Here is a 72089-nt window from a genome sequence, read left to right as displayed (position 1 = left end):
ACCTAGATTCAAGGCGTCTCAGCTCCTGAAGTCTGTTACCTCCCCTTTCTCTCACTGGAATGTGATCCAGTACGGTAAAGGATAACAGACTGTTGTTGCTCTGGTGGTGTGTTGCAAAGTGCCTGGCAACTGGGTACTGTTTATCTAGGTTCTTTATGGCTCTGAGGTGTTGCAACACTCTCTCTTTGGCAGGTTTGATCGTGCTACCCACGTAAAATTTATTACATGGGCATCTCAATGCGTAAACAGCAAACTCTGTATGGCATGTAACATGTTTCAGAATCTTGTGCGGCGCACAGTGTTCAGACAGTTTAACTTCTTTCATGTTGTGACTGTATTTACAAGCCTTACATCGCCCGCAAACATAAAAGCCTTGAACCGGATTGTTTTTCTTTCTGGTTGCCACCAAGGTCTGACATATTTTATCCTTAAGTGACATTGGTCTTCTATAGGTTATTTGAGGGAATTCCAGGACACTAGATTTGATGTCCTTGGTTGTTTGCAGGGTGTTCCAGAATTTACTAATGGCGCCTCTTACTCCTTTAGATTGGGAGTTGAAGTTGGTGATAAACCTGACTGTTTCCTGGCTAGGCACCTTGTTTTCTGTGTCTGTGTGTAAAGGATCTTTGCTGTACACTTTCCTAACAGCTGCCGAATTTTTTTTTTTGCTGTATATATATATATATTTCACAAACAGTTTTGCCCGCAATGGAGACTGCCACACTGCAGGTAAGTTTTAGCCCAACATATTTTATTGAAGGATGCACCGAGGATTTCAGCTGGAACAGCACAAAAAATACATCCAAAGCCTGACGCGTTTCGAGTTAGCACACTTCTTCAAACGCGTGGATTTGCTGGTTCAAAGGCACGGCAATTCTGGCTGCATTACTTTTTATACCCCGCCCAGACGGGGCGTGGCCACTCCCGTGGCTCTCTGGTCTTTGTAGTGTCTTGTAATTCTCAAGTGAGCTGGCGTGCCTTTGTACGAAATTCAGAATGTTAAAACCCATGTGGGTAGTGGTGTCCGCCTCACATCCCCGTAGCATTGTTCGTTTTTCAACAAAAGGCACCTGCTACCATTGAAGATACGTATTCTGCGTTTCTCCTGGAATTCAAGATGCACGGGGCAGTCTCCGCGGCTCAGGCGAGGCCGCTTCTATTTCACAAACAGTTTTGCCCGCAATAGAGACTGCCACACTGCAGGTAAGTTTTAGCCCAACATATTTTATTGAAGGATGCACCGAGGATTTCAGCTGGAACAGCACAAAAAATACATCCAAAGCCTGATGCGTTTCGTGTTAGCACACTTCTTCAAAGGCGTGGATTTGCTGGTTCAAAGGCACGGCAATTCTGGCAGCATTACGTTTTATACCCCGCCCAGACGGGGCGTGGCCACTCCCGTGGCTCTCTGGTCTTTGTAGTGCCTTGTAATTCTCAAGTGTGCTGGCGTGCCTTTGTACAAAATTCAGAAAGTTAAAACCCATGTGGGTAGTGGTGTCCGCCTCACATCCCAGTAGCATTGTTCGTTTTTCAACAAAAGGCACCTGCTACCATTGAAGATACGTATTCTGCGTTTCTCCTGGAATGCAAGATGCACGGGGCAGTCTCCGCGGCTCAGGCGAGGCCGCTTCCATTTCACAAACAGTTTTGCCCGCAATGGAGACTGCCACACTGCAGGTAAGTTTTAGCCCAACATATTTTATTGAAGGATGCACCGAGGATTTCAGCTGGAACAGCACAAAAAATACATCCAAAGCCTGACGCGTTTCGTGTTAGCACACTTCTTCAAAGGCGTGGATTTGCTGGTTCAAAGGCACGGCAATTCTGGCAGCATTATGTTTTATACCCCGCCCAGACGGAGCGTGGCCACTCCCGTGGCTCTCTGGTCTTTGTAGTGCCTTGTAATTCTCAAGTGAGCTGGCGTGCCTTTGTACAAAATTCAGAAAGTTAAAACCCATGTGGGTAGTGGTGTCCGCCTCACATCCCCGTAGCATTGTTCGTTTTTCAACAAAAGGCACCTGCTACCATTGAAGATACGTATTCTGCGTTTCTCCTGGAATGCAAGATGCACGGGGCAGTCTCCGCGGCTCAGGCGAGGCCGCTTCCATTTCACAAACAGTTTTGCCCACGATGGAGACTGCTACACTGCAGGTAAGTTTTAGCCCAACATATTTTATTGAAGAATGTACCGAGGATTTCAGCTGGAACAGCACAAAAAATACATCCAAAGCCTGACGCGTTTCGTGTTAGCACACTTCTTCAAAGGCGTGGATTTGCTGGTTCAAAGGCACAGCAATTCTGGCAGCATTACGTTTTATACCCCGCCCAGACGGGGCGTGGCCACTCCCGTGGCTCTCTGGTCCTTGTAGTGCCTTGTAATTCTCAAGTGAGCTGGCGTGCCTTTGTACAAAATTCAGAGAGTTAAAACCCATGTGGGTTTTAACTTTCTGAATTTTGTACAAAGGCACCCAGTCACACAGACACACATGCAACCACTTACAAACACACTCAGACATTGATGTACCCACTCAGAGACCCACTCAAATGCTCATGCACCCCCTCAGATTACCACTCATACACTCCCACTCACATACCCACTCACACACTGATGCACTCACTCACAGACTCACATACCCACTCACAGACCCACCCTAGACTCACACACAGACCCACTCAGATATTCATGCATTCACCCATAGAACCACACAGACTCATGCTCCCACTCACAGACTCAATCAGACTCATGCATTCACTCACATACCCACTCACAGACCCACTCAGACACTCATGCACCTCTCACACACCTACTCAGAGACTCATTTACCCACTCACAGACCAACTCAGAGACTAACTTTAGCACTCACACACTAATTTAGACACTGATGCTGCCACTCACAGGCTCTCGTACCCACTCATTCACTCACCCAAGGACTCACATACCTACTCACAGATCCCCTAAGAGACTCTCACATCCACTCAGACACTCACTCAGATACTTACATATCCACACAGAGGCCCACTCAAACACTCATGCACCGACTCACAGACCCACTCTGAGACTCATGCACGCACTCACAGACCTACTCAGATGCTCACACACCTACTCAGACACCCCCTCAGATACTCATGCACTCACTCATAGACCCAATCAGACACTCATGCTCCCACTCACATACCCACTCACACACTGATGCACTCACTCACAGACTCACATACCCACTCACAGACCCACCCTAGACTGACACACCCACTCACAGACCTACTCAGACACTCATGCACCTCTCACACATCTACTCAGAGACTCATGCACCCACTCACAGACCAACTCAGAGACTGACTCTAGCACTCACACACTAATTTAGACACTGATGCAGCCACTCACAGGCTCTAGAACCCACTCATTCACTCACCCATGGACTCACACACCTAATCACAGACCCACTCAGAGACTCTCACATCCACTCAGATACTTATATACCCACACAGAGGCCCACCCAAACACTCATGTACGGACTCAACAACCAACTCAGATACTCATGCACCCACTCATAGACCCAATCAGACACTCATGGACCCCCTCATAGACCAACTCAAAGAATCCCATCTACTCATTCACCCATTCAAACACTGACACAGTCACTCACAGATTCTTGCACCCACTCATAGACTCACATAACCACTCACAGACCTACTTAGAGACTCTCACACCCACTCACACATCCACTCAGATACTCATGCACCCTCTCACAGGCCCACTCAGACACTCATGCACCCACTCAAAGGCTCATGCACTCACACACAGACCCACTCAGATATTCATGCATTCACCCATAGAAGCACACAGACTCATGCTCCCACTCACAGACTCAATCAGACTCATGCATTCAGTCACATACCCACTTAGATATTCATGCACCCACCCACACATCCACACAGACTCATGCACCCTCTTACAGATTCAATCAGACACTCATGAACTCACTCACAGACCCACTCAGCTATTCATGCACCTACTGACATACCAGCTCAGATACTCATGTACCCACTCACACACCCACAAAACCACTCCCCACCCACTCACAGATCCATACAGCTACTCACACACCTACTTACTGCCCGAAAAGGCCACTCACACACCCACTCACAGACCCATACAGCCACCACACACTCAGTGACTTATACAGCCACTCACACACACACTCTCAAATGTTACAGGTTATAGTAGGAGAAAAAAGTTTTCAAAACCTTAGCAATTCATATGAAAACCAAAGATTACAGGGATATTATAGTTAGGACCTAGTATTTAAAAAAAAACTTTTACATTCACAGAGAAAGGTCCTTCTTCAAGAGACCCATCTGGGGGGCCATACTTGTAGGGCACAAAACAGATGGAGTTATAAGTTAGCGGCACGTGCAGGCTTTACAACCGGCTCTCGTGGGGTAGGAATAAAGGTGCGCAACTCCCTTCCCTTTATGATCCAATCCACTTGGACAGATGACTTAGGGCGGTATATAGGCATCACAGGACAGTGGGAGGTGCGTATGGTCACCTGCTTATCAGTTTATGTCCCTCCGGGATTGCGGGCCCGGACAGTGAAGGACCTTGGAACGGTACTGCTCTCATTGCCGGACAGCCTATTACTAATGGGAGGAGATTTTAACTCAGTGGTCTCTGGAGAAGTAGACAGAAATCCCCAACGGGACACGGGCACAGGGGCAAGATGGCTGCCAGATGTTCTGGAAACACTTGGTTTAGCTGACACATTGAGGGTGTTCCATCCAGACAGTTTCCAACACACATTCTATTATGGGGCAGATAACAGTTTTTCATGAATTGACTACATTATCATCCCCTCCACACAGCTGACGAACATCCGTGAAATAAGACATCTGGCTAGGGGTATCTCCGATCATTCTCCAGTCTGGACACAGGTGGTGCTGGGGTGGAGGGGGGAGGGCAGGGTGGCTCCTGTCAACCTGTGGCACCTCCGAGGCCCTGCCGTGGGCTGACCCTAGTTGAGACCATGGATAGCTATTTCCAAGAGAACGAGGGTAAAGTTGACTCCTCCCAGACACTGTGGGAAGCATTCGAAATGATGATCAGAGGGTAGGCACTCTCCCTAATAGCAGGTAAACGAAAAGACAAAATGAAGGGCCTGGTGAGTGTGGAACGTGCAGTCCTCGACCTAGAGAGAAGTTTGGAGGAGGGGTGACACCCAAAAAGACACGCCCTACAGCTTAAAAAAGACAAATACAAGGTTATAGCAATCGACAGGGTGAAGTCTGCTGCAAGAGAAAACGGAGGGTTGTGTATATGATCTAAGGGACAAGGCTGGGAAACTACTGGCATGGTTGGACAAAAGAGAAATGACATCCAGATTAGTGCCAGAAATACTTGATAAAGATGGCCACACACTCACAGACCCGCAAGCAATAGTAAAACCTTTTGCAGCCCATTATAGTATCATCTATGAATCACACACACAACAATCGGAGGAGGAATCCCAGTCCATGCTCAGAGATATTGTCTTTCCTCTCCTGCCACTGAAGGAACATGCCCTCCTAGACAATGAATTTACCAATGTCGAAATAGCAACCACGATTAGAAGCCTTCAGGCGGGCAAAGCATCGGGCCCTAACTGCCTACCAATAGAGCTGTATAAACTTGCGCCAGATAAACTGGCCCCTCGACTGAGGGCTATGTTTACGGAAAGTAGGGAGCGAGGAGAGCTGCTGCTAGACCAGCAGCGTGTAACCACAATAGTAACAATCTACAAAGAGGACAAGCCCAGACTGAATTGTACGTCTTACAGACCCATCTCTCTTCTCAACGCAGAACCCAAAATACTTGCTAAAGTGCTGGCCAACCGATTGATTAAAGTACTTGGTGACCTAGTCCACCCAGACCAGTCGGGCTTCATGCCCCACTGGAACACAGCCCTGAACCTCCAGCAATTGCATGGAGTGATGGGGAAGTTGGACACGTTAAGAGAACTGGCAATCGTAGTCTCACTAGACGCCACAATGGCATTTGACACCATAGTGTGGTCCTACCTGTTTGCTGTACTAAAGAAGTTTGGATTTGGGGAGGGGTTAATCCGATGGATCAGGCTTCTATATACCAAGCCCTTGGCACACGTCGTGGTGAATAACAGACAATCTTAGCCTTTCGAATTGGGGTGTGGCACTAGGCAGGGGTGTCCGCTCTCCCCTCTTCTCTTTGCCCTAGCGCTTGAGCCCCTGGTGGCATGGATCCGAAGAGACCTGGTCATACGTGGATTAAGGTGGGCCCTGTCATGGGAAGACCGTATATCACAATATGCGGATGATATACTGTTGTTCTTGGCCGCCCCCAAGAAGTCGTTGATAGCAGAACTAGACATATTCACAATTTTCAGGAGATTCTCTTGTTACTCCATCAACTGGAGTAACTCCCTATTATACATACAACACAGAGACTGCCCTGAAATTCCAAGGGACTGCCTAATCCAGGTCACCACAGAGGGCTTTCTATACTTGGGAATATACGTGACGTCTGACCCTCAACTCTGATACAACAGGAACTTAAACCCGCCCTTGCAACGATTGAAAAGAGATACTGCAGCTTGGAGAGCACTCCCTCTCTCTCTCTTGGGAGGAGCAGCCCTCTTTTAAATGATATCTTTGCCTCCTTTTCTGTAAGTATTACAGAACTTCCCGGACCCGGTTCCGGACCACTATTTCAGAGAGATCAAGGGAATGCAGAGAGAACTATTGTGGGATGGTAAGCCAAGGATAGCATTACACAAACTCAGACTTAACTAGCCTCCCTGACCTCAAGAAATACTATTGGGCGGCCCATCTAGCAGCGATAAACCACTGCACATATAATAGAATGGATGACCCGGGCTATGCTATGGACCGATGGGTCCCCCCGGGGAGGAACTATTACAGAGCTCTATATTCCAAACCAAAGCGTTTTCCCCTGACGGGACCGACAAAACATTCAGTACGTATCTGGCACACTGCCACTAAGAGTCTAGGGTGGGAATGGAAGTTGACTGCAGCTACACCTCTCTGGGATTCTGAGATCCTAGGAGATCTTTTGAAGACAAAAGGTTTCGATAGGTGGGACCTTATCGGGATCTCGAACATTGGCGATTTATGAGTTAAGGGGGCAGTGATGTAATTTCCTGAACTACAGCAGAAATATGAGCCCTCAAACACAGAGTACTTCCGAAACTTACAGGTCCACCATGCATTACAGTCACACATACCATTGGGCTCTTCTGTCCTAGAGTATACTCCTCTTGAAGACAGATTGCTAGACCGCTACCTACCAGAAAAAAGATATCTCTCACCTATAAAAAACTGATTAATAACGTAACCTAACCTTTACATGATCTTAGAGCACAGTGGGAGAGAGACGGATTCGAGCTAGACGACGAGGAGTGGAAGGGGGTCCTATCCTCCCCAAGGGAAGTAGCCATATTGGCCAGGCTACAACTTGTCCAGCTCAAAATACTTCACAGAGTGTATGTCACGGGCCCTGTCTGGTCCGAATGAGAAGAGCTGAGGAGGGTGTGTGCAGGTGTCAGTATGGATCAGAGGGAACATTCATGCACATAATATGGAAGTGTGATCTCATTCAGTGTTACTGCTGTCAAATTCACGCGGTGATGAGTGAAGTTTTAAAACTAGAAATACACCTTGAGGTGAAATTATATCTGCTGAACGTGTGGGAGCCAACAGACGAGGGCAGGATAGGCAGGATCTGGGTAACATTGGGACTGATGTCTGCAAAAAGAAATATAGCTCAGCACTGGGATGCCACCCAGCCTCCAGTGCTAGCAGAATGGAAGAAAAATATGGACTGTAGCATGTTTAGGGAAAAGACTGTCTACATTGCAAGGGAGTGCCCGAAGAAGTGGTCGTTAATTTGGGGAGCATGGAACACATACCTTGGAGATATTTGTTGTCCACCCCGTAGCATTGACTTTGATGACCAGGAATTAACTTGATCAGTATATATCAACCTTTGTGGATAAATGTAAATTGCAGTCTTGAGTCATGAATTGTAATTGTATGAACTCCCCTATATCCAAAAGTGCAAACATGTTCGGAATATTTGTGCTGACTATTTTTTGTGTTACTTTTTAATAAAAAGAAACATAAAAAAATGAAAAAAAGACACCTAAAAAAATAGACAGAAAAAAACAACAGGAACATTATAGTTAGGCTAAGATATCTCTCATACAAAAGCATAAAAGGTCATCAATTACAGTTACCTGATCTAATCATAACCTATACCCCCTCAATGGACTGCTTATGACCTCACATATTTCATAACTCATGAGACAGTTAGTGACATCACAAATGATATCACTGATGACATCATCCACAAGACAATTCAAACTTATACGAAACGCTCCCAATCACTGGATGATGTCATCAGTGAACGCTCACAATCACTGGATGATGTCATCAGTGATGTCATTTGAGATGTCACTGACCATGTCATGAGTGAGATATTATGTGCATTGCGGGGGTGTAAGTTATAGTTAGCTCAGGAAACTATGACTGCTACATTTCGAAACCTCTGTATGAGAGAAATCTGAGCTTAACTTCGACGTCCCTGTAAACTTTTGTTTTTTAGTGAATATATATTTATATATATATATATATACATATACATTTTCCAGCACAGGCAGTTGTATTATTTAAACATTTGGAAGGTGAAGGGAAGATGCCTGGCAACATTCTGTGCTGCATTGACTGTTTTTTGACTGTCACAGAGTTCTTTCACCATTCCATTCCCCACACTCTATGTTCTGATTTTTACCTGGTTAACCCTACTTGAACTTGGATTTGAGTTTGGCTTTGTCTTTTTTCTTTTTTTCACTTTTCCCTGATCCATCCTATATAATGGATCCCTGCCTTACTCAGCTGATCTCTTTCTGGCTTTCTTCAGTTTGGCTTAGGAACATTGTGGTCTGCCATTGTGAAGTCCGACCTACGCTGTGACGTTATGGCATCATAGCGCGTTCCATAGGTTCAAGTTTGTTCCTAAAGTTGGCTAAGCTGTGATATAAGACGTGAGGCCAGATAGATTAGGGCCATAGGAGACAATGGAGTATTGCTTATTGTTCTTTCTTTCTTCTTCCCATTCTCTTTCGTTCTGGTATTTCGTTTTGCCTGGAAATTACTCCTTGGTTTGGACAGGTCTACATTTTTGGGAATGGGATGCATTGTCATTAGGAACTGTTGGATATCATACAAAAATCCCGAAAATCTTTCAGAAGAACTGAGAGTTGCTACAATGCGGTTAACGAAAAGTCAGTCAAGAAACACTTCCAGTGACATATGGCGGCATTCACTCAGAATGACCACCCAAATAATAACACCTCCCATTCATCACATGAATCATCATTTTACACTCATTAATTCTAGTAACCAATTCCAAGTGTGGTATCTATATATGTATGTGCCTCTTTTCCATGGAAGTGATATACATAAGCATTGCAGTCCTTTGAAGCCTCACTGACAGCCAAGCATGGGAATTAAAGGATGGGCATGGGAGGTATTTTGTTTTCAAGGGAAACGGACTTGTCCATTTCAGTGTTAAAAGCCATTGATCATTGCAAAGTCTATAGTTTACACTGCTGCTTAATTGATTTTCTTTCTTTATCACCACTCAGTCACCAGGCCAAAGTGGTTCTGACTTTAATCATCTGTTCTTGATAAGTTGTTAATTATTTTTCCTGAAGACAAGTTTGCTGTGTTACTACAATATTATTTTTATTCCAGATTACAGAGTTAATTTTCACATTCAGGATGTTTATCTAAAGGGTGATAATTTTCCACATTTGCGGTGTCTGAAACTTAGTCTCATCTATAATTGTGTCCTCTGGAGTCTTATAATTTTGCAGGTTTAAATATATATACATTTTGAGGGTTGCCAGCCTCTCCACATTTTGAAGTGAGAGACTGGTCCTGCTGATGGTGGCAATTGCACTAGCTTCAATCAAAACCTACTCAGAGGACACACTGGCTTTAGGACATATTATGTACATTGTTGTCGGCCTGCTGAGCTCGGGACATGGGTCCTTTTCCCCATGACAATAGATCAGAGGGTCTTGACTCAAGTAGAATTCTGTTTGATCATTCAAGTAGTCCTGTACCATCTTATTTATTGTCTTAGTTCTCAAAATATGCAGTTTTCTTCACCTTTGTGCTTTCTTTTAGCCCTGGAATATTCATAAACCATCCCACTACAGAGGTTTGATGAAGTTATACTTCGGTGTTGTTGATTTAGTAGTAGGTGTGTGTTGTAAGTAGGTGTTGCTGCTGCATGCTTCTGGACTTGGAGCCACCACTGTGCTCTCCAGAGGTTGGTAAGCATTGCACTGGGGCTGTTCTTTGACCCCAAAGTGCAATACTTCATCATCCAGTTCACTCACATTTTGATGATCCAGTTTTTATAAATGAAAACATTCAGTGGCACGGATATACTGTTCGGAGGACACAAACTCTAATGCTGTTGATCAAAGCAGCTTCTTCTTCAATGAGAATGCTGTATGATTATTCCACCTTTATGCAAACGGTACTACAGCATGCACAATAATGGGACTGCTTGGCTCACAGTACAATCCTTAAGAGCTATGGTGACTCCTTACTGAACATAGATTTGGTTGTGGGTTGTGTTTGTCTCTTTTATGACAATCCCACCTCATGTGACCTCTGTGGTTGAGGTAGGCTGCTTGGATGCTTTGTGGTGGTTGTGACAACTCTTTCTTCAGTGTTCCAAGTTGAGGTTGCTTCAGGTAATGACTGCACACTATGAGTGACAGAGCTTCTTCACATCACAATATCTTCTTCATCATCACCATCTCCTTCTTTCTGTTTGAGTTCTGGTCTGTCAGCTGCAGCTATATTTTTGAGGTGGTGTTTCCACAGCTTAAAATGTTGGTTTTAAATATTGGCCATTTGTCCCCAGAGCCGCAATACCCATCTGGCTTTGCTTAAAGCACTGATCCATGGCTAACTGTGCAGTCTACAACGTGGTCCTCTTGCAGCCTAAATGTATAGAAGTCCCAAACCAGAGAATAGTGCTACCTTATAGGTTGCATTTGCCTTTACCTATGGCAGGCTGCAACAGAGGTAGGGATGGTGGTTGGTAACTCTTGTTTTTGATTTTTGAAAAGGTGGAAGCAGGTGGTGTTGTTGGCACTACAGAAATAGGTTGAATAGAAGTGATTTGTACTTCCTCTGTGCCACTCTTAACATAACATGAACAATCACTAGTTCATCTTCCTCACTGCCAACTAAGCTTTCAGGAACTTTGCTTTACCTTGTCTCCAGTGGTGGGACTTGGGGGGTCCACTCTATGTAACTCCCATCTGAAGCTCGGCTGGAGAAGATGGGGGAATGGTCTTTCTTTTTCTCAGAGGAGATGGTGAAGATGATGTATCCAATAGAAGGGAAGTATAAGCATTCTGCTGTGCAGCAAGCACCACATCCTGCTCTGCTTTTACGTCCGGACCATAGTGTGATGAGCAGCAGACTCTGGTTCACATTGATTTTCTACATAAGATTCAGTTTAATAGAACAATTCTAATTTGCCTCACTGCTCTCAGCCATGCCTGTTATCACTGCAGCACTGAGAGACATCTGTTGGTTTTGGTGGCGGTGGTACCTGCCCAGAAGAGAGTACAGCAGGTACCAGATGCTATGCTCCTTGGCAGAAAAAGGATAAGGGCTTGATGCCAATGGTGGCAGTGGACGTCTACTCCTCACTTGCTGCTTTCTTGGAAGAAGCCACTTTCCTAGGTGACATCTTCTTCACGTCTTCTTGGAAAGCAGCATGAGTAGTTGCCCTTAGCAGAAAGGTTTATGAACTCCCTTGTCAGCTAATTCACAGACTTCTCTGCCTCTCTGTCTCAGCCTTTGTCTTGTGCAGCTGCAGCTAGAAAAAAATAAGAACGGAGGCTGGACACTTGGCCATTCTATTAAAGCAATGCAAGTCATCATCATCATAACAACAGTATACAATTATCTAAACAAACGTTTGTTAGACAGGCTACAGGTGAATTAAGGAAAAGCTACATCATTAAAAAATTGACGTGTCTCCAGGGCACATCGCACCCCATTTAGAACAGGGTTAGGCTGGAAACAATTGAATACATTCATTAGAAAAAAACAACTATTGCTCAGAGGCCCAGTCTAAGCTACAGAACAACATGTGGAAAAAAATACAAAAGTGGCAAGTAAATACCTGGTGTCTCTCCTGGGCCCATTGGACCCCATGAAAGGCTAGCAAGAACTCATTAAATTAACTAAAAACAAAAAAACATGTATTACAAGCTACTACAAGCAGCCACTAAACCATTTAAAAAAATCTTTTTATTTGATTTTGTAAACAGTGATAACAAGAGCACCAACCGATACTCTGTACATAAAATACAGCACAGCAGACGGGCTTTCGCACTATAGGCATGTCTTAATATCACACCAATAAAGAGACAGAAAACATTAGGTAAATTCACATCATTTTGACGGGGATGGCACAAGAGGTTGCCTGAATTAGACATTTTGAACTTGTGTGTCAAGGAATTCATTGTGTCAAGCTCATAGTATTTGATCCAACTACGCCATATTTTGCAAACCTTACGTGGGCTGCCCCTGACTTTCTTCACTTGCATATAAAGGTCCATGCTTGTTTTTTTATTCTCTTAAAGTTGAGGCCTCAGGACCCCAATGTTTCTCTATATCCCTCTTTACCAGCATCAGGACTAGGTTACAGAATATCAACTGCATACGTGGGAGGTCCACATCATTAGGTATACCCAATAGTACATATTTGGTATCAGCAGGTAATGTTATCTCTACGATGTTTCCCAATTCTGTGTTCACTCTCCGGCTGTAGGGCTGTTTACCCGGGCATGTCCAGAGTGTGTGAAGGAAATCCCGCTCTCCTCATTACACCGCAGGCATTATAGGGATATTGCTCTCCCCATTTTATGTAGCCACGCTTTATCACAGTAAACCTGGTGAAGAATTTTGAGTTGAATCAGTCTCAGTCTGATTTTAATCACCATTTCACAGGGAAACATTAGTGCCGCCTCCCAGGAGAGCAACAGTGACAATCATAAAAATGAATTACAAAACATCAATGGCCTAAAGAACAGTAGGGCCCAAATAGTAAAAGAGTAAAACAACACGGTGTAGTCAGACATTTGGTCAAAAACACAAGGAAAAGGCAGTAACATATAAAACCTCCAGGCCTCTACCATCACTATATACTCATTGCCCTTATGTTCTTATTCTGCCTGTGGTACAAAAGGGGGTGGTGATGGACGGAGCATCTGAACCAATCAAACACTCACACCCAGTCAAAAGATATGGGTTTGATCCATCACCGTTCTTTAGCCCACTCTGCCACCCCAGTTCAGACATGGCTATATGCCTCATGGGAACAGTCCTATTTTAGAGAAACAATGGTTCAGGGGTGGCCTGATTAGGTCCTTAAGAGAATGGGGCATATAATTAATTCACGCTGGGGAGCTAAATGTGTAGGTAAACATAAATTAATTCATTTATTTTCATTTTTTAGCATATACATTGGCGTTTCAGGTGCTCATATGGGTGACAGAGTGCACAACGTGACACAAGTGAACATAGTGAAAACGAAACAGAATGTCACACAACAACTAGGTATAAACCACAAGAATATATGTACAATAGAGTGGGGGTATTTCCTTGGGTGGGTCAACGACGTTTCGATCTATATTGATTTTAGATCATCTTCAGGACTGGTGAGCTTCCTGAAACTGCAGGGAGGTAAGTAGGATTAGCAAGGAGACCTACACAACATTTTCTTAGCGTAGTGATTATTGTGCTCCCAGTGGCATGACTCATTTTCATGCACGTTTAGCTTTAAAAAGAAAGGAAGGCGCTAGCATCCCAACCGGGTGTGTGCTGCGCTGGGTCTTGTTCACAGGGGTGAAGGGCATTCAATTACATACGTGAACATATTGATTTGGATATAACTTACTCTCTAGTTAGATATGCAAGCGGGACAATCCATCTTGACAAGGTTTTTCGGGAGCTTGAATCGGTATATCCGGGATATCGTAACGATATGGCCGGTGTAGGTTTATGATTCTGAAAGGAACAATGGGAGGTGGTTGCCTTATCATAATACCAAGAGTGCCGAGTATACGGTCATATTACGGGGCATTGGACTTACTTGTATACAATTACAAAGAGAGTCCAATGGTCATGGTAGTGAAATTCCTGCGGTAGCGGTAGAGTATTCTGCTGCAAACCAATGAAGGGGGTATGCAATTAATATTTAATTAATTAACACCGCAATTTATAGTGGAGGTTAAGACACACATTCTCCGAGGTCAGATTCTCAGCTGGGAGCGAGTATACTCATTATGTTACTTGTTAGGGCAATTCTGAGTCGAGATAAAAGTTATAAAATAAACTGGGCCTAGGGTGGGGGAAACATTTCAGGTAGAAACCCACTTGTAGTGATAATAGACTTACTAAGTACGAGTCGTTACAGGATTCTGTGTGTCTTGTCAATTGATAAAAACTGCATGATTTGGTTATATTCGGGCCCTCCTGGAGCTGGGGGAGCACAGATCAAGCATGCAAATGAGAAAAGGGTAGATTCATTAAAGGACTGAGTGGGGGGAGTAACGTAAAGGTCGGAGAGACTTACTGGGTTTGTTTAAAATGTGGCCGAAAGTGGGGGTCCGAGTGCCGGCTTGCTCGCTGTGGAAGGGCTTAATTGGTCCTTTTTAAACCATACCGCCTGGAGCTGGGGTAGCAAGATTGCCATAATTTAATTGATGCCAAAAGATCTGGGTTTGATCCATCACCATTCTATAGCCCAGTCTGCCACCCCAGTTCAGACATGGCTATATGCAAATCAGTCTGACCCTGTGCCTCATGGGAACAGTCCAGCCCGAACTGGGGTGGTGTGGAGTGCAAAAAAACGATGGATTTAGTCCCATATCTCTGTACTGGGGTGAATGCATGACATTGTTCTGCATTCTGTCCATCAACTGTGGTTTTTGCACTTATTCTGCCTGGGCATGTCGTGCACCCCTGCTCCAAACTAATGGCCAACCAGCAACAAGCAAAATGAAACAAAGTCCAAAAAAGGAAAGAAAATAGTTGTGTCTCCTCTCCTGCAAACATCCACGTTTCATAAAGTACTGCCCTGGACGTATTTGATTTTTTTTTAAATGCATATATTCAAAGGATGGATGAAGCAGCAGAGATTGCAGGTGAAGGATGATGAATGCTTTACATATAGTCCAAACCCAAAATTACCAAGGCCTGATCAAAAACCAGGGAGGAGTCTTTAAGATGGGAAGAGGAAGTTAATACTGTATGTACAGTAGTCTTACTCTCCCCACATATCCCCTTCCTACAGACTATGAAAGGAATGACTGCTACTGCTGCAGCCCTGTTGGTGTTTACCGACATCATTTTTGATTCTGTCACAAGCTACGACAAAGGAAATGAGGATTACATCTATCAAATTTTTAGACCATAGGAGAGACAGGCCCCCCTCTTGATGTGAGCTGTGGCTGAGTGAAACTAGTTACTTTGAGGAATTCTAAATCAAAGTGGAGAAAATCTGCATAGTTCTGGTTTGTCTCAGCTTTAGGAGTGATTTGTTGAGGAGCACAATCCATGTCCACAGCAATGATGAGGCCCATTTTCTGAAAGATGTGAAGCAGAGGGATAACAGCTCAAATCAGATATAAGTGATGGAATTGTGTTTTCAAACGAAAATTCGTTGGGAGGTAAGGTTAGGTTTCTTTTAAAGAGGACTACCCTAGTCCCATAATGAATTCACTAGGTTTGCCCCTTTTCTTAGTTCCTCAGACCATGATAAAGGAAGGGGGACTGGATTAACAAGGCATATGCTGCGAGGAGTACAATAGTCTCAGTTCCCACCAGGCTGCCTCCATCAAAATGCTGCATGTTACCTGCTTCACTGTATCTGCACTGAATAGAGCTTAGGGTTGCTTCCCAACTTAGGGGTGTCAATTAGGTCATATTGAAGTACTTCTTGGAGGATTGCATGAACACTTTCACTACAAGAGCTTCATTATCTTGACGATTTAGTTTTCTTTTCTGCCAGCAGGCGCTTCAGTCTCTCCTTAGATAGCAGCAGCATCTGGAATCAATTAGCCGAATATTGCTCGCTAGCTTCATCTTTACATTGCTGCGTGCTGGCTATTAACTGGTTAGTTCTAGTGTCACTACTAACTTCAACACCAATCAGGAAACAGCTTATTTTGCTATTTCAAAGCAATGTTTCAGTTCTTCTGTTGTGGGCAAATACCTACTGCCCACCAAGGAGAAGGAGATATGCCTGATTCAGATTTGCGGGAGAGTTAATGCACATTAGCCTCCAGAAGCTGCAGGCAGAGTAAGGTAACTTTCTAAAAGTAACTTTTCATTAATACTTATTCAAAGTCTGACTTCACCATTGATTGAATGTTTGATAACTATAGTGGCTATAATTAACAGTGGTTTCGTTATTTTTCTAGCTAGCCTTGTTCCCAAGTTAGCACTATTAGTATTTTATTATGTACTCTATTTTCTACATGGGACCGGAAGACCTGCCACAGTGAAAATAGCGTTTTGGGATATGTCACTACAGGGACATGGTAATACTAATTTTCCACCTGTCCCACTTTTAAAGTTAATGTATCCTTCCCTGTGGGCTACAAGGCCTACATGGGGGAAGCATAGTAATATTTAAAATGTAGGTCTTAACTTGTCAAAAAGGGTTATTTTAAAAGGTTACATTGCAAGTTTTACACTGCAGTAGTCAGGCTATACAGGGATGGCCAGTAGTAATGTTTGCACTGTTACTGTGGTGGATAGCATACTAGGTGCTGTGATTGACAACTGGTATTTAGCTTAAGGACTTAAGGTAGAGTTAAATTAGCCAATCAGGAATAAACCAATTCAACCATGTTTAAAGGGGGAACCTGTGCATCAACACATAAAAGATTGTAAGTTCCAACATATATATTAGAAAATGAAGGTATTGAAATAGAAAAACACACACATATATATATATATATATATATATATATATATATATATATATATATATATATATATATATATATATATATATATATATCACAACAACAATGGCGAATTGAGCCCGCGCCGCTTTTCTCTGGCGGGCCTCAACGGGGTTTCGCCTTACCCCTGTAAATCCGCCGAAAGCGTTGTCGTATCTTTACTTAAAAAGACAACAAGTTGAGGCCCATTTGCATTTCACAGTGAAATTTTATTAGCGTTTCACACCCAACGCGTTTCGCAGCCGCAGCCGCGTGATCAAGCGGCTGCGGCTGCGAAACGCGTTGGGTGTGAAATCCTAATAAAATTTCACCGTGAAATGCAAATGGGCATCAACTTGTTGTCTTTTCAAGTAAAGATACGACAACGCTTTCGGCGGATATATATATATATATAGGGCTTTACATCCAATTTTGAAAATGGGTTGGATTTAAATTGACTGATTACGCGAACAACATTAATGAATTATGGAAAATGAAATCCGCAGCAGCATGTTTCAAGACACCCCCCATTGGAGGGTTTTTTAAATGGACATGTCACTTAAGCACCACAAGCCCCACAATGCAACAGGCATATAAAGTCCATCTGGGGACCGAAAAAAAGATGATTGAGGCAGTGGTTGCTGGCGGCGTGTTAGGTGTTGGCTCGCCTCTGAGGAAGTTCGAGTATTGAACGAAATGCATAAGGAAAAGGCCACATGCTGTTCGACAAAGATTAAATATCTGCAAAGAGAAAAGTCAAGTGTGCGACTCGTCTTTCCTTCATGTGGAGGAGTGTTGGAGAATAAATAACGGCTTGGTTCCGCCGTAGAGTAAACGCACCACCCAAAGAGCGCCACAACGTTGCAAATGAACCGTTTGTGAGACGTGGAAACACATAAGAGCAACAAGGTGCCACCAAGGACCGTCTTTGGTAAGGGCTTTACATCCAATTTTGAAAATGGGTTGGATTTAAATTGACTGATTACGCGAACAACATTAATGAATTATGGAAGTTCGAGTATCGAACGAAATGCATAAGGAAAAGGCCACATGCTGTTCGACAAAGATTAAATATCTGCAAAGAGAAAAGTCAAGTGTGCGACTCGTCTTTCCTTCGTGTGGAGGAGTGTTGGAGAATATATATATATATATATATATATATATATATATATATATATATATATATATATATATATATATATATATATATATATATATATATCCTCCAAAAGCACTCAACACAGGAATTCTTTCCCAATTCGTTATGGTTTATTATCAGACAGCAGCATACATCGCACAACACCAACGCGTTTCGCAACTCACTGTTGCTTGATCACGGTAGGGATACAATGTTACAATACTCTTTTGTATTTAGAAAAAGCCGCCTCAAACACATGACACTGATGTCACTTCCTGTCAGACAACAGGAAGTAGCTTGGGAAATGTAGTTTTCTCAGAATATATCTGTAGGGAACAGCGATGTTTTCTTTTAAGTTGTTCAGAGCACTTCTTTCATCTTTGGATAGATTGTCTTTATACTTGGGTCCCTTGATTTTATATATGTCTCTGACAATTGCCTCCTGAAATAGGTCAATTTTGTTCCCTTGAGGCAATTGGGGGTAGAATTTTGAAGGTTGAGTACTAAACAAATTTTCTTTGGAACAAGAGACAGAGTCTAATAGAACACAATTTCAAATAATTATATTTGGTAGTGGAAATGTGATTGGAACTTCTAGCAACAGCGTACCCCTTTTGGTTTGCATTATGAAGGAATAATGAGACATTGACGGGTTTCAAACATAAGAATATATGGTTTGCAGTAGGGTTGACAAATGGACTAAGAATTTATTGAGGGAAGCAATAGAGACAATTGAAAATGTAATTAATAATGACTACTAGCCCACTAGAGGGCTTGATTGGGTTGAAATTTAGCAAATATGCTCACCAGAGAGCTCAATTTCGTTTTTCATGTCATAATTAATTTGCCCACCAGATGGCACTTTATTTTCCCTTATCTGTGCTCTCCGCATGTTTAAGCACAGATTACAAACATTGAGAGTACCCTTCTATGTATATAAGTTAAACGAATATGCATGGATTACTAAAATTACCATAATATTGAAGATGTCAAAACAGAGTATAACAATGTATTTGTTAAATAATAACATCGCTGTTCCCTACAGATATATTCTGAGAAAACTACATTTCCCAAGCTACTTCCTGTTGTCTGACAGGAAGTGACATCAGTATCATGTGTTTGAGGCGGCTTTTTCTAAATACAAAAGAGTATTGTAACATTGTATCCCTACCGTGATCAAGCAACAGTGAGTTGCGAAACGCGTTGGTGTTGTGCGATGTATGCTGCTGTCTGATAATAAACCATAACGAATTGGGAAAGAATTCCTGTGTTGAGTGCTGACTCACGCTATCGGCTGATAGCTTTTGGAGGATTTATGAAAGCGGGGCTCTGCTTTGGAGTCGGCACCGGTGAAAGAGCGCCATTGGATTACAAATTTTGAGCCATACTTGTGGATATATATATATATATATATATATATATATATTAAAGCTCCGCAGGTCTGCAACCAGCAACAAATCGGCACTCGCAACAGAGATTAAACCAAGTACGGTTTATTTAGCGCAACACAATCAAAAACCAGACGCGTTTCAGCACTTGCCTTCGTCTGTGTCAGCTGGCGACGGCAAGGCGGAAGTAAATAAGGCATTACACAAGGAAATGAAAAACGGACCATAATACAAATGAAAGCGCCATCTTGGAGTGATGAAATAACGCTATTTACAATACAAAAGTAAACTTTCTCGAGCAATGTATGCATGGCTGTATAATTAATCATTCCTCAGTAGATTAAATTAATTAAAGTATCTGAACATTAAGCCCTGGATGGGCAATTACTGAGTTCCAGATTTGAAATCCAAAATCATAAATCAGCATCAGAGATATTGCTCAACTAGTCACATTCCTGCGCTGATAAACAGTTCTAAATCTCAATACCCCATAGATCTTCGAATTATTGGAAATGCCTGAGGCCCGGATGGCCATATTGATCAAGCTCCAAATTAAATTAACCAAACTTTCATTACCATACTAAATTAAATCTTATGTCAAATAAGCGGGGGGATCAGACTGTAAACCAATTGATTTTTAAAAGCATTTAGATGTGTGTAGATTAACTTCAGACAGCGACATAGTTCAGGATTCGGGGATCGTGTTTATAGATGTGATAATAGCTCTTCCCCTGCGTTAAGTCCTCTATGGTGACTTGGTTTGGAGGTCGATAATATATCGTGACTCCAAACGTCTAAGTCTCCGTTTCAAATCTCCACCCCTGATGTCTTGAGGGATGCAGTCTAAGCTGAAGAAGCTGAGTTGGGTCCTATCACTATTGTGGTGACTTGCAAAATGCCGGGCCATCGGATAGCTTTCATCTTTGTTAGCGATGGCCCGTTGATGCTCTAAAATCCTGAGCTTAACTGCTTTCGTGGTGCTCCCTACGTACATCCGTCCGCAGGGGCACTTGAGGCAGTATACCACAAATGTGGTTGAACAAGTAATGAACTTGTTAATTCTGATCTTGGATTCTTTATGTGGCACCTGATAGCTCAGTACCCTCTGGCTATTGCTGCAGGCCTTACATTTCCCACATGGATATGAGCCATGCATGGCCTGCAGATCTCCTTTGGACTTTCCCTTTGGTAGGTGGCTAGTGACCAATCTATCTTTTAGTGATCTTTTTTTTCTGAAAGTTATCATGGGATGTTTCTGTAGGTCCTTGCCAATTACCGTGTCAGATTGGAGGATCCCCCAATTCTTTGACATGATAGCTCTCACTTTATTCGCTGCCACCGAATAGTTTGTAATGAGTCTTATAATGCCACTCCCACCTTTGGGAGTATCAATCCTTTTGTCCTGTAAGAAGTAATGTCTCTCAACTCGCTCTGCTTTTTTCTCAGCTTGCTGGAGGGTAGATGCAGAGTAGCCGCGGGATCTAAAGCGTTTCACGCTTCTTTGTGCGGCCTCTGTATAATCTCTCTCCAGAGAACTGTTGCGCTTAATCCTCAACAGTTCCCCGTAGGGGATGCTCTTAATTAGGGAGGTCGGGTGGCTGCCTATATATATTAGGTAAAAGAATAATTGCCCTTGGAAAGGCACCAAAAGAAACAAAAATTCAGTTTTCAATCAGAGAGGACATGCTAACTTGGATGGGGGGGGGGGTGGGCTAATAATAAAAAGACATTAGGAAGTGTCAAGGGAACCAGTCTATATAGAACGAAGAAACAAAAAAGCCCATAATCTATATATGGTCCAAACAGAAGAGTCTGCTGTCCAAAATTATAATAAAGTCAGACCTAACACCAGTGGATGTGTTCAACTCATGGTTCTAGTTTAGGTGCAAATGTCTCTAGCAATCCTCACTCTTTGTTTCAACCTTAATGTGGCAATTCTCTTCTGAAGTGGATATCAATTGGCTTGTCCTGGCTGCACCAGACAGTCCACTGGAAGAATGAAGCAGAGGGTAGAAGGGGAAAGGGGGAACTGATGAACTGGGCAATGACATAACAGGAGAAGGGATTGGTTGGGGAGGCAGAGAAGACAAAATAATTGCTGCCAAAGTTTGCACTTGCCCAAATAACGTCTGTCAGAGTATCTGGCTCTCCACAACAGAGCACCAGGTATCCGAAGAGAGTGTTGCCTGGACCACTGCAAGTGGCATCATGGCCTCCTTGATACCAACCACTGACACATATCCCAGGGAAATGGATTTAGCAGCACAAGAGAGGTGTGGGGTGTTGGGACAGAAGTGCCTCTCCCCTCAAGTTCCACTGGGCAGGCGCTGGGAGGAGGAGTTGCTGCATTGTCAATGGTGCAAGGGGAGGCTCTGATGGAATGGGGGTTTCAGGAATTAAAGAGGGTTTTGGTACAGGCCAAGATTGTGTTGTGGCATGTTCTTGGGATACTATATGTTGGTCTTTCTCAAGGCCAGGAGGAGACCCATGAACTTCTTTCCCAGGGCTGGTGGTGTCCAGATCCACTGCACCCCCAGGTGACTGCCTGGAGTCTCGTGGAGACAGTGTTAGTCTTCGGGTGAGCACACTACGTCTGCTGGAGGTTGCTTTCTCTTCCTAGATGGTGGAGTATAGTCTTCGTGCCAGCCTCTGAGCTGAGAATCTGTCTGCTTGCCGCTCATAGATGTTGGCCAGCCCAATATGCTAAAAAGCAATGTGAAATTGAGAGAGACTGTTAATTCATTGGGTCAATAATGCACATCTACATACATGTATCTAAAAGGGAATGTTTTTCCTGTTGTACAAGTGCTGATAATGTGTAGACTTTGAGAAACATGTGACTGTCCTGTTCTTTCATACTCAAAGTTTGCTAATTATAATGCCTTAACATTGCAAAAATCACAATTTAGCTGTAGAATCTGCCATTTAAAGGAGGTGAAATGATTGGTAATAGTTGAGGTATATCAACAATATATATTATGACCTATTGGAAACAGGTTCCACACATTAATTATCTGAGAAGAGACAGTTTTTCAACAGGGTTACAAAACATTTTAAAGGAGGTCAAACTGGTCTATATTTTTGTATATAAAATGTTCCATACATTATTTAGTGGCTGTGCGAACTTTGAAGCTAAAACCTATCAAAGGTATGGTGGTTCAAAAGTGAGACAAAGGGACACAATGTCACCATCACATTAAATAAAATTGGTAAAAAGGAAATATAATGTATTTATAATGTGTGTTTAAACGTTTTGTGGCCAGATCTCCTGGATTTTTTAAACCAGTGACATCACATATAGTAAAATTGGGAAAAAAGAAAATGTTATGTATTTATAATGCGTGTTTAAAGGTATTTTAGTCAGGGATTCTGAATTTTTTAAAACCAACGGGGTCCCTTCTCATCAATTGACTTAGCCAGTTTGGGGGTACAGTTGTGCAAAGGAGCAGTAAGATGGAGGCAAAGATTTTGAAAATAAAATGACTTACTCCCTCTTCCTGCATGTTATTTCTTATTTGTTGGGGTAAGCAGAGATCTCCGCCCAAGTCTGGAGTCTCAGCCCTGAGTGCAGATTCTCTGACCCGCTTGTGGAGGAGACCCTCCTTGGACAGGCAAAGGCTCTGCATACAGGAGGAAGACAAAATATACTACATAACGTCCAAATTTGATATAGTAACAGAATGATAGGAGGGATGGTTTGGGTACCTAATATATCGATGCGAAGTAAGGATTTCAGTATGTTTGACCTAAAACAGTATAGTATGTGAGATATTGTGGTTGTGGGTTGGTATTAATAAGTGTTACAATGTTTGAGAAAATGAACAGTCAAGTATTTTAAATCTTGAGCATAGCAAGTTAGTTGGCATACAAGGTAAAGAGTTGTCTCAAGACGGTATCTATCGGCATTGAGCTAGTCATCCACCATTCGTCCTTGATAAGGGACTGTTCCATCACATAAATGCAGTAACCAAACTAGCAGCTCAAGAGAAAAGTGAGCTGACTAGCTCATTCTGCACCTGCATACCCTATTAGCTGCTCTGTACCTCACCCTGAGTACCAGGATGTGGGCTCAGATCAGGGTCAAGGTGTATATTGAAGGCCTGTCACATGGTGATGCTGCGCAACACACAAGAGGTCCCAACAAGCTTGCACATAACTCGTAGGGGGTAAACCAGAGTAAGCCAGTAAATTCCACCTCCATTATCCAGACATAGTATTCATGACTTGAAGAGCCCAAAAGTGCATTTTATAGTGGCCTGTGTACGTATGTGTGCCCTAACATTAGCCCTGCGTATAAACTGTGTTTGGATATCTGTAAGGTGTGAGGAGAAAGAGAATACTCTGCATCACCTGCAAAAAAATGAGATATTTTTTAACAAAGGGCCCTGTATTTTAATTGTACCACATCATGCCCTCCTACATGCAGTCTGGATCAGGGTAATGTTTGTGTATTGTGTTGTAGTGATTATTGATTAAGTTTGTGATGCCACCCCCAGATACAAATGTAGGCTCAGTGTGAGGTGTTGTTACTTACCAATAGGATATGTTTTACCAAAATCTCGAGTAACAAAATGACATGCAAGAGGTGACTCTTGGAAAATGTAGCTGTTGTATGTGCTTCTAGGAAAGGCACCATACACATTTGTGAAGCAGTCCCTGCCATCCCAGTCAGTCTGCACTTTGATTGAATGCAAGTGGTGTTTGTTGCGGAAAAGGTGTGCTGAGTTGTGAGGTGGCTGAAGTGCCACTTTGGTGCAGTCAGTGGCAGCTTGTACACGAAGGAACAGGCACGGCCCGTGCCGGGCGTTATACTGGGGCGGTGACGTCAGGCAGGGGAGGGTCAGGATGGGGGGATGTAAAATACGGGATAAGGACCATTAGAGGTAAGTATCGAAAAAATAAATAAAACACATTTTTTTTCCCAATACTTACCTCTAATGGTCCTTATCCCGTATTTTACATCCCCCTACTCTGACCCGCCCCTGCCTGACGTCACCGCCCCAGTATAACGCCCAGCACGGGCCGTGCCTGCGAAGGAAGTGGCCAAAGGCCTACAATTCCCATGCCTCCCTTTCCCTTTCCACCAGTATTTGTGGCATGGCTATAAACTGATGCACTCCTCGTTGATTAGGCCTGGGCATAAAATTCTGCTGCATTCGAGGAGTTTGCAGAGTTTCTCCCACTCCGGGTAGAGCGCAGAGTTCCAAAAAACTCAGTTTAGCGGCACAGAGCATAGTTTTACCTCTCCCGCGGCTCACCAATGTTAAGTTGGCTTGCGCAAGCGATGAAAATCTTACTCCAGACCACCTCTCTGGGAGATATCTCAATGCGGGCATTCACGGCTGGTCGCTACTGCTCTTGTTGAGAAACCTTCCGCTCCCATTGAGGAAGCTGCCATTCAAGTAGAGCATCTACGCGAGCAGCAGAAAGAAGCCGACCCTCTTGTACAGCTTGTGGTGCTGTTCACACTGATTTTACAGCGCAGGACACACACCTGGGACTAAAAATCAGCGCGAGTATCGCGAAGTTTCGCACTCCGCCGCTGGTTGTACTCTGCACATTGCAGCAGAGGTTTTTGGTCACTACGCAGAACTCCATGAACTCCACCCAAGCCTACTGTCGATGCAGCTCAGTACCTGATTCAAACATTGAGACTGGGTTGCCTGTGAGATACCAACTTTCTCAGAGGAGACATCAAGAAAGATCCAGTGGCCATGAACTAGAGTGCAGCTAATATTTTTACTTTGGTGAGGAAAGCCTGAGAGTGGGTGTAGGTGAATCCAGGTTTAGCCCCCAGTTAGCAATAATTCCCAGGATAACATCAGGTGAGAAGCAGTGTCGCACAATAAAAGCTTTACTGGACTTCCAAAAAAAGTTGATCATTTGCCTGTGAACCCTCTCTCACCTTCTTCTCAAATAATTCCTCCTCAAAAGAAGGAAAAAGCCTACAAAGACATTCACTGCCAAAGTAACAGCAGGAAAATAGGTTTTGTGTGTGGGTTCTTTTCTTATATGGTGAGCCTGGCTACGATTGGTTGTTATTGAAATGAGTTGAGAACAATCACTCCTTTCACTTCCAGGTGTGTTGCAAGTGTTATAATACTTATTAAGTAAACCTCCTTCATTATGTTCCACAGGAGAATTCTCAAGATGAGCAAACAAACATTTCCCCATGTTCAATCATTAAACAGCCTTTTAGGCTGTAATGCAAAATACTTTTGTAATTTAATTTCATATATTTATTTTAAATATATAGCAAATGAAAAAAGTGGCACAGTACAAATAACTAAAATTACAATTAAAAATGTAATTATTTAAAATATCATAGTTTATAATGCTTTTCCAGAAGTCTCATTTTGAAATAAAATATACCAAATTAAGTAAACAAAGAGAAATAATTTACATGCTTTAATAATTAATATAGGTTATGTGCAGAATTAATACAATACATGTATTTATATGTTATTTAAATGTTCACTTACATCTAATTTTAACTACAACATAGTTCATAAAAATTATAAATATGCATTTATTTTGTCTTTTTAATTAACATTAAGTTAAACATCCTTCTATTTTTAACTATTTAAAATAATTTATATAAAATTAACATTATTTCCAGGAGTGTTTTATTTTAAATTCATATCTCCATTTTTTTATGGGAGGGTTTTGCAGTACAAGTGGTTGGCAACATATGGTGCTGGACTTACGCCAGCTGTGAGTTGGAGTCATTTACCACAGTTTTGGTTCCTATTTTGGCTGAAGTAACTTTAGAAGTGTAGTTTGTAAACAGCAATTGGCTTACATTTTTACCGTAAACCCCTCCCTCATCTTCCCTATATCCATCCTGACTCTTCTCTAATCCCTACACCTTAAATCATCATTATTCACCATTTTCCACTCCTTTTCCTCCCTCATTTACTATTAAATGTATTATTATGTGTGTTGAGATGTAGTATGGGCCGGAGATATCCACACAGAAAAAGATAGGAGAGGCAGAAATTGGCGGTTTGTAAATAGCATTTTGTACTACTATAAAATGTACTACATAATGCAGTGTGTGTATAGACCCCATTACCTCTTCTTGCAATTTCCGTACAATGTTTAAAAGACAACCAGTAAGCCCACATGCTGTTTTCAGTCCTAAACGAAGTGCCCAACATGCATAGAACCTTTTCTGTCATTCTGTGTTGGACATTATCAGTTGTATTCTGTAATACATTTTTAAACAAATTACATTTTAAATGTCAGATAATAATAAATCATGTCAGGCAAATCATTACTGTTATCTTTGTTCAAGTTGTGGCTTTGCTCTGACCGTAATAGCCAGCATGAAGCCAGGCAAACATGTGTTTTGTTGTTTACTAACATACACATCGGACTTTTTTTACGATTTCAGACACAAAATTATACTTTTGTCCTATATATTTTCTTTTTTATTACATTTTAACGTTAAGCATATTACTCTTGATAGGTTGCACATGAAAAAAGATTCCTTTTATTCACAGCTGCAAAGATCAGTAAAACACAAGTCTCACAGTGAGGAACTTTATTCACTGAATGAGGCATTATCCATTCCTGTAGACTGCAAATCAAAGGGTATCTCTTAGCCTGCTTAAAAATTCATTTCAAAATCTGATCTTGATTGTACTTCTATGGTAATTTCATGCCATCAATCATCCTTTTACCTTTAGACTCTGGGTCCAGCGCTATCCCCACAGATCTCATGCACTCTACCTCATTATAATTCTTTAGGTGAGAAAACAGGGTACAGAACCTTAACAGAAAATGAGAGAAAGATGTAAATTTCTAGAGAAAAGTCAGGTTCACTAAGAAGCATGGCTAATGATATGTTCTGATCTATTTTTTTTTCAAAAGAATAGAAAAATATGAATAATCGGAAGACATACTTCCCACTCTAAACCTTTTCCTTGCATCAGAATTACATTGTACTGGCACATCAGGGCATATGGTAGGTCCCTCCAGTCCCTGCAATGCAAAGGGTCGACCAAACCTCACGGGGGACCTGCTTTCTACACCAGTAAGGCAGCTAATCTAAGAGACCCGTTCCTGGGCCCCATGTCACCGTGGCTCACATCAAATGTATGTTATCTAGAAGTGGAAACACCAGGGGTGGTAGCACGGAAAGTTTGCACTGGAGCGAAAGAGAAGAAAAGGTGGATCCATTTGTAGCAGTGTTACTGATTGTATGATAAGCAATGGAGTAAATTATATTTGCACCACGGCACAGATGCCACAGACTGATCTCACATCATTTACGCAATAAGTATAAAAAATACATACTATTCAAATGTAATTGATTGCCTATGCCTGACAAATAATCTGTTTGTGGACTAGGATTTCATTGTTAGCATTACAGTTACACATGTAAAATTAAACGTGAGTAGAAAATATGCTACAAGTAATTGTTTATGTATTTATTTATTTGGGGTTTCTGAAAAACGCTACAATTCACTTGAGGTAGTCTCAGATTGCTTTGGTTCAGGTAAAAGTAATCAAAGCAAAGGCTGTCTGAATCTGTAGAAGTTGGGCTTTATGAGAAGAATTGGGAGAGAATTCAAAAGGGATAATCCTTGCAAGCAAAAGTTGCTACCTCCAACTAAGCTCTGTCATCGGTACAATCCAATGGACTGTAAACTGTGGTTGGAAGATCGTAGACTTCTAGATGAGAGGTAAAGGGGGAACTGCCTAGACGGAAGATCGTAGACTTCTAGATGAGAGGTAAAGGGGGAACTGCCTAGACATGTAGTTTGGTGATAGATCATGCAATGCTTTTGAATGGGATTTTGAAATTAGCTCTTTGCTTCACTGAGAGACTCTGGAGGGAGTCTAGTACATGTAAAATATAGCCATAGAGTTTCAAATTAAATAGATGTGCAGCATATTTCTGCACTTGTTGTAGCATAGAGATAGATGTTTTAGAGTGGGTGGTGTAGAGGCTGTTGCAATTTTCAATGCAGGCTATCACCACTATGTTAACCCGTTCGATGCATTGGACGGCTCCCTGCCGTCCGACATCACAGTGGGTGTGTGCGGAGGATGACCGGGGGCCGTTTAAACCATGCCCACTCTTTATTTCACCCGCACCGCTGCAGAATTTGTGCTGCGGTAAAAGGGTTAATAGGGATTTTCTGGGTGAGGTGAAGGATGGGAAGGATGCATCGAAGGAGGCGCAGGTGCTGCTGGAAGGCAAATTTAGAGACAAAATATTGAGGTCAACTGGGGCAGAGTACTTTGTCCTTTTTGTGTATCAAGAGGTTCCTCCTTCCAGATGTTTATAACTGTCACAGTCCCAGGGTCTAGCAGCTAGAAGCACAAAAATATCAACCAAGAGATTCTCCCCCTTTGTGCCAGGGTCTTTAAAAGGGGGTGGAACGTTATAGAAGCCAGACACCCCTGGCCAATCCTAGGGTGCCACATCACCTTTCCACCACGTCCCAACCTTCTTGCACAGCATGCTGTGACAGATCAAGATGACTTCATCCAGTAGTCACTGGTCACATCTGCTCCTGGGGTCTCAACTCCGCCCCCCCTGACATCACTGCCAGGGTCTTTCCCACCAAAAGGTCAAAGAGAACTCCTTCTGTGTTTGCTACAGTTGTCCGGCCTTCTTCCTTTAATCAGCGGGCCTGGCCTGTCCCCAGCCCTGGTGCAGTGTGGCAGGTAATTAACAGATGCAGATTTTCTATCCTTAGCCTTCCCTCCTGAGGAGCTGAGGAAACCACTGTTAATTACTCCTTTTTGTGTGGGGCAGCCTTTGTTCCTGCTGCTATAGAGAAATGTAACTAACATGGCCTAGAAGTGTGACAAAAGGCCTGGGCTTTGATCCTGAGAAGTGGCAGAGAAATATGACAATTCTGGATGATCCACATGTTATACAAATATCCTCTTGGAACGTGCAAATTTAATTTTTTCCCATTGGATGCACCCCATTTTGATATGTCATTGGACTTTGTATGCCAACGGGAAGGGAAACTGACAAAACAGTAAACCACACTGACTTTCCCTAATAGTGCACAATAACAATAAAAGGCTTATCCCGAGTCAATATCTAATTCCGCAGAGTCCCCCTTGCACCAAGCTACCTGCGTGCAGTTACTGGGCAGCAAATGAGAATATTCTAAGCCACTAAACCCTCACATGTGTGCACACCTGTGGTACATGTGTTCACATGTAACCAACCAAGTTCCCCTTAGCTGAGCTGCATCGCAGCACCCTTATCTTGAAAAAAGGGGACAGTGGCGGTAAACACATGCAATCTATTTGCTAGGTGGCTGCTGTGGGTGAGACACATGTAGTGAGACTCACTTACAGTCAAAAGTCCCAAAACAGGTGATTCAAAAAGCAAATAAATCCAGGTGTACTAAATGGGTGGACCCCAATTGCAACAATAGTTTACAGAGCAAAAATGTCAGTAAATCAGTCTCTTTAAGCCCTTGGCTATTGTAAGTGTCTTTCACACTTCCGACTAGTACATGAATAAGCCATCAGGTGTTGTAACTGTTAGTCATAATGTATGGACTATAGATTGTACACCATCACCCATTGTTTAGTAGACGTATACTTCACTATATAGACAGAGCAGCCTTTTTTATTGGACATCATACATGGTGGGAGCACTGGGTGTGTGCTGGAGCTTCACCTTGTCAGAATACATGATACTGATCATTGGGTTCCGGGGAAGCAACCATTACTGGGTCTTGGAAATATGCCTTTTCTGTGGGGTAACCCTAACCTTTTTTTGCTATATCCTATTTTTTGTTGGCTATAAAACTCTGTGTACTTTACCCCTGCTAACGTTTGGTAAAAGGCTTGCGCTCCTTCTTTGAACATGATAATATTGGTATATACCCGATAATATTATTATTAATGTAAACATGAGTATAGGTCTCCCACCAGTACCTTGGCTGCACAGTTTTAACTGCAAATTCAACCTGTCAAAATAACCAGTTATAGCATGCTTAAACCTTCCTTTTAAATATCTATGTCACCTCTAGGTAGGCCTTATTACCAATAAGGCAGGATGCATGGTTTTTAAAAGTAGGACATGTAAAGGTTTAATATCAAACCTGTCCTTACAATGACTGGCCCCTCAAAACTATTTTCACTGTAGCAGGGTTAGCTGTTCCATAGCAAAGCACTGGGATGCTATATTAAATAATAATACTGTATCTCGAGAAGGTGATGAGCTACAACAATAATGAAACAACAATTTTTAATAGTGATTAAATATCCTATTAAATGGTGAAGTTAGATTTTTTTTCTAAATATTATGAAAAAGTATTTTTTTAGAATGTTACCTTTGCCCTACTGGTTGTCCATAGATGTCCATGGATGATAAATCTGCATTTTGCTGTCTAACGTCTGTGAGCTAGTAATTAGCATTTGAATAGGCATGGATGAGTTGTGACCATGCCCTCAGAAACAAACAAAAGGCTGACCTGAAGAGGCAGAGATGGCCCATCTGAACCTGATAGAGTATGCCGCGGTGGCTGGTGAGAATAAGTTTTGTCACTAAAGAGTCGCCCTGTTTCAAGGTCACATCCTGCTTGACAGGCCTAATGAGATTTTCCATATGACACTGGGAGCACAACTCAAAGAGGCCCCTCCTGTCACAGGAAAATGTTAGCTAACACTTGGGCAGGGACCCTCTTTTGTTCCACGGCCAGTCTGGCCCTAATCACAGTGGCCCTCTTTTGGACGTTTTGACATCACAGAGTCAAAGCCTGTTTGACAGGTCTGCTGTGCTTACATATAACACTCACAGAGCGAAGGCAGGATGTCAAAACTGTCAAGCTGCTGAAAACTCAGCTTTCTTCTACCAGACCTCTGTCTCTGAGGGTTTTGTAGAAACAGGTACTGTCAAACCCTTGGTTTTTGGTATTAGATGTGTGAGGATACTGGATTTACCATAGTGCTCTTCCCACACATACCCCCAACCCGCAGATCCCAGGTTTAAAGTAGCCAAAGGTTTTGACCAGTTTGAAAATTCCCAAAGTGGTAGGGTTACACCGGGAAATTTTATCCCATTGGCTAGAGCATCCCCAGGAGTCATTCCCATCCACTTGCTCATGGCAGGCATAAATGTGGCATCTTGAGGATCCCACTTTAGAATACTCCTGGACCTGTGGAAGATCAGAAGAGGACTGAACCAGCTATCTAAGATTTGAGAAGAGCCCTAAAGGATTGGACCTTCTCTACTTCCAGTAACCAGGAAAAAAAATAGGACATCAAGGGTCATAAGGGTGACCTCTTGTTCATGGTACAGGCTTATACCAAGCTGCAGGATAACTTTCCTGCAACTTCCCAGCTGAACAGTGGCACCTGGACCTGGCCTGGACTTTGCCTGACACCGTGTGAGTCTCCAAATGCCTACTCTGAGTTCCTTGGGTCTTAAGTAGTGTACTTGTGCGGTGGATTGGGACTTAAAGGAATAAAGTCTGAAAGTAAAATATTTGATCAGGACAAACCTGGTTAATGTTAAGTTACCCTGGGCGTAGTGTGCGTAGTGGGGCTACGCGAACCCACGCAAAGTGGGCGAGAAACTACGCCCACCTGCGCACTTCGCGTAGCCCCACTACGCGCCACATGCCCCCCCTCCCCTACATACCTAATTTAATTAAATGGGCAAAGAAAAATAAATGAAATGGACTTACCTTGTCCGCGGCGTCCCGGGGCTCCCTCTGCTCGTTCACGCCGCCATCTACTAACCAATGCGCATGCGCATTGGTTAGCAGACGGCGTCATGAACGAGCAGAGGGAGCCCCGGGACATCGCGGACAAGGTAAGTGTATTTTATTAATTTTTTTGTGCCCATTTATTTAAATTAGGTATGTTCGGGAGGGCGGGAGGGAGGCGGGTGGCGGGCAACTTCGCTGCGCACAAGGAGTGGGCGTAGTGTTGCCTGCTTCGCCTACTTTGCAAAGGGCGAAGTAGGCAACACTACGCCCACTTCTTGGGCGTAGCGAAGTTACCCGCCCAGGGTTAGTTAGTGTATCTGGCCCAGGCTCCATCACTGTCAGAGTAAAATTGCCCCTAGTTCCTGTTCTACTGTTACCATTGACTATTATTGGCACTTTGTTCTTCTTGGTGCTATTACTCCTTAATTGATTTTCACATTTTTGCTGGGTTTTTTAAAGTACATTTTAATCTTTTTTTCTAAATCATTATGGGATTTTCATTGTTTTGCATTCTGGCTTTATTACTTTTTTAGTGCTGCATACATACTTTACACATTGCCTAATGTTAAGTCTGTCTACTCTGTGCCAAATGAACCAGGGGCCTGAGCTCAGGTTAATTTAGTGACTTTAGTAGTTTACTCTGACAAGGATTGTCATTATTATTTAAGGTGGGTACTCACCTCCTCCTAATGTCTTACACTAGGTAGAGGTTATAGATCTGTGGCTGAGCACCTGCCAGTTCGCTCCGTGCAATGCTGCTATTGTACATGCCATCTGACTGCTAATTGTGGGCATCAGCCATATACAAATGCTATCATTGTCTCATGGCCCCAGGCCACTGTCTAAAGCTCCTGTTGCACACTGCCAGGGTACCTTACCACTCATAAAAGTATATCCCCGAAATGATGGTGCGTTTTCCACACAGACGGTGGAATCTCTGCACACAAAAGTAATGGTTTTATTAGTAAATGTGGGAGAGACACAGGAGTTGGTCGGAAAGGGGCAAACATACTCCTAAAGGGGATGGGTTTACAAAGGAGTAATAGGGATTTGGGAAGAGTGAGGTAGGGGTTTAGTGAGGGACGTCACCATTCCACACAAGAGTAAGCCAATTGCTTTACTCTGGGGTGGAGACATAAAACATACATCAAACCCATTTCAGGCCCACAGATAGACACAGTGATAAACTGACACTGCCTGCAGCCTCAGCTTTGAATACTCGTCTGGCAGACACTACACTAAATCATACAGCTAGAGGAAACTCAGTTCAGAGTATGCTCCATGAAAGACTCATAAGTTGCATGAAAAATACTACAGAAATGCAACTGTAAGAAAATGATATTCTGGGGAAATGCAAGATGAAGTAAAGCATGTGAAATATGAATAAGGACTGCATCACTGACATAGAATACATTAGGGTGTTTCTATCATTGTTGATAAAACAATTAGTGGTCTTGCCTGTAAAGTTAAGCGCATGATATAAAGCCCATGATGCACATGTTTTAAAAGTCGCTTTTTAATAGCTACCAGATCTAGGGACTGAAAGGACCAGCTCATCTTAAAGTTGTGTTGTGCTCTGTGTTACATTCGGAATCCTACAGTAGGTGGGACAAACGGCATCCTCATTCCCGGTTCCTTCCTGTCAGACAAATGGCAGATTGTGATTGGTCCACTTTACCTATCATCACTTTTTCTATTCAATATGAGGTACCTCAGGGCTCTACCCTTGCTTCTACCATATTAGTGTATACATATCTCCTTTAGCATAATTGGTACAATCTTCCGAGTTTAACATAGGGGCTGATTTTAAGTTTGGTGGACAAGCATACTCCACCTCTCGAGAAACCTCGCCTGCCAAATCTAGAGTTGTCCACCAGCTCAGAGTACAACTCTTAACATTGACACGAGTTGCCATCACAGTAGTTCTTGTCAATGTTGTAAAACGTCGACAGGTGGCTCCTTTAAACAGAACGGCCGCTTATCTTTACATATTGTTTATTTTTCAAAAATAACAACAAAAATTAAACGACTGACCCCTACACCATTGGTGTCTTCTCCTATGAGAGGTCATATTTTTTTGTTACTGTCCCTCGTTTTCAGGTTTGACCTGGCAGTGACAAACTGCAAAAGAAAAAGTCAAGAAATCCAATTGCCTACCATTAACTGAGTGGAAGGTCGGATGGCTAACCTCTGATGCGCCGTCAAAGATTTAGTTAGTGATGTTTATTTATGACCATAAACACAAGCATGTCACTGAGAAAACTATTGCAAATTCATAAAATATTTTTTTTGTTTAAGAAGTTTTTATTGAGTTTTTAAGTACATGAGACAAAAGAGAAAATAAGAACAACAAAAAAAAGGAGAAGCAATCATAAATATATACAGCATATTACAAAATATAGGTAAGCAAATAACACAGTGGTTTAATATGAACCTAACATTGCAGAGAAAAAGGAAGGAAAAGAAGGGGAAAAAGAAGAGAGTGATAGAAAAGAAAGAAAAAGAAAAAGAAGAGGAAGGAAGGTCTAAAATTGGATATGAGAATAATGTAGAGAAAAGAAGAAATGAACTAGTGTACGGGAGTATGAGTAGAGAGATATGTTGTAAAAGGTAGCCAAAGAAGATCAGATTTAATTTTTTGAGAGAGGGAAATGGAGGAAACATTAGCAATTCTGTGCTCATCTCAAATAAAATACCACCAAGTTAATGAAGCTATTTTAGAGTTGTCTTTCCAGGATGATAATATAACTTTGAAGGCTAATGCGATAAAAAGGTCAAATAACATGGAAACAGAAGATGAGTCATCAACATCGGGTGAAGGATAACCAAGAAAAACATTTGTAACAATAATGTAAGATAACATTTAAAAATTGTCATGCAAATAGTCCAAACAGATTTCCAAAAGGATAATACATTTGAGCACTCATAAAGTTATGTTTCAATGTGCCTGTATCATTAGAACAAGACCAGCATAATGGAGAAGAGGGTGGTAAAAATTTAGAAATACAAACAGGAGTGATAACAGCTCTATTTTAACTAAAATACAAAGATTGGGTTATTCAAGCAGCAGCAGAAACTTTGAATAACTGAGACCACAATTTATCCCAATTCGTAATAGGAAAAGAAACAGACATATCAGTTTACCACGCAGTTTCAATAGGGGATTCGGGTCTCTCAATAACATTTGATAACAATAACTTTATACAAGAGCAGCTTTAGGTCTGTGTGTTGGATATAAAAGATATAAAGGATTAGGTGGGGTAAGAGATGGTGTATCAGCTGGAAGGTCAAAAGTAGCTAATTGTGATTGTAAGGCATTGAACATTATAGTATATTCAGTGATGCAAGAATAAGGTAATTGGTATTGTACTTGTAGGGCATGAAAAGGAATAACAGAATTTTGGTGAAATAATTGGTGCACAAAAATAATTCCCTTCTCCTTCCAGTATTTGTATTAGAATAATTTACCTTTATATTTAAGAAAGTTGTTATAACATATTGTGGAGGTTAAAAAACATTGAAATGGAGTGAAACCATTAGAAAATGTGTTGTATAATAGACTCTGGTAATATTTTAAAAAGAGGGTTATTAGACAGGAAAGTGCTGTTGGACATAAAAATTACATTCTGAAAAAGAAAAGTCTTTTAGTAAGGAGCGTTCAAAACAATCCATCTGGGAATAGGGATATCAATAAAATCATAGGATAAAGCAAAGGATTGCTTAATTAAAAAAGCCGAGTGATAGGCTTTAAAGTTTGGAAAACGTACACCACACTAATTCTTGGGATGAATGAGTTTATCAAGAGCAATTTGTGGATGTTTCTTTGTTCCACAAAAATGTTGTACAAGCGGAGTTAATTTGAGAAAAATAGGAAATGGGGATGCGAATAGGCAACATAGATAATGTGTGTATAGAACATGCGGTACAATCATCATTTTAATAGTATCTAACCTACCCCACCAGGAAAGATATAGGAGGGACCAAGTGAGAAGGAGTGATTGGATTTTAGTGGAGACATGAAACATGTGTCTAATTGTGGCAGACAGAGATGAAGAAAACTAAATACCAAGATATTTAATTTTTGAGGGACACCAGGCAAAATTAGTATCCTTAAACATAAATTGGTAACATATGGAATTTAAAGGTAAAACTTCTGTCTTTGACAGGTTTAGTTTATAACCAGAAATACTGGAGTATAATCGAACCTCATCCAAAAAAGGCGGGAGGGAGTCAGTGGGATTTGACATATAAATCAATATATCATCTGCACATGCAGATATTTTAGTTTCTATAGAGTTATAATTAAAGCCAATAATCTGCGAATTAACACGGATACGCTCCAGGAAAGGTTCAAGGCATAAAACAAATAATAAAGGGGAAAGCGGACAGCCCTGCCTTGTACCTCTGCATAGCGAAAAACATTTGGAAAAGTCATTATTAACAAAAATACTAGCTCGAGGGCATGAGTACAGTAGTTTATTATAAGAAATAAAAGAAGGCCACAAACCAAACCATTGGAGAGTTGTAACCATAAATTGCCAATTGATAAGGTCAAAGGCCTTTTCGTCATCCAAAGACAGGGCTGCAAGAGGAGATTTTTATTTTTTGCCATATGAAATATTATTGGCAAACATTTGTCATTATCTGATGCTAACCTACCCTTCAAAAACCCAACTTGGTCAGTTTTAACCAATAAGGGAATAATAGTTTCAAGTCGGGAAGCAAGAATTTTGGCAAATATTTTGCAATCATAATTTATTAAAGATGTAGGGCACTCATTTTTACAGTGGGATTGGTCTTTATCTGGTTTAGGAATTATAATGATTAAGGCATCCATAAAAGAGCCGGACACTTTGGCATCTGCAATAAAAGAATTAATAAGTGCGAAAAATTTTCGGAACAAAAATGGAGGCAAAGGTGGCATAAAATTTAACAGATAGACCATCAGGGCCTGGAGCTTTTGACTTTTTTAAAGATTTAATAGCCTCAGTTACCTCTTGAGTTGTGATCTCTTTCTCTAATGCATTAAATTCATCAGGTAGAGAAGGTGGAGAAGGGAGACCTGAGAAAAAGGTATCTAAATTTTGATTAGTGGGCAACGTCTCATCAGAATAGAGAGATCTATAGTTTTCATGAAAAACCTCGTCAATATCTTCATCTGATGAGACAATTTTTTTGGTAGATTCATTGAGGATGGGACCAATATTTTTACGTTCAGATTTAATTTTCAAATAATTGGCTAACATCTTACCCGCTTTATTTTGACCACCATGATATTTGGATTTAATTTTAAGCAGAATATTACAGGCTTCAATTGTTGCCAATTTGTTGAGATCAGATGTTGCCTTAATCAATTCATGAAGAGTTGAAGGAGTTTTAGAAGTAAAATAGGTATGTTCTAATTCTTTAAGGCGTTTTAATTGATCATTATGTTTTTTCCTCATGACTTTCTTTTTTTCGAGACATATGAAATGGTAAAGGCACGAAAAGAGGCCTTGAAGGCATCCCAATTATTAGGAACAGAGGTGTCCAATGGGTTATTGAAGTTAAAAAAATCATTGATAAAAGTGGTAGCTTCTTTGATAAAAACAGTATCGGATAATAAAAAAGTATTAAGTTTCCAATGACTAAATTGAGGGGAGGTAAGTGAAAGGTCTAGTACAGCATGAACGGGTGCATGGTGAGAAATAAAAATGGAGCCAATTTCTGAAGTTTGAATAGAAGGAAGCAGGGATTTACTGACCAGAATATAATCAATTCTAGAGCAAGTGTGATGTACATTGGAGAAAAAAGTATATTTTCAAGCGAGTCAGGGTTACAAGTCTTCCAAACATCATACAATGAATGAGAGGCAATGGCCGATTGAAATGCTTTGTGAGATTTGTCTGGGGTAAATTTGCATTCAGATAATCTGTCAGAAAAAGGGTCTATCCATTGGTTAAAATCACCAGCAACCGTAATATTAGGACCCCCTATTGAACAAAGTAAAATTTTAATGTCAATCCAGAATTTAGGGTCTGGTTTAACAGGGCCATAAATATTTAGCAAAACTAAGGTTTCATTTTGTAAAGCAATCTTTGCCATTACCCAGCGTCCATCATCATCATTTTGTGTAGACAAAATTTGTACTGATAATGATTTATGAAACAATATAGCGAAACCCCCTTTTTTGCTGGTTGCAGGAGAATAAACAAATTGACCCACCTATTGCCTTTTCAACTTAAGTGACTCTGCCTCAGTACAATGGATTTCTTGAAGGAAAGAGATCTGAGAGTCAATCTTGGATAAGTGAGACAATACCTTTTGTCTTTTGACTGGATTCCCAAGACCATGAAAGTTCCATGTGACAAATTTACACATAATGGAGGAATAGGAGGATAATACACGGATGGAGTTGAAGAAATAACACACCACATAAGAGATTTTTATAGGGAAAATGTTACAAAAAACACACAGTACCAACATACACAAGCAATAAGTTGAATACAATTAACATTGCAAAATAAATATAAAGAAACCAATAAAAACATAATACAGAGATAAGGAAGAGAAGAAAAACAAAAGAAAATAGAAAGAGGGAGATAGAAAAGGAAGAAAACAGAAGAAAGAGATGAGCGAACAGATCAAGGCATAACAGCCAGACCTGTAACAAAGAAAGGAGATAAAGAGAAGGTAGCATAGTGGCGCCAGAGAGCACGGACCTCAGCAATAAAGAAGTGGGAGAACAAAAGCAAGAGAGAGCTTCAGAAAGAAAAGGAGAAACAAATATGATGCGAACATTAATAGAGGATATACTAGTAGAGATGTAAAGCAATGATCAATAAAGAATAGAAAAATCAAGTGTTAGTATCCATCCCAGGAGGTAAAAAATGTTGAAGATAAAGTTTAAATTTCTCCGGGTCATCAAAGGAGCGTGAATTACCACCATGAGTAATCTTGCAGAGACAATGATGGGGGATTCCAAATTGGATGTTGAGGGGTTTCATTTGAGGATGTAGAGCAAGAAATTCTTTACGACGAGCATTCGTTGCATTAGAGATATCCTGGGAAATAAACAAATTATGGCCAGACCAAATGAGGCGACGTTTAAGTTTTACAGCCTTCAGCACCTGCATCGGCTCAGTAAATTCTAGAAATAGCATGATGATTTCACATGGTTTGGTGGCGTTAGGAGTTAGGCGACCTAGGCAATGAACTCTTTGTATATTGAGGGGACTAGCTGATACTTGAAGACCTAGAAGTTCTGGAAGGAGTTTCTGTAGAAACGATACCATATCTGCACCTTCAATTTTTTCCGGAAGTCCTTAAAGGCATAAATTATTTCTGCGATTTCATTTTTCAAGGTCCTCAGCATGGATTCTTAGCTTATGAATTTCCTGTTCTAGTAGAGGTATCTTTGATGAGACATCTTGCAGATTGCTAACACGTTGTTCCAATTCCAGGAATTTACCTTCCTTAACAATCCATCTCTCCTCAATCTGTTTTAACTTTTCATTTGTCGTAGACATAAATGGTTGAAGACAACGTACTTCATTCAGTATTGAATCCAGTGCGGGATTTTGAGAGGAATGAATGGGAGAAGGCGGGTCATTTTCGGTTTTGTCCCAGAGATAGACGACCTTTTGGTGTGAGATTCATTAGCCATTGTAGATTATACCAGAAAACACCAGCAGGAATAGATGAAGAGAGCATACAACGGCTGGTACAGGAGACCCCAAAACATGTATAGATATAATGTCCGTTATAATTAATGTGATGAAGATTGAGAACAAAAAAGGCCTTCAAAAAGCAGAGAAATCACAAGAAAATTTCCTCAGGAATGAAAGAGCATCATTTTAGACAAAGGAGATGCTCAAGTCCTTCAAAGTGCCGAACATTACATGAAAGCAAACCATATGAAGGCAGAGGCAACACGCATAGATTCAGTAGTAGGCCAAATTCACTAGGAAGTGCCAAAAGGATGTGCAATCGCACATTGCAGTAGTACTGAGGTTAAAACATGGTGCAGCATACATTGAACTGGAAAATGAAATGGGACCTCCAAACGAAATAAATATAGCAGCTGAACTACAAGAGTTTTTCCTCAGAAAATAAGAGGCAGCATCAGTTGAGAAAGGAGCTGCACAAATATTTAAGTTACAGCACATTTCCTGAGAGAACAAAAAATTATAAGCTGAGGCGGAGGAAAAAGGTGCAAAGAATAAAAAGCAGCAGCAAAAAGTCAGCATAAAGTTGCAAAAGATGGTGAATTAAGCATTGTAGCAGGAGAAAATGCTGTTAGATGCTTAAAAACGAAGGCAGGATATATTAAAGTGAGGTCTGTGTAGAAAGCGGCTCATAAACAACATCAGCTGACTGAAAAGCGAGACGCCAGCACAGCGACCTAAAATGGCAGCCGCTCGCGTCTCTCACAGGGCGAAATTACCGATAACGAGTGTGGGCACAGCAGAGGAGAAGCGTTGTCCAAAAAGCAGTCTCACAACTCACGGCATCTTCATAAGGACATTGCCAGCTTTCAGCACCTCTGAAGCTGTATTATACGCTCTCAAATAGAAGAAGAGATCTGCGATGCAGCAGAGTTCAGGCTGGGTTCGCCATGTCGTCTCGGCGCTGTAGCCACGCCCCAAATTCATAAAATATTTGAACTAATGAAAATACTGTTCTAAATATTCACAGTCTTATGGTGAAAAATAGCTTAAATGTAAATAAAAATGCTGGTTAATAAATGTTGGTAACTTAATATTTACATTTTACACTAAAAAAACACTTGGATAATGGTTGTACACCAGTAAAGCATAAACAACAACTTCACTCTCTTGTGAGGGTTCCATTCCAGGTCCAAAGATAGCTGAAAACCATAGGGCCTATACAAGTAGGGAAATCTATTAGCAGGGCTCATTGATTTGATGATATTCACCATTTCTGGACAGCAATATCTACCCAGTAGTAGGTTTTACTAGTCTACACCCCTCACATGATATGGTGGAGACTTTACAACTGACATTTTCACCATAAAGTTATTGCCACTAACATTACAACCTGATTTTTGCCCATAGGTGGCGATCTTGACAGTGTAGGTGATTATCTCTATCACTTCTGTGGCAAATTCAGAATGGGAAGGTATAAGGAACCAACATGCACCTGACCTGAACCATAGACATCTCACAAGCATTTACTTTGCCAGCACATAAATACAGGCTGTGTCTTCATTTCCTTGGAGTCCATTAATTGGCTGACTGTCAGAGTCCCAGAGATTCAGAGGTTTTACATAGTCTCCAGGATGCTCTCCCACTCAAGACAAAGAAGAACTTCAATGAGAATGACTTATACCTTTCAGTGTCCTTTGTTGTAGATCACTACATGGTCTGCCTCCATACATCCTCAGGGGAATGGCGAAGGCAGCCATGTAGCAGGAGCTGACAAACTCTGCAATGCACTGGAGGTGGAGGTATGCACAGTGGCTGACCTAAAAGAAAGTGGCAAGATGAGAGGAGCCTGGTGAAGGAGAATTTTTTCTGGATTCAGATGGCAAAAGCTTCTCCGGGAAGTGCATGTGGATCCAGTCTCAATCTCAACCTCTTTGATGAATTTATCCTCCGCACCATGAACCATCTTTTGCTACATGGCCAAAACAAATCCCTACTTCCCATACAGGCATGCGTCACTACTATTTTTATTACTTCCACACTGAAGGACATTGTATATCTTTGTCATATCAAAACAAAATGCGAGTAATGTATATGACTAAACAAAATGCACCTTTAACACACTTACATTTTAATTACACAGATCTCAAATGTGCTCAGCCGCATCCTCAGCCATAGTTTAATTTGAAGTTCTTGCGTTGTGTGCCCATCTGCCACCTACCACCACTTCCTGTTCTGCTCCAGCCAGTGTAGTGGATTGTGGACGGGCCACAGGCAACAGGCAGGTGGCAGAGCCTGGCGAGTCTTCCTCCAGATAAAATGCAATCTGAATAACCATATTTCTCTCTAAGTAAATGTCAGGATAATTAACATATTATTCCATAACATCCATGTTCAGCATGTCTCAAATACATTTTATAATAGGTGAACAAATATGTCTAATGTCTCTCTTCTTATGTCACTAAAATCCTCCTTCTATAGTGTAGCATCATTAGTGAATATTTGTATATGTCTCTCGTACCTACTGTCCATCCCCATTGTATACATCATGTCAGGGTACAGCTACAAATAATAACTTTATCCTACTAGGTGTCACTCAGGAAATGTTTATGAAGGTCTTTATGTAATGTGTATCAATAACATCTTACTATGCACTGATACCGTTTATGTAAGGATGGTACATTACTAAATATGACTTTCTCCAGTCATGCGATGGTCAATTCTATCATAACTATGTCTCAACAGAAGACATCAAGAAACATCCTGCAAGCAGCAATTTGACTCTCTACTACGGTCCATATCACGGCAGAAGCTTAGCTTGCATATTTCTCCAGGATGTATGCCACTGACAACAGGATCATTGAAGAAGTGAAGATGGCTAATTCCTCTTGTCTAAAATTTGATTTTAGAGAGGAAGAGGTGCTTTAAGTGATTTTCGACAGCAGTTGTAAGAAGGCTATGGGACTTGACGGTGTCCCCCTTGATCTACTCAAGGCGGACCCAGGGTTGTGTACCCCTGTGCTCACCCGTGTATTTAATTCTGTTTGTTGTTCGGGTGTGCCTAGGTCGTGCCGCACCTCAACAATTGTCCCTATTTTCAAAAAATGAAATGTGCATAATGCAAAGTGTTATTGCCCAATATCTCTTCTAGACTCCACAGCAAAAATTATTGGGAGTGTGGTTTTGGCCCGTCTTCTCGTCTGCATAAACAAAAATAATATACTCTCCCCAACTCAGTATGGGTTCAGAAATGGGCTTTGGGCTATAGAGCAGTGCCTCAATCACCATCTAATTGTGGCAACAAAAAAAAATCCACCAAGTGTGTCTGTACTCATTTGGCATTTATGGATTTGTCGAGAGCCTTTGACTACATATGTAGATCTAAGCTGTGGTCTATTGTAGAGAATGGGTGTTGAGGGGGATTGGTCTCGTTCTTAAGACTCCTACACTATCACCTCACAGCATCTGTAAGATTTGGCAATACTGGTGAATGCACAGAACATTTCACCTCTTTCTACTTTATACTAATGATTTGGATAGAACATTGGTATCAGTCAGGATGGAGGTTCTGTATGCTGAGCAAAAGGCTGTGCCTGAGCCCTTATACGCAGATGATAGAGTTCTCCTGGTGAGGACAGCCAACGGCCTTAAGTGCCTAATATTTAGCTATGTGATATTCATGAGAGACCTGGACTTGGAGACTAATCTAACAAAAACATTTACAATGGTATGTGGCCCCAGAAATATAAAAACCCTCACCGTAAATATTTATGGTAAAAAAATTAGACAGGGCAAGCTCTTTTTCATACTTGGGTTTGGAGTTCGATGATGGGTGCACCTGGGAAAATTAGGATAACTCACTATACTCGAGCAGTGGGCACTACTTCTTTGCTCGCCATGTCCATTGGCAAAAAAACAATTGCACCGATTTCGGAGCTATACAATCATAAATGTTTGCCAATTTTACCTTATGGAAGGGGGATCAGGGGATGCAGGGATTTCAGTGGTATTTGGACAGAGGAGAATAGATTCTGCTGCTGGGTATTATGCGTCCAACTTTGACCCCACACTTCTACCTGCACCCGGAGCCAGGTATGGAGTATGTGCAGAATTCTATCAATCTCACCCCTTTGGTTCTCTGGTGCTCAGTTAGGGCTAACAAGGAAGCTGATCTTAATCATGCATTCATTAGAGATTGCTTGTCTTGCGCATGCGACTTGGCAATTCCATGGTTAAAATATTCCAAAGACCACTTCCCAGCTCTTGGATGTGTATATTTGTTTGAGCACCCCGAGACCATTACAAAAAGGGAAAAATATTGGGTTCAGACAGCTTTTATGAGCATAAACAGGCCACCAGGGAATTAACGTAAGTGGCCAAACTCCTGGTTAGAGGTTATTGCATAATCCAGATGGTGCCAGTGATTGCCCCTTATTCTCTATATGTGTCAAATGTGTATGAGAGAACATTATTGGCTAGATTTAAGGTAGGCTTTTAGGCTTTCCTTTAGGCCAATCCTCCTCAGAAACCATTGGTACCTGTCCATGTGATGAGCAATCTAACCAAACTCTATTACATTTTGTATTTTTCTGTCGATATTTTTTGCCATCTACAAGGAGGTTTTTATTACCTTTGTTGCGTAGGTATAAATTCTCTAAGTGTATAGCTTCTATATTTTTTCCATTGCAACTCAATGACTTTGACACATTTTATTCAGTTTCTAGCTTTTTGAAGAGCATTTTAGCAAAAAAGCTATTGCTCCAATTTTTGAGATATGCAATCGGAAATAATTGCCAATATTAACTTATGGAATGGTACTAGGGATGCAGGAATGTCAGTGTTATTCAGATGGAGAAGAATAGATTCTGCCGCCGTTTATTAGGCGTCCCCCCCTTGACCCCAAACTTCTCACTGCACCCGGAGCTAGGTATGGAGCATGTGCAGGATATTATCAATGCCCCCCCTTTGATTCTCTGGTGCTCAATTGGGGTCAACAAGGAAGCTGATATAAATTGTGCAGTCATTAGAGATTGCTTGTCCTGCACATGTAGCTTAGCAATTTCATTGTTAAAATATTCCAAAGACCGCTTCCTTGATCTCGGTTGTGTACATTTGTATGAGCACTCAGAGATCATTACGAAAAAGGATAAATATCGGGTTCAGGACTGCTTTTTTGAGCAGAGACAGGCCACCAGGGTATTAACGGATGTGGTCAAACCCCTGGTTAGAGATTATTGTATAATCCAGATGTTGCCAGTGATTGCCCCTTATTCAATATATGTATCAAATGTGTACGAGAGAACATTATTGGCTAGATTTAGGTTAGGCTCTATTCATGGGTGATTATTTTTTTCCTTTAGGCCAATTCTCCTCAGCAACCAGTTGTACCTGCCCATGTGATGAGCAATCTAGACAAGCTCCATTACAATTAGCATTTTTCTGTCGATATTATTTGCGATCTACCAAGAGGTTTTTATTACCTTTGTTGCGTAGATATAAATTCTCTAAGTGTAAAGCTGCTCTATTTTTTCTATTGCAACTCAATGATTGTGACACCTGTTATTATTCAGTGTCTGGCTTTTTGAAGAGCATTTTAGCACAAAAAATAAGTATACTGTTTTAATAATAATGTATATATATCCATTAGTATCACAAATTTTTGGCCTCTTATCATGATGTTGAATTTTGACCTATGCACTTTAAACCCCTTAAAACTTCTGCTGGGGGACGTGAGTTTATTCGTATAATATGCTGCCATTCTCATCTTGAGTTATTGAACCAATATCTAAGCACTTTTATTCCCATTAATGTAAGTTATCAAAGGTTTTTATTGTAGATGTTTTTAATGTGTCTGTTTTTATTGTATGATCTCTTTTGTGTATCTTCTATAATCAGCCTCTGGAAGATCGAATAAAAACAAAGAAAGAAAGAAAGAAAGAAAGAGAGTTAGCAAGAAACAAAGACAGAAAGAGAGAAACAAAGAAAGAAAGAAAATAAGAAAGAAAGGGACTATCTGTCTGGAAAGTCTATTCCTGCAATACATGTATTGCTATCTACACACATTTACAACTTATTTTCACCTACTGTCATCTATAAAAAATGACTGGCCAATGACCAATTTATTTAAGTGAAAGTAAAATGTAATTTAGTTATTTCACTTTTGTCAGTTTCAAATCCATTTGTGCATTACTCAGTGGATGTCAGGTTCCCATGGAGCTGAGAACACTTTGGGAGGAGTATTCTTTTGATAACCTCAAATTCTTCCTGATAAAATAAACTAGGGGAACTCCCTTCTCGTTTCTCATCCATTTGGGGATTTGTGGAACAAAAGGAGCAGCAGGACGAAGGAAGATTCAGCGAGTTTCCTTGTATAACCGAGTAATGGCCCACTTCCTTTTCCCGTATGTCATATCTTGCTTGTCAAAGTTGGTGGAAAACTTAATTTCTTCCACTTAGTTCTCTGCTATGTAGTTCTCTGCCTTCATAGCAGATGTAACAGAAATATACAATGTAAGTGCCATATATAGGTACACATAAAAAATGAAGGGGAAAATATGTCTGGGTTTATAAAAGTCCTCCTAGGGTACCAGAAAACAACTTATAATACCCTTATTTTAATAAATCAGAGTAAATGCATCTGAGTAGGAAGATGTGTAGATGTACTCCTACAAGAATTATGTGATATTCTCCTCACACTACCTGTGGGGTGTACTAAGGTAAGACTAAATTCCAAGTGTGGTTGAATGACTAAAATAGCTGTAAAATCCAATATTTGGTCGAATAAGTAAGTGATGTGTTTGCAAATGCATTTTATATTGACATTTGCAGATGTGGATGGAACATCATGGTAGAGCAGCATTCCTGTCTCCGGACTGTATATGTGGATGGTGACTTAGACCAGTGGTCATCATTGACTGGACACTTTTAAACTACTCTAATGCAGCGACCAAACAAGCAGCTCAGGAGAACTGGGATGCCACTATGTGGATATTCACCTGCAGACTCAGACCTCTCTCTATGTCTGCTGTCAGGAACCTAAATGAGCCCGTAATTCATCTGTGAGCTCTACGTGTAAGCCAGGTCACTTGGCAATTGTCCAGTATGAAACAGGCTACAAAAACTTGGACACTACATTTAGGGAGCACTGAAGCACCCAGCTGCATGGTCAATACATGAGAAGATCACAAACCAACAGTGGAGGGAGGGTCAAAGGGATATAGAGATTAAAAACCCATGCCTGGTTCAAATCCCCAGCTACACTATATGCACAACACAAAAGAACACAGGGGGTCTGAATGCCAGATAGTCTGACAGGGCTGCCAAAACGGACTAACACCATCACAGAGAGGCCTAAGTCACCTGGGGACAGCCTCTAGGATAAGGGTGAACAGTAAGTGTGGCGAAAAATAACAGGCACTGTAAAGGCACCAAAACCATTTCAGAAAGTAGTTGACAGAATCCAAACCATCAGGTAAAGGGTTACCATCAAAAAGACTCGATGATCAGTCATATCATCTGGCCCACCCAGGTGTGAGTTGGCTAATCCCCTGATCATTTGGATAAAAACGCCACACCGGTAGTTGTTGGTCTTGGATTTGGTCCACCAACCAGTACGGGCTGCCGTCTAATAGTCACACTTAGCTGTTCACCCTTATCCTAGAGTCTGTCCCCAGGTGACTTAGGCACATCTCTGACTGTGTTAGTCCATTTTGGCAGCCCTGTCAGACGATCTGGCATTCAGACCCCCTGTGTTCTTTTGTGTTGTGCAATACATGAGAAGCACAACTAGAGGAAGCCAAAAGTGAATCTGATGTTGCCTTCCATGTATGTGTATGCTCTGTTATACCTCTGAGGGGCTGTGTGATCAGATGCCAGAAAAGGTTTAGGAAATGGGGAAAGAAGGCACGCCTTGCATCACCTCCAACATATGTGTCATTATGTGGTTACATGTAGCAGGTATTCTCCACATATATGCATGCGATGTTAGTGTTATGGGTGGATATTGTGATGGGCTGAAGTTATGAGTGACTATGTTTGTGATACCAGGGATAATATATGTATCCAATCGTAGTGTGAATTAGTTAAACCTATCTGTCTCCAAAATCCACAGCAACTTAATGACATGCAAGAGCGTACTATCAGAAAATGTAGCTGTCATGAGTGCACCTAGGAAAGGCAGCATATAGATGAGTGAAGCAGCAGCCTATGGCCTCTCAGACAGCTTGCAGTTTAATGGAGTGCAAGCATTCTCTTGTGCAGAAATCGTATTCCCTGTGGTGGAGTCGCTGAAGTGCAACATGGGTGCAATTGTGAAAAGTGAAGTAGTGTGGCTCACTGGTTAGAGGCGGCAGACCCGAGAGCAGAGGACGGCCCAGGACCAGGGTTCGATTCCCGGTGCGGCAGGTTTCTGGACCAGGGTCAGCGGACTCGATAATTCTCTCGCCTCGGTGCCCACTCTGATCAGCGATCACACTCGGCAACTCTGGGCATTAGCTTGCCTCATCTTCACTAACGGCCCCACCAGACCGCCGGGGATGCCTGGTCTCACCCTGGAGATACCCATTAGGAGACCATCTCTCAGGGAAGCCAGGAAGGGTTTCGCAGCGGTCGAAGCGCCTTGGGACCCTTCCGGGTAAGTAGTGCGCTATATAAATGCCTATACATACATACATACATACATACACACCTAATATCTGAGGGAAGTGGGCAGTACAATAAAATGCCCTTGCCACCAATTGCCTTTCCACCAGTGATAAACTCGGCTGGTAATGCATTTATGTACCTGTCACCAACACCTTGATTTTGACATGTGCAGTGACAGTCTGGGAGCCGCCTGCAGGTGAAATAACCGGCCTCCAATGGCTCCAGCCCATTGTGGAAATGCCCGGTGGAATTAAAGGTCAGTCCGGCCCTGTTTGTTTGTAGCAAAAGGTGAATAACACCCTATCGCATCCAGAAGCAGGACATTGCTGGGCTCAGCCTCAACTTCAAGGTGTCAGCACCATATTTAGCAAACTGCACCACTTTCTGGTCACACTGCTCTATACCATTGTATCATTCTACATATAATAGAGATTCACAGACATACATTAAACGAGATTTGCACTCAGTCCAGATCATCAGTTATTCGTGTCATTTTTCTGAATCTTTTATTGGATACCTTTAAAAAAATACATTTATGGTGGATCAGTGCAAATTTAGGATTTGTTCGGCATTTTTTTTCACGCTTGAGAGTCCCAGTTTTCAGCTTCCACTGATTCCATTTGCACGAGGCCCTTTTCGTGGTATTACATTAATTGAAGTATCTCCTGTTATGTGAGCATGCATTTTTTCAGCCAATAGCGACGGATTTATTACTTTTTTGAGTGAAGCAATAAACATTTCAACATGTTTAATAATGGCTTTGTCAGGCATATTACTGGCCACACTAAAAAAAGCGTATGAACTACAAATACTACTCAATTTTAAATACGACTTTGATTTTGAACGGGATGTACGTTTTGCTGAAAATTGTTAAATTTAGGTAACTGTTCTCTGTTGCATTTAAAACATTTACTTGCTGCCCCTCAATCCTGAATGTAAAACATACTTCTTTAAGCAGCAGCAGGTGTGGTCTGTAATAACCCCAGCAGAGTTTGGCCAATCCATTCAGACTGGAAGAAACGCTCCATATTAACCACAAGGGGAACATGATTTTCTTCTCACAGCTGGGCCAGCTGCAGCATTTAAAAAAACTATTTTGCAAAACGCTGCTGCAAAGCATGGAATGCCTCTAAGAAGAATAATCCCTCCGAAATTGGTTGTTACCAGCCGTTAGTGACTGTTTCTTAGCTAATGGCCTGGGGGAAACGAGTTTAAGCAAGCTGTATGCGCAGCTTCCTCCCAGGCAATTTAAATGGATTGCTTTAAATTGCATTTTCATTGACATTTCAAGATGCCGGTGCCAAGACAAAACTCCAGTTTGAGAGGATTTTGATTGCATTTCCATTATTTGGAAATATTACACAAAATGAAAGCATCTTGAAAAGGGACCTTTGCAGTTTCAAAGCTGTTCTGACCAAATATCGAATGTTGACTTACAGTTATGAATAAACTATTGCTCAAAATAAATTATGCGACTTTGTTCCGTGAACAATAGCGCACATTCTGATGTCCATGTGCTAATGAACCTTAGATTCTGATTACAGTCTCCATGCTGCTAATATTCTAATGGCAATTAGGGACTACTAGCTTTATTCTTAAAAACAGTTGTACATCTGATTTGTGTTATGTCTACGCATTAAAAACATAAACATAAACAAATCTGAGTCATAAAACTCCCAGGTAGACATCTAAGGGGATTGCGCACTGAAACGTATGCTATTCACATACACTGCACAATTTCCTAACCATTAGTGTGGTGTCTCAATATTGCGGAAAAGAAACAACTAACTGGTCAGGATCATTGTTACATTTTATCAATCATATTTATTTTCTTCCCATGGAAATCACTTTTGCATTTGAAGTCTTCTGTGCCCACACTCACGCAGAGAAAATGGAAATGTTCACAATTTCTGCAGCACTTGCACGTTCACCTCTGTCAGTCAGGAATAGGATTGTGTAAATGTTATACTAGTGCAAAAACGGGCAATGCTACTTCACATTATTTATAGTGCTTACACTACATAGATAGGAGCCAATAGATTTTGCACCTTTTTAGCAGGTTTTGTAAAAAGAAACGGAGGAAACTGACTCAGCCTCGAGGTTTAATGTAATCTTTCACAATTTAAAAGTGGGCAAATGTCTTTGTTCTAATCTTTAATATCGACGCCCTGATACAGAGATTCTAATTAATCTAATTTAACACATCCTGAATGCTCTATTCTGTATTTCATAAGCAGAAATATACTGCATAATATTCACGAAGGTATGGCCATGTTGGTGTTCACCTCATTTGTACTGTGTTTCTTGTCCACTACTGAGACTACACCATTACCATCCAATAATCAACTACTCGATGTCCCATACAGCTCCAGTTTCAGGCAATTTAAAATGTGTTAAAGGCGAAGTGCTATCTCTTATAGTTCAACTAAGTAAATCCTTTTATCAAAATCGTGTCTAAAACTGCTAAATGATGTATTGGGAACCATTTCGTTAGCAGTGTGTAAAATGTTTATCATTTGCAAACAAACTTCTACTAGTGTTAAGTAACCTGCTGGTGGGAAATGTGCTTCCACTCAATCTGAGGTGGATTACAGAAGTCAATTTCAATTTCAATTTCAATTTCGATCTTTATTTGATCATAAACAATCATAAAAGACACATTACGACAAATATAATATAATATAAAAAGGCATACAATTTCATACAAGAATATTTCGTTTAAAAAAAACAAAAACATGTCAAGTAAATTCACAAGACTGTTAAAACAATGATTAGGTTTAAAAGGGAGAATTAAGGGTCAAAAGCTATTAATGCATGATAACACAGGGCTTGGTTACGGTCTTCAATATTGGACTGACTGATGAGGGGGAAACTTGAGTACACCAACGCATAAGCAGATAGATTACATAATACCTTGCAGATTTTTCCTTCTAAGGGCCCAAGTCCAGCTCAGAAACTTAGCCATAGCAACAACTATGACTGCTGAAGTTTCAGTTTTTAAAATACGCAGGGCCATTTGACCAGATCTAGTTCCAAAGTTTGAGCAAACCGGCTTGAGCCATTTCAGACAAGGGCCCTTGTGTGCAGAGCACACAAACAGGACATGCGATAGAGTCTCATCCTCAGTTAAACAAGAGTCACATTTTATATCCTGGTCATCCCACCACTTTTTAGTAAACGACTTTAGGGGGAGTGTTCCCACTCTAAATTGGTGGAAAAGTTTTCTATCACCAGGACGTGTGATAATATCCCAATAGGCCTCCAGGTTATTTTCACACTTATATTCAAGAAAGAGGCCTGTGAGGGAACCACTAGTAACCAAGGACAACAACATTACATAAACATTGTCCCTATATAAGGCTATAAGATCTCTTTTAGATGGAAAGCAATTCCCCTCTGGGTCCTCCCACAGGTGAGTGAGGCCCATTTCAGTTAATAATGCCTTAATCTTTTTGTAGCCAAGAAATTTATTTGATTTATCTGCTTCCCTAATGGACTTAACAGCTTTGGCATAAGGTGCTAACTCTGGAGTTGTCCAAAGTCTTCGCCAATAGACAAGTGGTCTAAAACCCACAGCCTCCTCAAAGGAAATACATCCTAGATCTAAAAGTAGGGGCCTCAGAGGAGAGGATTGAGGAAGGCTGGTCAATGCCCTCAGGAACTTGTTCTGGGCTAAGACTAATGGTACTAAGATTACAGAAGTCATTGATGGCAATTTCAATGCCAATGTGCTGCTAGTTAACCCAGCAAAAAAAATTCATAGCACTTCAGCACATTGCACACTCCTCCATGTTGTAGCCACCTCATGTGCAGGCTTTTGTATTCAATTACAGTGAGCCTTTTCCTAAGACCATCCACTAATGTAGGCAGCAACGGTATCCACTTCACCTCAAGGACAGTGAGGGCCTCATTTGTATTTTTTTACGTAGGGCAGTGCAGCTGGCTTTGCTGCTGCGCTGCCCTACGACAAAAGAAAAGGGCAGGAATGTGCAGTATCTATTAAATACAGCACTTTCCTGTCCTTTCCCCCTGTTTTGGCGCACAATGGGCTGACATGCGCCAACCCAGGAACCTTTGCACCATGGTGCAAGGGTGGTTGCGTTGTGGGATAATTATTTTTGTGCAAATTCAAAACTTTTCTTGCTTTTGACTGGTATGTTGGAACAGCAATGCTGAATTTTCAGCATCTTGCGGACTCCTCTTTTCCCTGCGAGTAAAATGTCTAATGCTAATCTCTTTTTCAAAACCATGGCTCTAACTGCTGCAAATCCAGTGTTTACAAGTAATAAGGCTCCAGAAGAACTAGTTGCCAGCATGTCCACATCTGCTGAAAGTTTTCTAATCTTTTGGTCATTCAGTATGACACCTACTGGTATTATTGCACCAAAAATATCTCATAACTAGGTTCCATCTTCTGCACTATGGGTATGTCTGTGTGCAGATATCAATTTTAAAGCGTCTATACTATGTGCATGATACATCTTAGGAAACAATATAGCTAAAAAGCAAAAACCCTCCCAATCAGCAGGTAACTGGAAATAAGCATCTTGTCCACAAACATAGTAAACTCCTGGAATTTCAGTTTCTCTCCTTTTAAAAGTTACAATTTGCCTCCCATTAATTCAAATGTGTGTTTGCAACTGCTTATTCCTACATGTCTGTTCCTACTATGTGATCTTCTTTTGAATGACAAATTTTCCATTTTTGTCTTCTGTCCAATTTCAGCTTTTGGTAAACCAGTTTAATTTTGAATTAATCTACTTCTTTCTTCCAAACATTTTTAAAGACATGATTTCCTCTATTCTCTCTATATGAAACGTTAGTGTTCCTTCACTTTAATGCCATAATTAAGACTTTTTCTAAAGGTCTAGTTAAACAAGTTAGATTGTATTGATAAACCCTAACACTATCTATGGATATAGATGGTCTAAATGAATACCAAGCTGTGTCCATTTCTTTCGCTCATGGGTGTAAATTTACGCTATGCACTAGAGGTACTCTATAGAATATAAAATTATAGTTTGAATACAAATATTCAAACTTTTCTCACCTATATACAAATGTAATCTATCTACTACATGAAACTGCTAATGGCAATAGAATGTGATAGTATACCCCCTCTTCTACTGCTGCTAATGGCAAATGGGCACAGACATTACAGTCCTTTGCGTACTTGGCTTGTGTGCATTCTTGCAGTAACCTCAAATAGACCTTAGTTGTGTAGTCCTATCTCTTGAAGCTTGCAAATGATGATTTTAATTGTCCCTCGTCTGCTGTGTGTGCAAATGTTGTTGTTGCATTCGTAGACCTAATCTCTCTATCAAGTGTGAAATAAAATTCTACTAATACTATTATAATCATTAGTACTGTTATACGAAAATGGTAACCATAATAATCTTGCATCTATTTCTAAGGCAACATATGTTTATCTATAATCAGATAATTTAAGCAAAATTGTACAACAATAGCTAAACAGGTCATTCAGAGTTTCTCCAAACCTTCTTTGCAACTTTTTATTCAAACATTCCCTTTTTCACAAAGTCTCTTTAAACTCAATGTGCTTCTAAAATGTTATCCCTACTCTTCTTCCACAACCTCGGGCCTTGGTAAATCTTCCTAAAACAAAAAGTAATTTCCAGAAATCTTTATCAAAACAGCCTAATCAGATTTTTTTATTAAAGTAATATCAGGAAGATTTAAACAGTTCAGATTTCACATCAGTTCATGATACATTCAGCACTTGATCCACATAGTAAGTCCACTTTGACAAGGCACTCTTGCTCTATTTGGTCTTCTCATTCTTTTTTGTTCTCTCTCTGTGTCACTCCCACCGCTCCACTCTGCCTCCTCAGTGATAACCAATGGTATTCTTTTTTTGGTTTTCCTCATATACCATGATGGGCATTCTTGACGGGAAATAACATGTCCCTTCATAACTGGTCATCCAATTCCGACCCTGATATTATAGACCAATGCATATGAAAGAGGACAAGATCCCTCAAGTTGCTACTGTTTTCTTAATCCACTCCATTTCACACCACAACAAGGGCCCTGTGTTACTTTGGAGAGAAAGAACCAACAGTGCCCGGATGAATCATTGGAAGACCATTTACCTGTTACGCCAAGCCACAAGGGCCGCCCAGATCTTATTCTTGAGATGTCACATGCCATATCGGATTCACTTGTAAAGATTATGCATTTAAGGCATTCTGAAAAGGTTGGAGGGTTTACATCTTTCTAGGCTCTACATATTTCACGCCTTGCAAGAAGAATAACATAAAAAATAAATTTTGTGGGGAGATCATTAAGATGGTAATCTCTCCCCAGTCCAGAAAAAATAGTAATTGAGGTGACCACCAGTTGCAGGACATCTTCCAAGAATTCCTGTATCTTGATCCAATAATTTCTTACGTCTGGACAATTGACAAATATGTGGAGATCATCAGCGGCAGGGAGCCTGCATCTTGGGCAAGTATATTCAATGCTAGTAAACGTAGCTAGCTTTTTAGGAGTTATATAGACCCAATACATGGTATATAGATGGTTTCGTTTTAATGCCACAGGCTTAACCACTGCCTGTAAGATGGTAAAGGAATCAATCCATAGGTCCTTAATGTTGTCGATATTTAAACTGGAAAGATTACCCCAAAGTTTTTGTATCTCAAGATCTGTAATACACTCAGCCTCTAGCATGGCCCAATACCAAAACGCGATCTCACGCTTCCATCTTCCTCTCCTGGAGTCAAATTTTGAGTTCACTTCTTCAGAGTCCCAAGATAGGGTTGCCAACCATCCTGACAACTGGTAGTATTTGAATCTAGTGAGTGTGCCCCCAGTCAACCTGGAAAGGGACTCCCAGCTCATAAGCTGTGAATCTTTTTGGAGATCCCCCCAGCAATCTAACCCTGCCATCCTCAAGGGCCGGGACAGTTGATCATTAAGACAAGCTGGTGTACCGGGAGAATCCCATATCAGGGCCTGAAATGTATAATAAGGAATGTTAAGACTTTTCCTAATATATACCCAGTTTTTCAAAGCTGCACCCAGAATCTTAAGCCTCACTTTTTTGAAAAACTTCGGGTCCCCGAACTTAAAAAGAAAGAACTCTTGTCCCTGAGGTACATCTTGCAATAGAGCCATAAACAGTATGCCTAGTGAAGATGCGTCTGTTCTATTGGCCAATAATCTGAAATTTTCAAAGTGGAATGAGTGACAGTAGACAAGTATGTCTGGAAGAGCCAGCCCTCCTGTATTTAAACTTCTCCATAGTTTTTTCCAGGAGACTCTTGAAGACTTGGTATTCCAAATAAAGGATCCTATTTTTCCCTGTAATTTTACAATATCCGGTGTGGGAAGGGATAAGGGAATAGAGTTGAACAGAAATGTTATTTTTGGGAGAATGATCATCTTTATCAGGTTAACCCTCCCAAAGATGTTTAACGGGAGGCTTGACCACCGCTAGAGCAGGCCACAGATGTCCTTTGAGACTCTATCCAGATTTATTTTTGGTATGTCATCAATTTTTTGGGCCAGATGTACCCCAAATACCTCATTCTAGTCTTAGCTCCTGGTGTCCCTACGTCTTGATGCCACTCCATAATCTCAGTTTTGTCTTTATTTATACTGTATCCTGAGATACCCCCAAAAGCTTCAGCCTGATCAATTAATCTTGGGATGGCTTTGATTGGATTTGAAGTAAACATAAGTAGATCATCAGCATATAAAGCAAATATTAATTTGAGATCTGCTATTTTAAAAGGCTTAATTACGGGATCGGACCTGAGCTGACAAACAAAAGGTTCAATGTATAAATTAAACAGTAAGGGTGACAGAGGGCACCCTTGCCTAGTTCCGCGAAAAATTGTTACCCAGTCTGTAAGTGATCCATTAACTAATATTTTTTCTCGCGGGGTGCAATAGAGGGACCTAATTGCTGTCACAAAATTAATTGGAAACCCAAACCCCGATAAGGCCTTCCACAAATATGACCAGTTGACTTGGTCAAGAGCCCTAGCGGCATCAATGGCTACAAGAGTCAGCGGGAGCTTCTTATCAGATGCAACATTAATCACCGCAATAGCTTGGAATGTTAACTCATTTAGTTGCCTATCAGGAATGAAGCTCCTCTGGTCTTGGTGAACAATGGTTTTGATAACTCTTGCTATTCTAGCTGCCAGAACCCCCGCAAAAATCTTGTAGTCTGAGTTCAACAGTGAAATTGGTCTATAAGACTCAATTCTTAAAGGATCTTTATTGGGCTTCAATAATAGGGTGACAATGGCTTCGGACCATGATTTTGGGGCACTCTCTCGCCTGCTAAAAAGATCTTATTAAATAAAATCATCAAGACCGACACCGCTTTATCGAGAATTATCAAATATAAATCTACTGGATGTCTGTCCGGGCCGGCTGCTTTTCCCCTAGTGATTTTCTTAATCTGAATTCTGACTTCGCTTTCAATAATACTAGAACTAAGGCGAGCTCTATCCGCATCTGATATTTTAGGAAGCTCCAACTGGTTCAACCACTCTTCAGCTGTTTGTGGGGTGGAACAGATGTCTGCCTTGTAGAGGCCTTGCATAGATAATCTAGCCTCTTCCCTAATTAGGTCTTCATCCTGGGTAACAGTTCCTGTACTAGACAAAAATAAGCTGTTGATCTGATTTCTAATCCTATCTGCCCTTGCTTTCCAGGCCAGAAGGCGACCGCATTTTTCCCCATAGGAGAAATTTCTAAGCTTACTGGCGTCCCACCTATCTTTCAGGATCTTATCGAGACTGGATTGTGTCAATCGATCGAATACCACTGGTTCATAACCAGTGGCATTCGAACAATTGACACAATCAACTTCAGTCTCCTTTGACTGTCATTTTGTGGCCTTTAATTGTTGCATGTGATTCTTCTTGTTTCTGTGCATGTTCCTTCATCCAGATCCTCTATTTGTGCTGATAATGTCTCCAGGGCTCTCTAGATTTGAGGTGTTGTCTCTCCTTCTTTGTCAGAGACCTCAATGCCACTTAGGGAAATAACAGGCACTTGATTCAGTGCAACTGTGTGCTGATCTTTATCCCTTTCTTCTCCATGCTGCTGTTGTGATCTTTGTGTCACAGCTCCTTGTTGATGTTCAGCCTGTGGTGATGCAGTCGACAGTGCTCTTTGTGAGGCTCAAAGAACACAATTTCTTCAAATGGAGTTCTTAGTCCTCTCATGTGTGACACATGCACCCAGTTTGGGACTCCAGCACCTTTAATAGCAGCCTTTCGATCTCAGTTCCAGACAAGTCTTCTGTACTTGCTTCTTGATCATGAAAGAATCTCCTGGATTGAGGTTGTGGCACAGTTCTCGATGAGGGTCTAGTGTGGCAGCTGCAGGTCGATAGCTAGCATGCAATCTTTGTTCAATCTATAGTGCTGCACACAACATCCTCAGGACCTCATTGTTAAAGTGTGTCCCTCGATCTGATTCCATAGAAACCACCATACCGTACCTCGGTATCAACTCACACAATAACCGTTTGGCTACAGTGAGATTGCCATTTCTTTTGGTTGGGTAGGCTTCAACCCAGTGCGAGAAATTTCTAACTATAAACAGGACATATCTCAACCCATTGCAAAATTGCATCTCGATAATGTCTATCTGCATTCAGTTGAAGGGACCTCCTGATCTCCTTATGTGACTCAGTGTGATGGGTGTTCTCTCACCCACATTTATTTGTTGACATGTCACACAGCAATTGCACAATTCTTCTGCAGGCATCCTAAATCTGGGGTTAACCCAGTTCTCTCAAAAGAGCCTTAACATCGCATCTCTCTCTAAATGTGTGTGTCCATTAAAATGTTGTGTCACTGGGAACAACAAACTGTCGGGTAACACTGGTCTTCCATTAGCTAACATCCATATTCCATTTTCATTTTTCTCACAACCTACTCAGATCTAACCTGTTGTTCAGTTTCTGAAACATTTTCTTGTACTCCTTTTAACTCTTCTCATGTGTCAGCTACTGACATTAACATAGAAAAGACAGTGTCCTCCTCAGATTCACACATGAAAGCTCTTGTAAATGTGCAGGCAACTAGTGTACAATACCGTGCAACTTAGTTTTGTTTGTTTTTTAGGGCTCTGCCGGGGCTCAAAAGAGACTTTTTCTCAGCTCTAGGAATGCTTTCCATCAATCATTGTCCCATGGAAACAGTTTACGCGCATCTTTGTGTGTCAGCCTCAGTAAAGGTGTAGTTTCTAGGTAAAAGTTAGGTATCCACTGTCTCCATTAGTCAACCATTCCCAACAATATCCCAACTTCTCTCTGTGTTCTTCCACTCTTTCTGGTGACACCTTTCCTGCTCCTTTCTCAATGTTGTCTCCCAAACAGCTGCGGCCCGTGGAGGGAGTTACGGTGGGGCAGGGAGGCAGGGCGGGGGGGGGGGCAGGGTGGGGGTTGCTAAAAACCAGAATATGGATAGTTGGAGGTAAGTAAACAATTTAATAAATAAAACAAATTTCATAGCGCGCCCTGCATCGCAAAATGCGATGCAGTGCGTGCTACAAAATTCGTTTTATTAAATAAATTGTTTACTTACCTCCAATTATCCATATTCAATTCTGGTTTAAGCACCCCCCCCACCCTGCCCCTCCCTCGCCCCGCCTCTCTGCCCCACCGGAACTCCATCCATGGGCCGTGGCTGCTCTCAAATACTGAACTTCTTTTTGACAGTAGGGTAATTTTTCTGGTGACCCTTTATGTCCATTCTCAGCAAGGTGATTTAGAAGTGCAATTGTATCCCACAAGCTTTTGTGTTTCTGATGCCACAAGTAGGTCATCTATATATTTTACGAGTACTGAATTGTAGGGCATCTGTAATGACTCAGATTCTTTTTCAAGGTCGGGTCAAAGATAGAAGGACTCTCTGTATACCCTGGTGGAACTCAGCACCATTCCAAAATTCTCTGCTGAAACACAAGGAGAAAAGATACTGACTATCTTCATGCTATGTCACTAAGAAGAAACAATGATAAAGATCGGTAACTGTGAACCATTCTGCTGTGCACAGAATATTGAAAAGTATGGCAGCTGGATTCGGTACCACGGGATAACATGGAATAGCAATAATATACATTTTTCGAAGATCCTGCACAATCTGATATTTACCATTGGGCTTCTGTAAATCCATGATCAGAGGGTTGCATGGACTACCAACCAATTTCCCCAAAAACCCTTTGCTCCGCGTGTGTTCAATTTGGGGTGTTATTCCTGCAACTGTTTCTGGCATCAGGTTATATTGTGTGTTTTTTCATACACTGTAATTTGTTTTAATGTGACTCAGATTGGTCCTACACCTTTGATTAATCCAATATCTTTCCCTGTGAAGTTCCGTACTACGGGACACTGTTTCTTTTAAACCCGAAAGTGACTCCTCAATTGTTCTCACTGGAAATAATCCCACAGCTGAATCTTGTCAAGCCAGTTTAAAATCAACATCCTCATCACGGGTCTGGTATTCTACATAGTCTATTGTGCAGACTACAAATTTGCTTTTGGAAACTCGTTTAAATTAATTGGGTGTTTCCATATTCTGTGGAACCATCTGGGCTGGTGGAGCTTGCATCACTGGGACTTGTTTTTGCATTCACTGTTGCATCTGCTGAAAAGCCACATTTTGCATTTACATTTGATTTCCTGACTGCATTTGGACATTTCCATTTGCTCTGTCAGAATTAAGTCTAACTCCCTCTTCCAATGCCCGATCTTGTTACAATAGTGGCAAGGAGTCCATTTCTTCAGAATTCCAACATCAAGGCCAGAATTCAGTCAACTAGAACACCTCTACCTCAACCATCTCTACCTGATTGTGTACCAACACCTTGCATACCACCTTGACTTCTTAGAAAGGACTGTTTCTGAAGCCCTTCCAGACCAAACGTTATCTGGGCCAACATGAATTTCTCATTAAGTTTTCTCAGCTTAATTTCCTGCTCATCACTACAATATTTGGAATATTTCTTAATTTCATCTAATGGTTCAGTCTGCCAGCAAATTATGTTATGCTCTGTTTGATGTGCATACTAATATGTGGTCTGAACCCAATAACAAACTGTGATACAAAGAATCTCATATCACTGGGTTCGAGATACTCTCTCCCATGGTGTTGTTGAAACACCTGTAACAATTGCTCATAGTAATCATAAACAGACTCTTTGGGTTCTTGTGAAGTCCCTTCAATCTTTACCCATTTTATATCTTTCAGCAGCACCTTGCCTTTTGGGAAAGTAATCCCTTCTTCATATTTCTCCATGAGTACAGGATATGTGCATTCATGCAAACCTCTTTTATTGGCACTTCACATTGCCATTACACACCAACCTTACATTCAGCCCACAATTCCAAAGAAAGCACTCAAATAAATCCACAGCACTTTTGAAATTTTGACAAATCTGTCAACCTGTGTGTACCACTGCAGAAGCTTATCTCTCAACTTTGGAAAATTGTTTGTGAATACTGCAGGATCACCTCTGTTACGTGGCACTTGGACATATACTCCATCCGCTATCTCTCTTAATTGAAAAGCTGACACTTCTTCCTCAACTTATGAACCTGTTGAGGGCTTTTTATTTTCCCATCTAATTCTGATTGTTTATTTCATGTTTCTTGTTAAATGGCACCATTTACGGATGCATTTTATTAGTTCAGTTATGTGTAAACGCATTCCTAAAGAACACATTGTCTCAATTGCTCAATCATCTAATTGAACCCTATACCTTCTCTGCAAAGAGAAAAAAAGTTTTTGAAAGGTCAACATCATACTTTTGGCCAAATCAGTCAATTTATCATGTGTGATCACTGTACATCTTGTAATTTCCTTACTCAGGTAAATCAATTCTTTATTTTGATAGTGATTCAAATGTTCAAGTTCTAAACATCCTATAATATTTTTCTCTAAATACACCTTCAGTTTTGAAGCATTCAGTGGTCTCTATTTTTAAGGTTCTGGGGCAATTTGTCATTCTGCATTTTCTGCTTTCTAAGTCCTGTTGCTTCCTCAAACCATTGTGGGAAAATTCCAGTTTCAAATAAATTTGCCTTTGCCTAGATTATCTTGGTTATAAACATATTCCTATTCCCTTCTGTAAAAAACTGGGAATTTTGAGATGTCGATATAAACCCTGATGCAACTATTCCTCCTAAAGCTCCTTGAACTACAGGTGTTGGAACAATAGTTATCAGGGCAGTCACAATTGGTCTGGGTACTGTCTGTACTGTTGCAGTTTGTGGTAATTGTATTGTAACAGTATTAATTGAAGCAGTAACACCAGGTGTAATCACAGTTGGAGTCTGGGCAATAGGTGGTGGGGCAATCTGTAATGCCTGAAATGCTCTCTCAATCTAAATTACACTCAGTGCAACAGGGGCAGTAGCCACTGTAGGGCTTGTAGTTCCATTGTTATCTGTGCTAATGGTGGGGGTAACTTAAAATGGTGGACATGTGGCTAACATCTCTTGCAAATATTTCAGCACCGGAATCACTATCCGTCTCATCCTTCTTATCTTTTTCCTTTTCTTTTTCCTGTCTCTTATTCTTTTTCGATTTCTCTAGTTTCTTAGTGGTAATAGCTGCATATAGTCTAGTTCACTCGACTACAGTTTTTCTCCATCTTTGTTGAGCTTCATCCCATCGAGCATCTGCATAATAACTCACTGCTCTCCTAGTATTTTTCTGGCATTTCTCTCTTTCGCTGTCACCTGCCACATTTTCCCACATGCCTAATGCTTCATATTCTGTGGGTCTAAGTTGTGGCTTCATTTCGTATTGCTTCTCCTTTCATTTTTCAATAATTCTAAGGTTAAAAGTACCAGGTCTAGGAAAACCCAAGGGACCCACTTTTTCAGTAATCTTGCACCATTGATGAAGCCAAAAACATGTATATAAAAATCCCAATTTTGTCATCATAACGTGCAGTTGTACCCTCAGGAGGTGCCCGCTTCGCCTTGCCATTACGGAATTGTAGCATTACCTCTTACAAAGCTCTTAAATCCTTGAAAACATTTCATGAGTTCCACTGAATCTAACAATTTATCAGTTCAGATATGCAAAACAAGTTCAATGTTTTGATTCTGTTCCGTAAATGTCAAATCATCATCACATATCTTTATTCCAGCCAAAGCCATAAAAGATCCAATAAAATCGAACAATACAAATATCCTTCTGCAATACTGTCACAATTTATATCTTTGAAGACTTATTAACAAATCTCAATGCAGTATTCCCACAATTGACCTATCACAGCGGGGCACTTTGTGTTGTCACCAACCAATCCCAGTGCAACAGTACACCAACCAACCAATCCTAGTACAATAATCTATGACTTACGATCTCACTCCTCGTAACAGTTCACCCTCCTTTATGATTTTTCTTGTATACACATTTCTAAAACTTTAAAAATGTTAAAATAAATAATCTTTCTCTGCTCCTCTTAAGAAATCAAAGGCATTCAACAATTGGAATCTTAAAGATTTCACATCTTCCAATTTTTGATACAAAAGATATTCGCAAGTGATATCTCAACTAGCACAAAATCACCTTAATCCTTAGGATGGTCTTTCCCCATATCTTAGCATTGTGCCTACACATTTTACTGATTCTTTTTGTTTGATTTAGTATTCTGAGCGCTTTACCACTGCTAACCAGTACTAAAGTACATGTGCTTCTCCACTAAATCTGATGACACTGGCGTATACCTGATTGGAATATGTGAGTAAGTCCCTTATAAAGTGGTTTACCATATACCCAGGTCAAGTATTCTAAATTCTACTAGTGGGCCTGCAGACCTACGTGGGCCACCTTCATAAGTATCCTTTCAAACCTGTCTCTGGCCTACCACTGCGTGCCAATGAGTGCAGTTTACTGCCACTTTCACTTGGCATTTAAAACTACTTGCCAAGCCTCAAACGCTCCTTTTATTACACTTAAGTCACCCCTAAGGTAGCCCTAAGTAACCCTAGGTGCATGGTGATATGTAATTAAATGGTAGGACATGTACCTTTATGTTTTACAAGTTCTGGTAGTGACAAATATCCTATTTCGTTTTTCATTACTGTGAGGTCTACTCTTTTCATAGGCTAGTATTGGGAATTCCGTAATAAACTTATAAGCTGTAATTGATGATCACACAGGAGTACATTTTCCATGATTCATATGTTTGGAATGGTAATGATAAATCCTCTTTACTGTTGAAGTTGAATTTAGCAATACTGTTCTCAAAGTGCCACTTTTAATAATGTGAACATTTCTATGTACTTACTATTCTGTGTGCCTGGCAGCCTGTCTCCAATACACATCTATGGTGGGTGACAGCTACACTTTGTGCATTACCTCTAGACAGCCATAACAGAATAGATAGGTGTGTCTGTGTACCCATCTATATACATCTGCATTCTGATGGCCTTGCGAGGGCAGGATGGAAGGGAGAGGCTAACACTTCACTTGAATATGCAGTGTCCTGTCCTCACACAAAGGACTGATTACCCCCCACAGATAGCCTGGTAGACAGGACTGGGTTGAAAGGGATACCCGTGCACTTCAGAAAGTTGCTTTGAAGTCACCCCCGCATCAAAGGAACTTTTGGATATAAGTACTTGGCCTCTGACCCCTTAAAATCAAACCCTACTGGACTTGTAACTGGAGCTCTGCCAGAAGAACTGCTGTGATGCTGAAAGGACTCAACTGAACTGCTAATCTCGAAGGCAAGCTTTTCAGTTTGTTGCCCTGCTGCCTGCTGCTCTCTGAATCTGCTGCTGGAGAGCTGGACTCTGCCTTCACTCCAAGTGATCTCTGTTAGAAGTCGGAGTTCCCACATGCACTGTTGTTGTCAAGTGCGCGACTCGGACCTCCCCGCTCCCACGTTAGGCCAAGAAAGGACACCGTCCAAGACAGCCCTGCTCACCCCCATAGTAGCTTGGCACGAGCAGCCAGGCTTATCCCAAAGGCACGACTGTTCAGTATGTGCAACCACTCCCACAGCAATCCCAATGATGTCACCACAAATGGACGCCACACAAGTTTGTATAAAACGAAAATACTTTATATAAAAAGACATACAAAATGACCACACAATAAAATTCCCACATATATACACTGGGTAATATTGTTTCCAATGGATTGGGGGGTTCTAATCCCCAACCAACACTTCTAACCAACAGTTACCCTGACTTTTAACCGTTTTCAACTGGTTAGGAATGTCGTATTACTAGATTCACACACGTTGCAAAATACAAGGAATACTGCACTCCTTAACGATGGGTTCCTGTACAGTGCCACAGTGAAACAATGCGTACCGCAGCGTCAAGATCATGTACTGAGTCAACACAAGATAATGCAACTCGGTTCACAACCAGCATGCCCTGTTCAAGGAAGGAATACAGCAATGTGTCACTCTGCAATTACATACTATTCCGCCATTCAAGCGAAGATCTTCAAGAAAAAGATACTTCACATATGAAACAAGAATGGAGGAGAAATCGGACATCACAGGAATGTGTAGATATTCTGAAAATTAAGACACTTTATTAAGAACAATGAAAAGGGAAGGAAATACACCATCAAAGGATAAGTAAAATAAGGGAACCACACAGTAAAGGCAAACATAATGTAAGATAAAAGGGAAGGGAAGTGTATCGATTACAATACAAGTGTAAAGCTCAAAATGTATGAACAGTACGAAATTAGATTGCAATTCCCTTTGCAGTAATTAACACACCTCAGCGCGAAGAATGCAGGAAGCCGAGGGCTTGAAACAAAAAACTACTGCGGAGTCACCTTTAATGCGCATGCGCCTCCATTTAAACAAAACACGCATGCTTAGAGAAATAATGTTTACTGGAGGAGGGCAATATGCTCGAAAAATTGGAAACAATATAACAATAAATCAATACAGTTTATTGAAATGAGGACAGTCAAAAATGTATTTTAAAGAATAATAAATGCACAAGAATTCATTTTCGATAACGAACGCTTGACCCAGATCAGTAACATCTGATGAGGGAGGGCCACCGATCTATAAGCCAATAAAATGCGAGAGAACAAAGTAATAAAGAGCGCCCCAAGAGTCAAACAATACAGCGCGCTGCAATGACGCCAGACGCCAAGTGAATGGTGAAGTAATAGGAAGAAATAACCTGCCCGAGCTACGAGAAAGGAATAAACATCCAGCAGAGAGCCCGCACCAACTTAAAATAGGTAAAAAGCACCTGTGATTAATGCATGGGTAAGACGTAGACTGGAAAGGGGAGAGGTACTTGTCGGCAACTATGGGAATAATGTTCTGAGAGGGCGGTGGAAAAATAACACAGAAAACGCCGTTTGAAAGATAAAAGGGACTACACTTGATGTGAGGGAATTGAATGTGTGGCATAAGTAAAAATGTGCACCAAAACACTGAAGTCATTATGATTTCTTTTGATTGTCTTCCTTTTAGAAAAAACTGTCCTACGCAACATACACTACGCCCTGATGAAGACCTTCTATTAAATAAGAGGTCCACAACTACCAAGGTTGAAACGCGTTGGCATTCTTAATAGAGGATCAGAGTACAATACATTAGGTTGACAAGATCTAGAGTAATGTATAGGAGCCGGACTGCATGAGCTCTCCAGTGTATTGCTTTAAATAATAAACTCTGAACTCCAACAGGACCAATTAATAAGAAATGCTAAGAAAAGAATAACGCTATTCTAGCAAACAAGTGGGACTTGATTTTGAGTATATAAATGTATATATAAATGTGTTTTGTAAATGTTTTTGATTCAGAATTTATGAGTTGATTGGATTAATTTGTTTTCACATTTTGTAAATAGTATTTGATGTATATAACATGTGTAAAAATGGATATATGAAAATTCGAGAAACCACTCTTTGTAGATTGTGAGTACATCTAACCTTTTCAAAAATCTTATCAAAAAAGATAAAAAAGCAATAAGATTTACAGAGTCAATTAAAAAGACTGCTGATTTAAAAATAATGTTGTTTGATCTATGGTGTCAGAGGTAAAACTTTTGATATAACTACGCAATTACATACAGTGCAATAGGAAAACAATGCAATGTGTATCACCACCAGCATGACCTGCGCAAGGAACGAATATGGTAATGCGTCACAGTGCAGTTCAGTACAGTGCAGTAAACTTCCAATGCAGTGCGCTATGCTATGATCCTGTATCCTGCAAGAGAAACATAACGTAATGCGTAGCACACTAACCCCTGAGTTCGTTAAGCACTTCTAGTGTCAGATGTTGTTCAATAGTTCGATAGTTCGTTAGCAGCAAATATGCAAAGTGTTATACGACTGTTTTTAGAAGTTGTGTGACCGGTTGCACCCAACCGGGATCAATGATGACACCCAAGTTCCACTCTGGGCCCTGGCTGCTGTACTGCCCTGTCCAGGACCAGCACGGACCGGGATCTGGGCCGAAGCAACAGGCGCACACTGCTCCCAGCAGCAAGAGACAGAGAGAGTGACCCTCCAGGCCCTCCAGGCACCTGCCCCAGGCGATGATCCACTTTACCTGGGGGGGCACGACCCCACTCTCCTCTCCTGCCGCAGTGGCTTGGCCTCACTCCCAAACCTTGTCACCACGGGCAAGGTGTGCTTGGGCCGGTAGTTCAGCTCCTGCGGGGCTGCCCGTCCGGGCCGCCAAAGTTCCACACAAACTCCTTCCACGAAGCCTTCAACAAGAGGCTGGTGCTACCTCACGTTGCCTTCGAGGGCCCTATCATTGGCCCTCCTCTCCAGCGCTGTTAGGACTTCTTCGCTCCCTGGTGCTCACCGCTCCCCGGTACACCTCACGAGTACTTCTGGTGGCACCTTTGACACGCACCCCCAGCGCGTCCAAGACTCACTCCGTCTCCTGGTGCACACAGTCTCAGGCGCTCTCCACTAATGGCCAGATCACACCACGACACGCACACTGCGCGTCTGAGTCTCTCCTATCCACCACATGATGACCCGCGTGTCGGAGACTCAATCCTTCTTAGTGCCCAGGATGTCCCGGCACTCGTCACTAGTGTCTGGACTGCACTACGACACACACCCCCTGCGCGTCCCGAATCTCGGCTATTTTCCATGATGCCCATAATCCACAGGTGCTCCAACACCTGTAGCTGCACCAAGACACGCACCCTGCGCGTCAGAGTCTTGATTCGCTCCGGGTGCCCATGATCACTTAAGGCACCCCTTTGGAGGGTACACAGTCTAAATATCGAGTTTGTAATATCGACCTACAGAAATATCGAGTCTGAAATATTGACGGTAAAGAATATCGAGGTCAAGAGTATCGTTGAACAGAATATCGACTCTAAGGTAAGTAATATTGATTTTTTTTACATCGATGTAAGTAATATTGAAGTCAGTAATATCGATATCAAATATATCGATGTTACTAATTTCAATGTTACTAATATCGATGTTTGTATTATTGTTAAGTATTTTATTATGTATTTAATATGTATGTGTTATATGTTTTTTGTTAAGTATTTTACTTGTTTTAAATTATATGTGTACTATTTTTATATATTAATAATGATATTTTTAAGTCAATTTTATGTTTCAGTACTGGAGCGGGTTGTGGGTTTATAGGGGAATAGGGTGGGAAGTAATTTAAATATATTAAATTAATTATTATTTTTTAGGAATTACAAATTAATATTAATTACGTTTTGGGTTCAAGTTTTGTAGCGGGTTTATAAGGGAAATGGGTGGAAAGTATTTTAATTGTAATTAAGTAATGATTTATTTAAATTTATTGGTATTGATATTTAATTCATTTGTAATTAATGATTAATTGGCAATTAATTATTTTAATTGTTAATTTATTTTTTAAGTTGGTAATTAATGTTTGTAATTGGTAATTATTATTTTTAATTGGTAATTAATGTTTCTAAGTGGTAATTATTTTTTTTAATTGGTAATTAAAGTTTGTAATTGGTAATTAATGTTTGTAATTGGGAATTACGTTTTTTAAATTGATAATTATTTTTCTTATTTGGTAATTATTTTTTATTGGTAAATATTTTTTATTGCAAATAATTTTTAAATAATTGGTACTTAATGTTTTATAAAAAGTATTTTTGGGTATAAAAATTATTTTATTGTTTAAAGTTTTTTAATTGCTAATCAATTCTTAATAATAAATATGTTTTTTGTTTTGAAAAATATTTTATTGTTCAATATTTATTATTTGGTAACTAATATTAATTAGTTAATATTCATTGGTATTTATTGTTTATTAATTATTCAAATGTAATTATGTTTTTAATAATTATTAATGGGTATTTGTAAATGAGGTTGAATTATTTAACATTTAAATTATTAATTATTTTAAATACAGACATTATTTATAAGTATGTTATATTTAATTTCTATGTTATCCAGCACTTTCCCAACTGTTGCACTCTCTGGAGTGGGAATAGCAATTTTTACCCCTACGCTATCCAACGTTTTTCCTACTGTTTTACTCTCTGGAGTTGTATTAGTAATTTTTACCCACACGCTATCCAACACTTTTCCTACTGTTGCACTCTTTGGAGTGGGAATAGTCATTTTTACCCCTACGCTATCCAACGCTTTCCCTACTGTTGCTCTCACTGGAGTGGGAATAGTAATGTTTACCCACCCGCTATCTAACGCTTTCTCTACTGTTGCACTCTCTGGAGCGGGAATAGTAATTTTGACCTTTCTGCTATCCAACGCTTTCCCTACTGTTGCACTCTTTGGAGTGGGAATAGTAATTTTTACCCCTACCCTATCCAACGCTTTCCCTACTGTTGCTCTCACTGGAGTGGGAATAGTCATTTTTACCCCCCCTCTATCCAATGCTTTCTCCACTGTTGCACTCTCTGGAGCAGGAATAGTAATTTTTACCTTCCCGCTATCCAACGCTTTCCCTCCTGTTGCACTCTTTGGAGTGGGAATAGTAATTTTTACCCCTCTGCTATCCAGCGCTTTCCCTACTGTTGCACTCACTGGAGAGGGAATAGTAATTTTTACCCCTACACTATCCAACACTTTCCTTACTGTTGCACTCTCTGGAGTGGGAATAGTAATTTTTACCCCCACGCTATCCAAAGCTTTCCCTACTGTTTCACTCTCTGGAGTTCGAATAGTATTTTTTACCCCAACGCTATCCAACGTGTTCCCTACTGTTGCACTCTCTGGAATGGGAATAGTAATTTTTACCCCTACGCTATCCAACCGTTTCCCTACTGTTGCACTCTCTGGAGTGGGAATAGTAATTTTTACCCCTACGCTATTCAACACTTTCCACACTGTTGCATTTTCTGGAGTGGGAATGATGATTTTACGTTCTACGCTATCCAATGTTTTTATTACTGTAGTTTTTTTGGGACTTCAAATAGTAGTTTTATTTTTTTATCTATTCAATATTTTTTGTACTTTTTTAGATAATGTAGTATTTCATTATTTTAAATATTTTGAAAGTATAATACATTTTAAAATAATGATTTACTTTTTATGTATGTTATTATTTTATGTGTGTAGATGTATTTGTAATTTATAGTATTTATAAATAATTTATAAGTAATTAAAATAATTATTAAAAGTTATTAAGTAAGTATAATATATATTTTATGTATATGTTTAATTAATGTTGTATTATTATATATGTATTATTTATTAATTTTAAACATTATTTAATATTTTTAAGTATGTTTATTTTATTTATTAGTATTATTTACTTTATTTTACACATTTATTTAACAGAAAAAAACGAGATTTTTAACATTGATATTTTGGTTTCGATATTTTTGTACTTACCTTGTTTTAGATACGATGTTGATATTCTTGCCTTCGATATTCCAGCGTCGGTGTTTCTGTAGGTCGATATTCTGTGAGTCGCTATTCTGTCAGTGATTCCTTTGGAAGTCTCAGGCTGCCACAACACCATCCCACCACTGCGCCACTTGAGACTTCCTAGAAACTTTCATGTGCCTGTGTTTCTGAACAGGAAGCCAGCTCACCTTGGGCCCTTGGGGTACAGGACACAGCACACAGCAAAATCCTGCTCAGGAAGAAGGGGTGGCATGACCCACTGCAGCGCGCCTTCAGTCTCTCCTCAGTCAAGAGCTACAAACTGCCCACAAGCCCCAGATTACGAAGCAAGGGTCAAGTGTCTCCCGCAGCCTATTCAGCAACTCTTCCTGAGGCAGAGGTTTTCTTCCCAATCACGGACAGGTCAAATCCGCCAGAGGCTTGACCAGTCCACGGCGTCTTCAAAGCGCTCCCAGCACTTTTCTGAATGATACCGAGACTGTTCTCGATGACATCTTCCTTCAACATACCCATACTAAAGTCTTGGGGTTGCTGTTCTTCCAGTTATACCCCTCATTGTCTTTGAAGTTTTTTTATGCTCAGGGGTCCCGACCCCTTACAAAATCAGTCTTGCATATCACCACCCCAGTGTCACCATCCTCTCTTTGATACTGGGTGCCTGGATCTTTCATCACTCAGAGGGAGATAGTCTCTTGTTTTATGGCTCTGAGCCAGGCCTCTTCACCTTGCAAAGCCTCTCCTTCTCTCCGCTCCAGGTGCAAGGCAGCCTGGCGCCGTCTCCCCCCCTCCCCAGGGGGACAACCTCCCTCAGCCTTTCTAGCCTCTCCCAGATCCAGGCAGGCAATTCACATTCTGTTGAGACACACAAAAAGGTCTAAAGCACAAACTCGATCATTTTCTCAAACAGCTGTTTCTGGACACAAAGCAACAAAACCATCTACCCAAAAAATGAGTCATGACGCTGTGAGTTCAGACATACTAAGCTTCACTGTTCCATTTCCAATTCTTGGGACACTAGGCTAACAATACTACACCCAGCCTCCCCATTCTGTCCTATGGGCAGGATGACCTTTCACCAGGGGAAATGAAATGGAGTATTTTCGACTGTCTGGGCCTAGCACCTACACTGACACATGTCCTGCCTTTTACCTACACTGCACCCTGCCTAGGGGCTATTCAGGACGTCCTACAGGTGTGCTCCATGTTTATGCAAAAGGGAAAGTAAGGCCTGACAAGTGGTAGCACTTGTCAGGACAACATGGTAATTTGGCATAATCCGCGCAAGCCATACACTGAAGACCTGTGTTCCCTCTCTGCGCGTTTCTTTAGTACTAGCTCTGGCACACACAGTGCGCATCACTTACTGATCTTGCTAGTAAGGCAAACAAACCAATCAGAGACAACCAAACACCACTACAGTTTATACAGGGAACATCTGTACTTGCACACTGATTAGCAGTGGCAAGTACCTACAGCATCTAACTTCACAGGAGGCAAAGGCAAAAAGCCAGGGGTAATCACGCCAAGCTATGCCAGGTCTAACAATCTCCAAGGGCTTGTTGGCTTGCATTATGTTGCTTGAGACTCAGAGATATCAAAGTGTCTACCCTTGCTCCTGACCCTGGCTCACTTGAAGTGGCTCAGATACTTGCAACA

Source organism: Lissotriton vulgaris, chromosome 3_1 (genome assembly GCF_964263255.1).
Source record: "Lissotriton vulgaris chromosome 3_1, aLisVul1.2, whole genome shotgun sequence".
NCBI lineage: Eukaryota > Metazoa > Chordata > Amphibia > Caudata > Salamandridae > Lissotriton > Lissotriton vulgaris.
This window is presented reverse-complemented; position numbering follows the sequence as displayed.